The sequence below is a fragment of the Erigeron canadensis genome, chromosome 2, assembly GCF_010389155.1.
Source record: "Erigeron canadensis isolate Cc75 chromosome 2, C_canadensis_v1, whole genome shotgun sequence".
Classification (NCBI taxonomy): domain Eukaryota; kingdom Viridiplantae; phylum Streptophyta; class Magnoliopsida; order Asterales; family Asteraceae; genus Erigeron; species Erigeron canadensis.
In genome coordinates, this window is record NC_057762.1 from 3,220,276 (window position 1) to 3,292,364 (window position 72,089).

Sequence of the window (72,089 nt, forward strand, 5' to 3'; positions counted from 1 at the left end):
ACTGTAAGAGGTAGGTAGGAGAATGGCCGGGGTTGGGGCATCGCCATCATGGTAACACAACCGTCATCCCTCTTCATCATTCCCATCTTGAAATTCTCACGACCCCCCACCAAATTATTTGCCTTTTCTTTTTCCCAAAAAACAAAATACTCCATGCCCCTCGTTCCTCCTATGTCATCATTGCATGCAACCCCCTCACTAATTATATATGGAGTACCTTTCTTTTCTTTTATTCATTCAATTCCAATTTCTATATAGCTAGATAATTTTTTGGTCAATCAAGATAACTTTTTGCATATGGCCTGGAATAATATGATCGATATGATCCTCTCCATCATCAAACTAAAATATGAGGTTTTTATATTAACGGTGGACTAAAAAAATTGCTTAGGCATTGTACGGAGTGTCGACTAGCTTATTTAAAGTTTCTCGAATTTAATTCTTAACCTCACAAAACCTTTATTTGTATCCAAACCAATATGTACATTGTCAATTTGACAAACATTTGTCATCATTTATTTAGATTGTTCTTAAGGATAATAATAATTTTACAGTATATTCTTCTAATTAATCTTTTATTTAAATATTTTCTAGCCAACTAAAAACAATTATTATTAATTCATTAAAAATGAATATCTAAATAACTTTATAATACATAATAATAAAAATAAGAAAAACTAAAATTATTTATAACTTATATGTAAGACTAAGAAACAGATTTTTGCCATTTTTTTTGTTTTAGCCATCAACCAAAAAATGAAAAGACTGTTCGCCATTCTCTTTGGTTTTAGTCATCAACCACAAAATCCAAAAAAAAACTAAATTTGTTGTCCTTTTTTTTTTTCCCGAGCGTCCAAAACGAACGTCTTTGTTTTTTGTTTAGGTTTTATTCATGTTATTTTGGCATCGTTGCTCAGCTCGTAGTAGTGTAGTGAGTTCTTGTATAGACAACCATTATCCCACTGTGAAAAGCTAAACCAATAAATCAAACCTCTCTAGTCTTTTAGTCCCTAAAAAGTCAACATGTTATCACTTTGACATTCTTTCTAAACCGCATTCTTTTTTGGCTCCAATTTATCATGAGAGTAGTGGACGGCAAGGATGAAAAGTGTGTTATTCAAATAATCACAAGGACGCAAATTGCATTTTTCCTAAAAAATGAAAAAGGAAAAGATAAACAAGACTGACATAAGAAAAGGGAGCGTCCCAATTAAAAAAAAAAAAAAAAAGCATTTCTTCTTTCCTTCATATATACCTTAACCAAAGCTACTTTTATCAAGTCAAAACCAGATGTTATCTTTAAAACGGATTCTATTATCAAGTCCCAAATTCCCTTCTTGTTTGTCCAAAATCCATATATAACCAATCATGTTTTAACCTAGCTTCTAGTGAGCTTTTCCTACATATGGGTTCCATATTTCTGTTTCTTGTTTCACTCTTTCTGTGTGCAAGTAACTACATGAGAATCTTTATATATGTAGGCTAGCTTTGTGTTTTTATTTCTCGTCATAATCGAGGGAGAAGAAGATTTATTTAGATCAATAAATATGATTTGATTCTCTCTATATATCTCACTCTCTAGTTGTTCTGTGAAACATCATTTACTGTCAAGAATACCTTCCACCTCTCTCAATTATTCATCCACTTTATCTCTTCTCTCTCTTCATCATCATCAGCATCACATCTAAATAAGTACCATCTTCTGCTTCACATGTTTGAGTTGGTTTTGAGCTAGCTTTTCCTAAAGTGCTTCAACTGTTTCATGAGAGTTTAATAAAGGGATATTTTAACAGAGTTCTTTGGCATTCTGTCCACCTCTATTCTCAAAACAAATAAAAAAAAGAAAAAAGAAAAATAGATAGGTCGTATGTCTTTATGTGTTATAAAATATAGTTGCAGGAAAAAAAAGGCATTCTTTGTGTGTGTGTGTGTGTGATTAGGATGTAGTGTGAACAAAAAACATAAAAATAAGGGATTTTTTTAGATGTATGTGTGTGTGTGTGTTATTAGGGTTTAGTGTGAAAAAGAATGAATAAAAATACATATTGAAATGTTTTATATATTTGTGTCTAGCATTTTAGTGTAGGTTAGTTTAAAAGGAAAAAAGATAATATAGCAGGAAAGGTCATTTTTTTTTATGTGTGTATAGGATGGAGGTGGTCATACTGCCAATGGAGCTCTGTTGGTATCTCTTTATAAAACTCGCTTGATAATGTTACCTTGGTCCTCACATTCTCATGTTAAACAGAACCAAAATACAGGTATCAATACAATATTTTCCTTTTTCCATATGGTATGAGATTATGGTGTTGCTCTATTCACTTGTAATTTGTAATTATAATCATTTTATATTATTTCTGCATGCTTGTGTGACCTTTATTATATATATACATGTGTATATTTTTGTGTGATCATATAGCTTGTCTTTTGTTGTATGAGACCATGATTTTGTTTCCTTGACCTGTTATTCACATGAAATCTTCAAAACATCATGCATACTTTGTTTGACCTTTGTGAGTGTTTTTTTTTTATCTTGGTTCAGATATGATGTCTTTGTCTTTATTTTATTTTTTTTGAAAGGTGAATTTCGCTTAAGAACTTCGTGTCGTGATTCGACAGTGGGAGGTCTAACATACGTTGTCTTAATTGGGTCCGCGTTAGAGAACTCCCTCAAAGTAGAAATGCCTATTTCAAATACCCAAGGGGGGAAAACCCCCTACTAATCCGCCCGAAGGCACGAAGATCAATAGGGGTAAACCCTGCCCTCTCAGACTTGAACCTGGGTATACCCAAGCCAAGCCTTCATAGAAAGACTTCTTATGTACTTCTCAAGTCTTGAACCCAAGATCTCCTGCTTGTAAGGCAGGTGCTCAACCACTTGAACTAACTAGAAAGTACATGTCTTTGTCTTTATTAGTTGTGTAAGTTATCCTGTATATACTTTAATAATTTGACTTCTTAGATTCACCTGAAATATTTAGTAAATCAAGCATGCTAGCTTGACTTTTGTGTGTTTTTGATCTTGATTCAACATGCCTCCTGTCTTTATGTATGTTTGAGATTTATGGCTCTTTTTTATTTCTTTGACTTCTTGAAATCTTTAAACGACATGTCTTGCATGCTTATTTGACCTTAGTAAGGATGTTTCTGCTTTAATTACGTACCTATATGCCATCTTTTACCTTTTCTTTTATGTTTTGATAGTACCAGTGTAAATGTGTAATGATTCATTGCAGAAAGAAGAAGTAATCATCAAAAGCTAGCACATTTACTTCTGCAAGTCCTACACTTTGACTCTTTCATCATTAAAGTAAAAAACCCTACTTTATATAAAAAAGAATTAATATTGATCCAGAAAGTTTCATCTTCTTGTAGATTTCCTTTATGGGTACTCTTTGAATCATCCGAGAATTTATTTCTTGTGTGTTTTCTAAATAATTAATTTTAGTTGTCTAAAAGGCTATGATCTTTCTAGATTCATAAATCAAGAAATGAATAATTTACATGAGTAGAGTTCTTTCCTAAGCGGGTAGAGATACGGTTGTCTACATTACCCGTAAACTGTATTGGGTATAGTGTGTCGTTGTGGTACTTTTGTTACCAACATAATTGATATGAGGTTAAATTTTAAGTGGCATGTAGAAATAATGGGCCGGGGTTGATAATTACACAATATTTCATTCATAATGCATGTCTGCCATGGTAGCATTATGATATTAAATCTTGAAAGCTGGCTAGCTAGTATATACATTATACATATCTAGTGCATGATTGTACTTTTTGTTTGTAAAGATTGTCCCCAGATTTGATGTTTTATGTAACTAGAAGAAAGAGGGACAAACAGATGTATATGAACATAAATGTTTCACCAGTTTGCACTTATGATCTCTTTGAAAAACATCATGCTCTATAATTGTACCCTCTGTCACAATAATAATAATAATAATAATAATAATAATAATAATAATAAATAATAATAATAATAATAATAATAATTTCATTTTAAATATATATTGAGAATTGGATAATAACTCTATTGTTTTTAAAAGGGAATGACAAACTAGCAAGATTCATGTATATCACAATATACAACAACATGTACAATAGATTGTCCGATTCATATTATCACAATATACAACTTATACGACAGATTGTATAAGTCGGTGATATGGTTGTGGTAATTGAATCAATAGATGAGGTAAGTTCAATTCCAACCCAAAATTTAAGGAGATCGAAAACATATTACATTTGTGTAGCTAGATTTGTTTAATATCCAATGGTCAAGTGTATTTGAATTGGATGAAAGGATACAGATATGTACGTAACTCAATCTTGTCATAAACAAGATGTCTATATAATTCACTTAGGTGTACACTATGTAACACGTACTGTAACGATGTAATAATTGTACATCGATCTATATACCTTGAACTCTACTGGGGATGGGCGTGAGTTTCCATCAATCGATATTGTCTTTTTTCTCTGTGTTCCTGGATAACATCCCAAATCATGCAAATTTGTTCATATTATTACTGCATAAATATGTCATTAGTTGTTTGACAGAGTGTAATTTTTGTTTGACCAACTTAAGGAAATTTGTAAAACTGGAAACCTCATTTGATTCAACTTTGTTAACGTAGAACGCAGATAGACATGCATTATACAAGAACGCCTGCCCTCTGGCTTACAAGATTCAAACTTGGAACGTCATATCCTATGGAGATCAACGCAGAGTGGTCAGTTGTGAGTTGTTTTTGGATAGATATCAATACGAATATTGAGAATTGAAATGTAGTTTAGTAATCTCAAGGGCAACATAATATATATATATATATGTATATGTATGTATTTTTTAGCGGTGTGAGAAAGCATTTTGACTATCACTTTGAAGGCGAGGGTATGGAATACTGGAATGTACTGGCAAGGACATAAAACAAATGTCTGCGCAACATAGTGGTTCTCTAATTTTTTCTATCAGGTTTGCCTATTTTCCTGATCCTAGAGCAGCAGGATTTGTGAAACATATTGGTGTGGATATCCCCACGGTGAATGAAAGAGAGGTAAATTTTCTTTAATAATTTAATTAATATTCAGTAATATTTCTTTTCTATTTGTTTAAAGGGATTTGCTATCTGACCAACTTATATGTTGTCGGATTTCGTAAAAACCCAAAAGAAATGAATATACAATTACGATTGAAATAAACTGTATATTTATCATTGCGGGTAGCTTTGCTCACAACTATATTATATTGGACAGAATTGATTATCTACAAATATTAGCAAGTAAATTTAGTCGGTGTATTGAATAATAACTAATAGGATAGCTGGATAGGATTGTAAATTGTACTTACTATGGGGAAATTTCATGTTAGGAGTCTGAAAACCCAATCTTTCTTAGGGGGATTGTAGATTGTACACACATTACTTTATAGTTTGACCCTTCTTATTCTTCTACTTCACTTTTAGATCTATAAATGATTAACCTGTCGAAATTCATTTACTATCAATATATTCTTGATCAACATATATTGATAGTAAATGAATTTCGACAGGTTAATCATTTATAGATCTAAAAGTGAAGTAGGTTCAACTTTAAAGTAATGTGTGTACAATTTACAATCCCTTTAAGAAGATTGGGTTTTCTGACTTCTTACATGAAATTTCTCCATGGTAAGTACAATTTACAATCCTATCTAGCTATCCTATTAGTTATTATTCAATACACTGATTAAATTTATTTGCTAATATTTGTAGATAATCAATTCTGTCCAATATAGTTGTGACCAATGCTACCCTCAATGGTAAATATACAGTTTATTTCAATCCTATTTGTATATTCATTTCTTTTGGGTTGTTATGAAATCTGATGTCATATAAATTGGTCAGATAACAAATCCCTTTAAGCAAATAGAATAAAAATATTACTGAATATTAATTAAATTATTAAAGAAAATTTACCTTTCTTTCATTCACCGCGGGGATATCCACACCAATATGTTTTACAACTCCTGCTGCTCTAGGATTAGGAAAATAGGCAAATCTATGTCCTTGCCAGTACATTCCAATTCACAATATATATTATATATATGGGGATGAGAATATAAGGTTGTTAGGTAGCTAAGCTTAGGTGTTGAACACTCACATATTGTTTTTTTAATCCATAAAAATCAGGGAGGTCATGTGATTTATTTAAAGTTCAACAAATATTAAAAAATTAGTATGTGAGGGGTTCCACACATAAGCTTTTGATTATAGACGAATTAATAATTTACACAGTAACGATATGATTCGAGCAACCATCAGTACGACCAATATCACAAGTTAATCGATACGAAAACTAAAGAAGAAACATATGAAAATTAACTCCATAATAAATATTGATTCCAGTTTACTTTTTTTTTTCAACTAGTTAAATAAAAAGAGAAACAAAAAGTGTACAATATATAATATAAAAAATACATACCAGTTCATCAACAAAGACCATCTCAAACGTTTTGATTTTCTTCGGGTTGTTCCACTCCGAAACAGTCTATACATGCACAACACGGAGTCATAGATGATGGTTAACATGTGTTGGCTTAAGATATTCGAAATGAACTAATGTGGTTTTATTTTTTGTTGTTGAATAAGTCATAATGAACCTATGATAGAATACAAACTAAATTAAAAGAGATAATCTATAATAACAATAACATAAGAATTCAATGTTAAATAATATAATGATTGAATATCAACAAAGTATATATATAAAAGAAAAACCTTTTTTAGTAGTCGATTGTAGAGGGGTTTTTTTGTCGTGGTTATTCTTTTTTTGTTGAGAATGTGAGAGTTTTTTCTAGTTTTATATATATAGATAATAATAATAATTTAAATTTTTTTAGAAGATTTTTTTATTAAAGGTCGGTCATATATAATTTATATTAAATAAATCTATAACCCCTTATAAAACAATATTAAATTTTTTATTTTAGGGAATTCAACATTGTTTTTACCAAAAATACCTTTATTTTTTAATCCTAATCCCCTATACACCTAATCCATAGTTTGTACTATCTAATTAAAAAAAAAAACTCTCTCTTTAAATGTTACATTGGGAAATTATCTAAAATAACATTAATGATTAAATTACACTACCAGTCATTTATCTTTTAAAATATCTTCATAACCTTTTACATCAATTACTTTTACATCAATTATCTACACCACTTGACGTCGCCTCCACCACTAACAGTCACTCCCACAACCACACTGTCGCCGCCACGACCGCCGCCACATTGCGTGGGTACTATGCTAGTATTAAAAAATAGGGAGTATTAGGCTAAAGGGGGAGGATTAAGGGTACCAAGTGTACTCCTAACCTCCTTTTTAATTATATTCTAGATATATTGAAAATTAATATCAGTATTTGATAGTTATAATGTAACTAAAAAAATAGGAATTCAAAAGGGACACGTGTAGTCCATAGAATGAGCCAAGTATCGATAAAAAAAAACCATCTCAATTCTATTTTGGTTTATTGGTAGATAGCATCATAAACAAATTGTCGCATAGGTAATTCGATAGGATATCTGTTTGGATATATCATAAATTAACGTAACATAATTTTTGTATTTATCTAAATCAAGATTGGATTATTTTACTTTTTAGACAATGTAGCATAATCTTTGTATTTAACTTTTCTTGTGTTTATTTAGTCACTCGACTTTTCTTTTCATTAAATAACATAACTTAATCTTTGTACTTATCCGCGAGAATCAAGTTCAAGGAAATGAGTGAATTACTCGGAGTAGAAGAATTCTCTGATTGGTTTGTTGGAAATTAGGGGGTGATTGTTGGATAATCACTGACTCGAGCATATGGGTCGTAACCCAAGCCCGAGCCCATGGGTAAGTCAACAATTAGGAATTATTTAGAATTAATCAATTAGTATCCTACTAGATTTTAGACCCGTGTCCAACACTAGACACGGATTTACGATATTATCAATATTAAATCTTTATACATTTAAGTCATAAATTATAATTTTGTAGAAATACGATTTTAAGTGTTATATTTTGCAAGTTGTAATACAATAATCATAGGTTCGTCACTGTTATTATTAGCCTAGACATATTGATTGATATGTTTGTCGTAGTCATTCCTCAAGGTACATGTTATATATAATAATTTCTCTATTATAAAATATTTTGAAACCAGTTGTACTCATAATGTGATATTATTATGAAAAATATTTAAGAATTAAAATATAAACATACTTGTGATTCTGTACTTGATATTCAAGTATATGTATTTAATCATGATGCGGACCCAAAACACGCATAAAATTATTTTCAATCACATGTCCTATAATAATTTGATTACAGTTAGAATTGTTTCTATATTCTTTAATAACAATTAGTACTCTTGATTTGAAATTCCTATTGTGTTTAAAAATGATGATGTTATATATCGTCATCTGTTATTATGTTTAGCATATGCATCTAGAGTTTAATTTATGTTTATATTAAATATTAAACTAAATACTAATATTTATAATTTATAAAAATCTAATCTAATATTTGTTAATAAGTTATTAGGTTTTGAAATAAATTTTGTAGACAATATTTCATATGTTGAACTTTTTTTAATTAATTAAATGATTGTAAATTTTAAAGAATTATCTCAAGTTGATGTCTAAAAATATATATAGATTAAGTATTCAGGACTAAAAAGTGTAAAATATTGATAGAAAACAAAAAAGTGTAAATTAATGATAGAAAACAAAAAAGTGTAAATTAATGAGACTTTTTCTATAAATTAATATAAATATCAATATAATAATATATTTGGATAATGATCATCAAGATTTTTAATTTGTAGTTTATCTAAATGATGACATCATTAAAAGTTAATTTAATGAAATTGAGTAATGTGATTGGTTAATAACTCATTAGTTCAACTATCTTATAGTATATATTAAGATTTGTATTGTGTTAGGTCATTATAATAGAGTTGTATTATAATTCCAACATAAACTTGGTGTCCTAAGGTCATTTTTTTATAAAAAAAAAACTAAACAATTTTTATTTTATTTTTTAACATTTAAAAAAACTTTTATTAATCAATCAATGAAAGCTAGTAAGGTACTAGCACATACAAAGGCAAATGAGGTCTTATATAGAGTCGACAATTACTTAGATATCAAAAGCACACCATTTTGACCATTCTATGCAGAGCTTTGGCGACCTACATGACAACTATAAGAAACTAGTGGTCTTGAGATCCTTTGTAGCAAAACGTAGCGAAGGGGTCTTTTGCTGGAATAAGATGTCCTTTCTGAGTTTCCAGATAACCCAACAGAAAGCTAAGATGATCAAATTGAGAAGCTTCTTTTTTCTAAAACCGAGTTGTAGAGAGTTATGCAGCTCGAATAGGTGTTTCATAGAGGAAAGTTGTATGTGCTGGATCCTGCACCAGTTGATAGTATAGGCCTAGAGAGATCTTGCAAAGTTGCACCAAAGAAAAAGATGGACCGCGGTTTCATCATGAGACCCACACATCGGACAGATTCTGTGACAATTGTTTTGTAATATTCAAATATCGCTAAGCATATCACAGTAAAGAACTTATATTTTTAGAAATATGTCAATATAAAACTCAAAGTGTTGATATATAGATCAAGTTTTTATTACTCAAAATGATATATTAAATTTTAAACTATAACAAATTTAACATTCAATATTGATAACGCCGTAAGCCCGTGTATTAGGCACGAGTCTAAAATCTAGTATGTACTAAAAAATAACTAATCTAACCTTAATTGATCAATCACATCTCTCAATTTTTTTAAATTAAGTTAATAAACATGTGACTATAAAGTTAATTAGTTTAAATTCAAAGTTGAGGGCTGTGATTGATCAATTAAGGTTAGATTAGTTGTTTTTTAGTACATACTAGATTTTAGACTCGTGTCTAATACACGGGCTTACGACGTTATCAATATTGAATGTTAAATTTATTATAGTTTAAAATTTAATATATTATTTTGACTTTTGAGTAATAAAAACTTGATCTATATATCAACACTTTGAGTTTTATATTGACATATTTCTAAAAATATATCCATCGAAGTTCTTTACTGTGACATGCTTAGCGATATTTGAATATTACAAAATATAATATGGCCATCAAAGTTGTAAATTGTGACATATTTAGCGATATTTGAACATTAAAAAATCATAATTATATTTTTATATGCTTTATTTTTTTTATATGCGTCATGACAATTACTAACAAACTTTAATAAAAAAAATAATTCAATTACTCCTAAAATATTAATATATTAAGTTGTAAATTGTAACATATTTAGCAATATTTGAACATTAAAAAATCATAATTATATTTTTTACATGCTTTATTTTTTTAATATGCGTCATGACAGTTACTAACAAACTTAAAAAAAAAAATACAATTACTCCTAAATATTAATATATTAACATTAAATTTTATTTATTTTTAATTAAATTAATTTTATATTTATATAGTAGAACATATTATATTATTGGATATATATTAGTTATTATTTCAATGGATATATTAGTTTTTATTCTATCGGATAAATATTAGTTATTATTCTATCAGATATATATTAATTATTATTATTTTTTATTCTATTAATTTTATTGGGTAAAAAATATAAATTTGTGATGAAAAACAAAAAAGTTTAAATTAAGTCCAAGTTGAAAAAAGTCAAATTTAAGAAATTGAAAACTGTGATTGGTTGATAAGTTATTAGAGTAGTATCTTTATTATTATTATTATTATTATTATTATTATTATTATTATATATACTAAAAGATAACTAAACTAACTTCAATTAACCAATTACAACTCTTGATTTTACTAAATTACGATTTTAAACATGTGATTAAATTAAAATTTCTTTGTATAAGCCGATCACTTTGACTAAATTAATACGGATCAATTATAATTTTAAATAAGTCAACCAAAATATATAACTATTTTAGATATACTATAATCAATTTATATTAAAAAACAAAGTCGAGCAAACTTTTTCATATGTATTAACTTGGTATATAATATCACAACTCTTGATTTTATTAAATTAAGATTTTAAACATGTGATTAAGTTAAAATTTCTTTGTATAAGCCGGTCACTTTGACTAAATTAATACGGATCAATTAAAATTTTAAATAAGTCAACCAAATTAATATATATATTAAAAACAAACCTACAAAAATCCGTGCAAAGAATAGTAACGGGCTCCTTATATTTTTTTGGCCCGTTTTTATTTTCTTAATTGAACAACTTCATTTTTTTTGGGCCCGTTTTTAGTATTTTAGATTTGGGCTTGAGTAACAGGCCAAGTTCATTTTCCTTGGGTCAGTTTTTTGGTTTTTATTTTTCGGTTTGACATATCTATTTCATTTTGGATTTGATGTTTTGACCTCCTAAATTGTTTTCAATCTTATTTAAGATGACTTATTTTAATTCGATACTATTATTTTTCTAAATTTCTTACATTTTTAAGATTATCTCATCTTATATATACACGTAAGTGGGCCGCTTCGAATATATACAGTTAATCATTTCTGAATGCTAATTTGTTATGCTTATTAGTTTTCAATTTTATTTTGGTTGATTTTTTTATTATGGAATATTTTTCGTTTCACTTTTGATTTTCAATAATCTTGGAAATTAGCTTTACCTATGTTTTTATTGTTATTTTGTGCTTTTATTTTAAATTTTTTACTTTTATACTTATTATCTTTTAAAACTTGTATAACTTTTTAATATCTTTGAAATTAGACTGTCAAACTTAATAACTAAAAGATCAATAACAACTTAGTCTTTCGAACTATATAATGTTTTTAAAAACAACGTTATGGTTTGATTTAGAGGGAAAACAAAGAGCAAAAATTGGAACATTAATATCATTTGATTCGTCGACCATGAAAAAAAGAAACAACAAAGTTCGAGCGTTGAGTGACAAATAGAAAACTTATGAAAAGTTACGATCCCCACCGTAAAATAGTGCACGTACACGCCTTCATCGACGTTGTTTTTCAACGGTAAGACCAAGAGCTAACTGTCGAGACTTTGGACTATCCAGACACATATACGAAACATAACGAATATAATTTCTCCCGGAGCAACGCCCGGGTGACATATCTCGTTATATAACTATTTTAGATAAACTATAATCAATTTATATTAAAAAAACAAAGTCGAGCAAACTCTTTCGTATGTGTTGACTTGGTATATAATATTAATTAACTATTCAATATTGATATCATCATTAAAATATATCTTTATCTTTAGCTATCTTTATTTTTTTATCCTAATCTAAATGTTAATCTTAATCTTAATATATACTAAAAAGCAACTGAACTAACGTTAATTAAATTATTGCTTATCAGAAGAGTTTGTATAAAATTAAAGAAACTCTGCTAAACAATCCAGCCTTGATATGATTTAATTCAATATTTACATTTGAATATCCCAATTATTTTTTAAGTATATTTTTACATTTGAACATATAAATACTTATTTTGTTTCACATACTAATTCATATATTGACAATGTTGTAAAACCAGTGTATTTGACATAGGTCTAAAATCTAGTAATAAAAGATCGTGATTGTGATTTGCTGTGATTGAGATTGAGAGATGAATTGATGTATTTTTTGAATCTGGCGTCAGGACTGACGCGGCTCGAAGCCGCAGCTAGGGGTGTTCATATTGCGGTCCAAACCGAGAAAACCGACCCGATGTTGGACCGAAACCGAACGAAACCGAAGCTTACGGTCCGGTCCTCGGTCCTATAAAATCATCTAATTCGGTTCTCGGCCCGGTCCATGTATAAACCGATAAATTGCATGTTCAGAACCGAGAACATGATACAAGATTAACTTCAAATGGTATTCTAAGTTCCTTTTGATTTACTCTTCTAGAATAAATGAAATCTTTTATCATATTTTATCTTAGATTCCTAGTATCCTAAATTCGTAGACATGCATGCATATTGTAATGCTTTGCCACATACACGCTTTAATATGAGTTCGCATTACTTTGATTACATCTCTAATACAATTGATTTACTCATATATGACATGTAACATATTCATCACTCAATTTATTTTGGATCATGAATACCTCTTTAATGGAATTGATTTTGCTTTAAAATAAGGAATGTGATCAATTTTCATTGGATGTTAAAAGCTAAATCTTGCGTAGACTTTTAGTATTAAAAAATGTTCGTAAACAATTTAATGTTTTGAAGTTTGCACATATATTTTCTCGGTCCCAATCTAACACTTTAAACCCGAAAACCGACCATGAACCGAACATGAACCGAACCGAGTTAGTTGGTCCGGTTCTCGGTCCTATATTTTCTTATAATCGGTTTTCGGTCCGGTCCTGAGTTGGTCCAGTTCGGTCCGGTTCTTGGACCGTGAATACCCCTAGCCGCAACTTCCCCCGGCATAGCGCTTCGCTTCCGGTTGGTCTTTTAATGAATAGGACCCAGCGAGCTGAAAGAGTCAGCCCCATCCCCATCTTGAAGACTAGTCAATCAGTTGAGCTGAAACGGGCACCGGATCAACCCACCAACTGGGTTTGAAAACGTTGAACATAAGGAGTTAAGTGATTGCTTTGGGCTGAACAAAAATTAAGTTGGATTTATATATATGCTTGTTGGGCTTAAATATCCCATCTATTGAATTGGTTTTGGAACTACATGACAGCCCAGCCCCCTTGTCTTGTGTGTTATGCTTTGGACCCATTTCCCAATTCCGATAGTCAACATGGTAGACAACTAGACATTATCTATACTCTATATTAAAAAAAATACCCCCATGTTGAAAGTTATATAGAGAAAATGTCTAAAATGCCCTCCTATATAATATTTTCACCTACAAGGCTACAACCCTTTAAAATATTTTCACATACACTATTCTCTTAACATTAATAATTAAATTATACTATCAATCCTTTATTTTTCTAAAATAACTCCATTAACCTTTTAAATCAATTACTTTTATATGAATTATCTACGGCACTCGACGTCGCATCCACCACCAACACTCGCCTCCACCACCACACCGTCACCGTCACGACCACCGCCGCATCACGCGGGTACATGCTAGTATACATTAAACTATTTAACCCATCTCTTAAAAATAACATAATATTAATGTACAGAGTATTAACTATTATAACCACTCATTTTTTAAAATGACCCATGTAATCTTGTGACCACAGCCCACGATATATAACTTATACTCGATTACATATCTTATAAATATATCAAAATCTTCTAAAATCCTATAAATATATCAAAATCTTTTAAAGTTGATACAACTTTATAGGTAGAGTTAGATCAACTTTAATCTTTAATCTAAATTAATGATCAAGATTGAAATTTAATATTTGAATCTTAGCCTTCATTTTAATCCAAAGTTAAAGTAGATCCAATTTAAAAAATTCCTAAACCCATCATTTATACTAGAAATAATTTATATCTACCAACTATTACTACTAGTTCATTTTATACAACAATTAGTTATTAAGTCGTGAAGCTAATCAAAACAAGACATCATTTCTACTTGTTGCCAACCACGAAAAGGTAAGTCCCTTTGCATCATATGATTAGAAGACCAAAGCTTGGAACTAATATTTGTCTCGAGAACCAAAACGATCTTGGTCTTATATGAACCGTTACAAGACCGTTATTTTCTCCATAACAATCTCGAAAAATAAAAACCGTTCCCGATTCCCGATCTCATTTGAAATTCGACATCACATTCTGGGACAGGGACCAAAATTTGAAAAAAAGTTGCTCATTTCTATCTACTTAGCTAGCACCAAATCCAAACCAAACCAAACCAAACGTAACCATGTTAATATCATTATCATTCCACACCCGCGCCATTCTCCCAAAAATAACAAACTCACACTCGTTATCCTCGTCAACATCGCTTATTTTAACAACACGACGACTTCAAAAATCAACTCCACACCTTACTTCTTCTTCTATTTTTTATAATAATAATAATAATAAAAATAAAATCAAATACGTTTCCTCCTGCTGTTTATATACTCCCCGTAAATTCCGCTTATTTTCATCGGCAATGGGATCTTTATCACTCTCAGATGAGCCTCTCAGTTACCCTACTTTCCGCCGTGATGAATCCGTCGTTGATACTTACCACGGCGTTCCTGTTCCCGATCCTTATCGTTGGTATATCTATCTATATATATATGTTTATTTTTATGTATAGGTTGATTTTGTATTAGGTACTGTGAATTATTTGTAACTTAGTAATCATCTGACTATCTTACTTAGATATGGATATAGGTAAAGATATAATAATATGGAATATAGATTTAGAATATTGAATATAGGTGCAGATATAAATATAAAGGACTATTAGCTTGGAATTGTATCTAAGTTCTAACTATCCCGAATAAACGTTAACGGTTGTCTCCCTGTAAAAAACTAAAAACGTCTATGGTAAGGTATCGTAAAAACTCTAATGCGCATATCAGCTCATTAGAGCTTTTTCATAGGTGAAATCCTAACTTAGAAGTTAGAAGTATCTAAAAGAGGATAGCCGGTAAAGCTTTTTTGCGTAGTTAGACGCCTTTCCAACCCAACAAATAGGTTGATAATCGTGAGAAGTACAAAACTATGTGTTAGTTTACATTGTGAGTAAGTACATTTGCATATGATTATTCATCAAGGTTCAAATAAAACAAAGATTATCTTTTACTTTTGCATATGATATTATGATTTATTTGTCCATGTGAATATCTTATGTCTATCTGGACCATTCATGTGTGACTTTGTAGTTCTCATTTGAACCTTCCTCTAGTTTAGTTGGAGCAAATTTTATATGGATGTTGTTGCAAACTTAACATGAGCATTTTCTATTTTTCAGTACTTTCTATTAAACGTTTTTTTTTTTTTTTATACTTTTTATTACCATGTAATTTAAATGCTAGATGGATATCAATGTTAGTATTCAATTATCACACACTAGCCACCTGAGATACATGGGAAAGTCAATCAGAGTGATCTTTTAAAGTTTGACGTTGTTTTCCTACTCAAAATGTATTTAGCTTATAACTATCGAAACTATTTTAGCTTTTCCGGTTATATGAAGGAAAGGTTTAAAATTCAAAACAATCTTGAAGGTGATTAAACATCTACTTTCTAAAGGATTAAAGTTGGTGCATGAAATCTCTTTTTGGGCTCAATGTTTATTTGTAGGCTTGAAGATCCTGATGCGGAAGAGGTGAAAGAATTTGTGAAAAAACAAGTGGATTTGACTGAATCTGTACTTAAGAAGTGCGAAACAAGGGGAAAACTTCATGAAAAGCTTACTAAGTACTATGACTACCCTAAGTATGGTGCACCATTTAGAGAAGCTGATAAATACTTTTACTTTTACAATTCTGGACTTCAACCGCAGAAAGTGCTCTACATGCAGGTATCATACTGGAACACTCAAAATTAGCTATCTTTTTGCATCTAGTTCTAGTTAGGGGAAAAAGTGAATGGTTTTTGCTTTCATTTGAGCAATAGGTGATAAGTAAAACTGGTTTAATACTTAATTTATCATTTAATGTAGTATTACGATTTCTAAAGATATTGGCAGTAAAATTTTGTAACATTTCTAGAGGAGAAAAAGTTCATCATATATTGACATTGAGTTACCTGGTTGTCAAAGAACCTTACAATTTTGGTGGTAGTAAACAAAATTTATTATGCTCACGGATAGTTTTTTCTTCATGAAAATATATGTCTAGCAATAGTTAATACTATTTTTTATACAAGAGGTACTGTCCTTTTTGACATATCTATTTGTTGAACCATGAGCTGCCTTTTTGACAGGAAGACAGAAACACACCTTAAACTTAATAGCCATATAGACATTTTTCTGTTTTTTTCTTAAACTGTTTTTGCTTTGGAATGAAACAATGATTTTTTAGTTTTTTTAGTGGTGAATACAGGTGACATTCAAAATCCAGGGATTATTTACTTTGGGGCGTCTATGCTTTTTGGTTTTGTAGGATAGTTTGGATGGAGAGGCAGAGGTTTTGCTTGATCCAAATGGACTAAGTGATGATGGAACGATATCTTTGAGTACATATGCTGTTAGTGAGGATGCCAAGTACTTGGCTTATGCTCTCAGTTCGAGTGGAAGTGATTGGGTCACCGTCAAAGTAATGGAGATCGAAGACAAAAATGTTTTGCCTGATACATTGTCATGGGTGAGTAATTCATTTAGTTACTTCCCTTTTGGAAGCAGAATGGCCCATACTCCCCATAGAATTATAAAAATAGTTACCATCATTCATTCATACTGCATCTGTTTTGTAACAGGTCAAATTTTCGGGTATTAGTTGGACAAATGATAGCAAGGGTTTCTTTTACAGTCGCTACCCAGCTCCAAAGTAAGTTAAAATGACATCTTATATTGTTTCTAACTTAATATGCTTGCTGTCCTCCCACATTTTCTAGAAATCTATGGCTCCAGCATATGTAACATATTGGCTGATGCGTGTGATTTTTAGGGAAGGAGAAAATTTGGATGCTGGGACAGAGACAAATGTGAACCTTGATCATCAACTTTACTATCATTACTTAGGTACAGATCAATCTGAGGATATCTTGTGTTGGGAAAATCCTGATAATCCACAGCACACACTTGGAGCGTCTGTGACAGAAGATGGAAAGGTAACAATTTGTGAATTACATTTTTGAGGATCACAAGTTACTGTTCTAATTATAATGCGTCTTTTCTTGTGCAGTTTGTTCTTCTTTATATCAATGAGGACTGTGATCCTGTCAACAAACTTTATTACTGTGACCTATCTACTCTGCCTAGTGGGATTAAGGGGTGCAAAGAAAAGAAATGCCTTCCTTTCATTAAACTTATCGACAATTTTGAAGCAATGTATCAAGCAATTGCAAATGATGACACTGTTTTCACTCTTCTGACAAATAAAGATGCTCCAAAGTACAGGTTGGTTCGAGTAGATCTTAAGGAGCCAAGCATATGGACTGAGGTCATTTCACAAGCTGAGAATGATGTTCTTGATTCCGCTGTTGCTGTTAATGGCAACCAACTTATTGTGAGTTATATGAGTGATTGCAAGCACATACTACAGATGAGGGATTTACAAAGTGGGTCCCTTTTGCATAAATTGCCCATCAGCATCGGTAGTGTGGATGATGTTAGTGCCCGGCGTAAAGATAGCTTATTTTTTATTGCCTTCACAAGTTTCCTTACTCCTGGCACGATATACCAGTGCAACTTAGAAAGTGGGGTTCCAGATTTGAAGATTTTTCGTGAAATTGTTGTTCCTGGATTTGATCCGGCAGAGTTTCAAGTCAGTCAGGTATGTGTTTTTAAATCTTTTGATGTTTCGCACAAGCATTTGCCTATGTTTGATTGTCATTTCTAGTCATTCGAGTAAAAGGATAAACTTTGGGTAGACGTGACAAAATAGGTGGGATGGTGTCAGATATGTTGGATAATGTATATATGTAAAATAGATAACATTTAGTTTCTTACGTTAAATGATTTAGGAATTTTATGCTGTCAAGATACACTTTTGGCAACTTTACTCATTCAATGATTCAACTCTTTGGTAACCTTTTTGAGTTTAGCTGTTTAACCTGTTATAGATGAAAGATTTACCCAAGTCGAACCTTTCATAATATTTGTGTCAAGCTTTCCATTTGACCACCTCTAGCCCAGGGTATCTAGAATTTTTGATTTGTTATATGTGCCTTTCTTAGTGATATATGCTTTAGATATTGAGATGGTCGACACTGATCTCCGTAGATTAGGCTATTTGATAATCTCAGGATTATGTAATTGGCGATTGCTTTTTAGTAGATTTAGTATTACTACAGAAGTATTTAGGTTGTGTTTAATAACACAGAATGGTTTAGTGCTGAATGATTCTGAAGCCTGAATGGGTTAACAACTTTGAATGGATTTGATTCTGAATGAAAATAGTATGTTTGATATCTATTCTGAATGACTATTCTGAATGATTGAAAATTACCATTTTAACCTTTTCTTGTAGGCGCTGACTGTAATAACTTTGGTAAATGAGTTCTATAATTTTTTTGTTCATATATACTACACACGCAAATAAAAAATATTTAAAAACATAAAACTATAAATATCTTATGCATAAATATTTTTTTCATGAATAGTAGTTGAATTTTGCAAAACATAAGAGTATAAAGCCCTTTCAAAGTTGACAAACACAATAACGAACAATATTTAATTTAAATTACTTGAAAATAGTTGATTAGCAATTTCATCACGACATCACGTAGATTGGCCATATATTCATTGCCTTGTGAGCCTCATTCAACTCCATCCATGTCCTGTTCATCGGTTCCCTCACGTTCTTCCCTAGCAAAGATGGTACTCGAGTCACATTCCTCAAAAAGTTGATCTTGAATATTCCATTTCCTTATATAGTTATGCACCGCGAAACAAACAATCACTATATCTTTTTGAATTGGAAAAGGATAAGGAGCCATTTCTTTTAGGATCGGAAATCTTTTCTTCAAAACCCCATATGCACGCTCAATAACATTTCTAAGTTGTGCATGAGCATGATTGAATTTTTTTTATTTATTTAAGGCACGACGACGACGAAAATCTGCCAACCAATACCTCGTATTACGGTATGGTGTCAAAAATCCACGAGTGTTGGTGTATGCAGCATCACAAAGAAAATATGAAAATATTTATCTGTAATCAACATGTTAGTACTACAATATTGTTACATTTATAATATTAAATTATTAATTAGAAAAGGGTTAAACATACCTGGTGGAGGAAACGGAAATCCCGAAGTTGGATTAAATGCAACTTCTGTCAAAACTCTAGAATCATGTGCTATACCATCCCAACCGGCCCAAACGAATGTTAATATCATATCAAAATCACATTATATATGCATCACGAGAAAGACGTATCAATTCTTGACATTGTGTGTTTGATCCTCTTAATAATTCTTGTGTATACACATGTCCACTCAATGCCGATGTGTTGTCTCTTATTCTTTCAATTCTCAACGAAGCATTCGTCAGCCAAAACTAACAAACGATTATTATATAAACAATTTCATCCTCCAAATCCATGTGACCTTGAACTCAAAATAAGATAAAATAATGGCTTTAGATAGTTACTAGTAAATAAAAAAAGAAAACAACGAAAGATTCACACAAAAAATGTACTCTAACATAGTAACATACCACTATTATAAGTTACTAGTACAATAAAAGCATACCATTAATTACTAGCAAATTGCAAGTTGATAGTTTAAACACCTAATAAGTAAAGAAAGCAGCAGTCCCTCGAAGTAAAGGGTTTACAAACAAAATGCAGATTAATTCTGCTGCTGCTATACTAGACAAAAAGATTAAAAACATACTGAATACAAGAAGGAAGTTCAGCAACTAGCAACAAAAGACATGTGATTACATGACCACCAACAAAACAGAGCTTCCTTTTAACCAACCCAAAAGTCCAACTTTCTTTTAATCAGCCTAACAGTCCTGTTTTTCAACTTCATCCACACATTAAACTTTTCTTTAATATAGTCAAAACGATTCTTCATTTGTCGTTGATCGGCAATAAAACCATGTTCTTTTTTTAGCGTTTCTCCAACATTTTTCCATGCTAACAACAGAGATCGGACTCTTTGAGAAGACCCATACGGTTATTACCCGCACCTTATGTTAGGCTCTAGAGCGAGAAAGGTGCTGCTAAGGGCTACCACATTGTCCATTTTGGCTCGACTCATGCATACATGCTTCAAGAAAAGTTTTCTCCAAACCTTCTTGTTTCCAGCTAACCCTACTTTTTTTTGGTCTCAAAGAATCCCTCGCTTGGTCATTTTGTTGAACGTTATCCATAAATATATTCCTATATATGACCAAGAAGTAGATACTAGCCGCCATGATTTCATGAAACATATATAAACTCAAAAGATAGATATAAACTAGCAGTCATGAAAAAATAAAACTCCTAAACAAATATATTTCAAAACAAGTATTGAATTATGCCAACATGTAGTCATATACAAATATATGGGTTCTTTGCTACTGATCTTACACAACAGACATGAAATAAAAAAAAAAAAAAATCTCATTCATCAACAATCAATAAAAATAAATAATCTGATCGAAATTTATAAATAATAGTAATAATGTAGAAATCAAAGTTATAAAAATAACAATAAAAAAAATACATGTAATACATATATAAGATGAAAATAGTGGATGAAAGTAGCAAAAAAAAAAATAATAAAAAGAAAAAGAGATTAGATAGATGAATTGGTGGAGGCACCGTCCCCCGTACCAGAAACTCGCCGGGGACGGAAATGTGTACGGGGACGCCTGGAAACGTTTCTTGGTTGTTCCTTGACCGCTTCGATAAGTCAACGGGCGTTTCTTGTACCGTTTCTAGTTTTGGGGACGTTTTTGAGTGAGAAATACATCAGTTGTGAGTCCATTGATGCAAATGAACTTGCAATAGAGCACCCCCCATCTTGATCAATCTCGATAGGAAAGCTATTTTGAGTGTGTGTTTTTGTATAAAAGTGAGGCGTGAGGGAGGGGGAGGCTGAGAAAGAAATAATATAAAGATGCCCTAGTTGACTAGTAGTGGTCCCGTGGACTTTTATGAAATTTTGGGTTGTGTTTTTTGTTAATGGGCCATGACCGATATTGGTCATACTCAATCAATCAGATACTTATTAGTTATATCATATACAAGTTCCTTATTATACGAGTATTAATATAAGTTTTTAGACAAAAGAGCTATTCATGTTCACATTGTTAACTAATATGTTAAATTGATATTTGTATTATTACTATTTATAAAGTATGATTATTGTTTACATCAACGTATGAATATATTTTGGGGTTTGTGGTACATTATCTATAATATATATATATATTTTTATGTATTTATTTCCGTACCCGTGCCGTACCCGTTTCTTGATTTTTTGAGTTTTGCCGTTTCCCGTACCCGTACCCGTTTCTCGCTCCCGTACCAGTTCCTGTGCAACATAGATTATGAGTGTAGAAGATGAGAAGAATAGATCGAGATTATGGAACAAAGTAGATGAAGGAATAGCAAAAGACTCTGATATAGTGGTAGTTGAAGAAAGGGTATTAGGGTAAAAATTAGATAATGAATGGTTAAGACTTAAGAGAGATATTAGAAGGGGAACCGTTCAGGGATTTTTTTCCCCTCTTTCAGTGTTCAGAAGGATTCATCAAACAAGGGGAATGCTGACCGATTCAGCATTTGGTGCTGAACCATTCCCTTCAGCACAAATCAAACACATCCTTAGTTTATTAATTCATTTTTCTTGTTCAGGTTTTTGTGCCCAGTAAAGATGGTAGTACCCAGATACCAATGTTCGTTGTGGCTAGAAAGGATATAGTTTTGGATAGATCACATCCATGTTTATTATACGGATATGGTGGATTTAATATTAGTCTGACACCATACTTTAGTGTGAGTCGTGTTGTACTGATGAGGCATTTAGGTGTAGTCTTTTGCATTGCTAACATTCGTGGTGGTGGGGAATATGGAGAAGAATGGCATAAAGATGGTTCTCTTGCAAAGAAGCAGAACTGTTTTGATGACTTCATTTCTAGTGCTGAATTTCTTGTATCTTCGGGTTATACCCAACCTAAAAAGTTAGCAATCGAAGGTGGAAGCAATGGTGGGCTCCTTATCGGGGCTTGCATTAATCAGGTACTGGTTTCACTTTCATGCGAGTGCTAACATATCTAGAGAACTAGTTCTTTATATGAATATACAATGGAAATTTGAATTGGTTAATTACAGAGGCCTGATCTCTTTGGTTGCGCACTTGCTCATGTTGGTGTTATGGACATGCTTAGGTTTCACAAGTTTACAATCGGTAAGGCTGTGTTTCTTGATTCCACTTAAGGTAATTTGTATTAACAATATAGTTTGGTGAGCTAATTTTGCTATTGATAATCTGGTAAATAAGCGACAACCAGGTAATCAGTTTTAGCAAGTCAGTTTCATACTGATTGCAAAATGATTATCGAATGATAAAATTTGTCCTCTCAATCTTTTTTGATACCCTAATCAGAGAGAATTTTACTCTCATCCAATTATCACAACTACAAACAACAAAAGCACTTTTAAAATGCACATCCAATTAGCACTTTTAAAAAGCACATCCAAAAACCTGGTTAGTTATAGCACACTTGCGTTATTTCCTTCTTTAATGGGGATTGTTCCTCTTGCCAGGTCATGCGTGGACATCTGACTATGGATGTTCAGATAAGGAAGAAGACTTCCAGTGGTTAATTAAGTGAGCAATATTTACCTTATTGGACTATTCAAATGCAGATTTTCTTACATTATTGTACAATCTTGCATATGCCTACTTTAAATTGGAAGTTAAAATTTGGTTATATCAGGTATTCGCCACTGCATAATGTCAGGAGACCATGGGAGCAGTCCACTGATAACTCTTGCCAATATCCTCCTACCTTGTTATTGACTGCCGATCATGATGACAGGGTTGTGCCCTTGCATACTTTAAAACTATTGGCGGTATGTATTACATTAACTAACTCAACTTGATTTCACATTTACAATCATCTGAAATAGATCAGGATAGTGCTCACAATCATGGTTGTTTCCTATACAATCCTGTCTTGTCATTTATTTCTTTCCGATTTCTTAACTTCATGTAATTTTTTGATTTTGCTAATTACATAAATAGGATAACCAGCTTTTGTCTAATCTCTGTTTTATATAAGAAGTTTTATTTTAGCCTAGAAAAAAACCACTAGCCTTTCAAATGTTCTTGAGTTAAGGTAGTTATTTTTCAAAATAATTGCTTCATGTTAATCCAACCAGGTTACCGGGTCAAAATGATTACATGGACCTGAAATGTTTGTTGAGTTTTTTCTGATATCATGGATATTTTATGCGACTTCGGTTGGTGGTCAAAATATCATTTCATCCTTTTAACTTATTCAAAGATGTAAATGGAGGCTTTTTTCTGTTTTTTAATTGTATCGGAAGGAATACGCTACTTGAATTTGCTTATGCATAACATGTTGGGGAACAATTGGTATTGACAACTCTGGTTGTCATAGAGATCTTGGATTCCTTATTATGTTGACATATGTTTGAATTTTGATAGTTGTCTCTTTATATATTCTGTTAGACCATGCAATATATACTGTGCACGAGCTTGGAGAATAGCCCACAGACCAACCCGATTCTTGGCAGAATTGATGTAAAGGCTGGCCATGGAGCTGGACGTCCCACAAAGAAAGTGGTATGGTTTAACGTTTGTTTTTTTTTACTGTCTGAGTCTATAAAGAAGAGAATTATGGGAAAGTTAATTATAGTTGGGGATTATCTACTGGTTTGATAAGTTAAGTCTTATCAGATATTTGATGTATAGTGAAAGTTGTGTTTGTTTGACCTTCACCTATACTTTTTGCAGATTGACGAATGGGCGGATTCGTACAGCTTCATGGCTAAAGTGGTTGGTGCAACCTGGATCGATTAAATAACTTCGGTGCAGTAAAAAAGGTATTATCAGCAGCACTATACAGTCAGTTGTAAATTCCAATTTAGTGCAACCGACATGTGCTGGTTGTCTCAGTGGACTTTTTGATCCTATTTCTATATCCATTTCATCAGCTAAAGCAACTGTTAATTTATATTTTATTTCTTTTACATGATCTTATCTATCGAATATCAAAAACTAGCAACATTTATACAAAACTAGCAAGACATGGGAGATAGCCGTTTATATCTGTTCATGACCCTTAATCTTTTTATTTATTTTTTATGTATTATAGCAAAGTTCTTTCATCAAGTATTCGGTTAAAAGTTTCTAAGGGGTGCTTGGTTAGTATAAAGGAATGAGTAAAGGAATACTATGATATATTAAGCAATATTATCATGATATTGTTGCTGCTTGGTTACATACTTATAATGAAATCATATATATTCAACCCACAATCTCTCTCTTCCATATAAAATAAACATACCATCATATCATTATTTGTGCTTCTGTAGCCAGTCCTATATACCACCGTAGTTGTCGAATCGTGTGTCGATTCGTTTTGTGATTTTTAAAATCGTGAATCGTATCGTGTTACGTATCGTAAGGGACATAAAAATAAAAAATATATAGTATGTATAATGTATGTGTAAAAACATACATATATTGATGATATTATCATATTTATTACATATATTAACGTTTTAAAATGATTTTATTATTATACGTATCGATTAAATACATAATGAACATTTATTAGTAATAAATTCACTCTATTAAAGAGTATTTATAGGAAAATTAAAATTTTTTTCTTAACAAACCGTATCGTATCGAACCGAGTCAAAACCTAGTCTGGGACACTAACTGAGACGTTATTTTTTCTTTGAGTTGTGATACGAGTTGTACGAGACGTATCGTGTATCGTACGATACTAACAACTATGTATACCACATTATCACTACCATCATCATATGATATATATTAGCAATGTTATCTATCTCTCTCTCTCTTGAACCCACAATCATATATAACCACCACCTACTCATCGTAAATCTCTATCCACACCACCCACCGGAAATATCTCCAGCCCCACCACCCATCGAAAATACCAACCCCAACACCCACTAGAAATACCTCTAGCCGCCATGACAACCTCCTGTCAAGCCATCATCAAACCATTTCGTTGGTTGCTTCCTTTTAAAAAATAGAAAAAAAAGACCCTCAGTCGTAACCCATCTGCTCTATTTTTGATGAAGTATGGTGGTGGTTGATGTGATTATTGGAGATGGTCGCCTGCGGTAGTTATGGTGGCGGTTGATGTGATTGTCGGAGATGATCGCCTTTGGTAATTGTGGTGTTGGGTTGGTGGAGTGGTGGTGGTTCCTGTTGGAGGTGATGTTAGAATGGCAGTGGTGGATTTCGATGGTCCTTGACAGAGAAATGAGAAAAAGAAGAGAGGAGTAATATTTTGGAGGAATGATTACCTTAGTCCCTAATTTGTTGGGTAATGCTCCATTACCCAGTACTAAACATTGATTACCTTTGCTTGACATAACCAATCATCTTTTTTCATTCCTTTTACCATTCCTTACCCCCCAATACCCTTAACCAGGCACCCCCTAAATAAAATTAAGTTCGGTTCTAACCTGTAAAGTTTCCAAAATAACCAGGTTAAGGTTTCAGGACTTGAACCTGATCAGACTTCATGCTAATCTAACTTTATTGAATTTTATTACAAAAAATTAGGTTGAACCTGATCAGACTTCATGCTAATCTAACTTTATTGAATTTTATTACCAAAAATTAGGTTGAGTTGAGCTTGTGTATGTTGAACTTTATCGGTTGCCTATAAAAAACATGGTTTTTAGTGGATACTTTTGACCTATTGAGTATTGAAAATTAACCTATGTTTGTTGTGTTAAGATCAACCTCAATTTAGCTCATCACGCTTAGTTGCAGACTTGCAGTCCTAGTTGTCCATATTGACTTGCATTCATTTGTGTTCTTAAATATTCTAAAAGTTAGAATTTCATCTGATGCGTATCCAATTACATTGTACAAACACTCTTATTTTCGTAATGGCATTCTAATCTACATCTACTCCTAATTTATACGCATGCCTATAAAACTCTGTGCTCTCAAAAAATCACCTTATAGGTCAAATACCTTATCAATGTATTAGTAACCCCATTCCACAACTTATAGTACGCAAATGAGGTCAAATACCTTATCAATGTACCAGTAACCCCATTCCACAACTTATAGTACACAAATGATAGTTTGTAGATTTAGCATTCACATCGACATATAAATGTGCAAGCTGCAAATCTGCAATGTAACATCCATGGCTAAATTTACTGGTAAATACAAGTCATAAAGTTACAATTTTGTTTATTATTATATATAGGAAAAAGTACACTCATATATATAAATGTAGATGAAGAAAAAGAATTGTGACCTTGAGATGAGGTCATAAAACAGTTCTAGCGATATACTAACTTTTCAGGTAGTGCTTACATAGCACCACAAGCATAAGTTACACAAACCGAAATGAATTTAATTATGCTAAGTGGAAACTCATGTCTAAACTCGGCTCAAAATGGCCAATCTGGATATTTCATTCTATTTGGATTATAGAGGCCGTGTGTGGCGGCCAGCTGCCTTCCCGCATAGTCGTGCATTCTTTGGGATTGGATATTCGTCCCTAATGGAGCCCGAGTTTGTGTATACACGTAGGTAAAATTGTTCCCCGAGGTATTGTCGTGCCCAGTATTCAGTCCTCACATTCCACATCCCCACATTATCAAGTGCAACGTAAAGAGCGGACCATGACTTTGGGTAAACCTGCAGCATGCAAAAGCAATTTTAAACGATGTTCATGGTAAAATGGTTGCTATATTTTGATTTCAAATGTTAAAAAAGTTAATAATCTTGGAAGACAGTCGTCTTAGGCCCAACACTTGAAGTGGCAAAATGGGTGGGTGAGGTAAAAAGAGGTAAATTTTGCCGGTTCTTGAAATAAAAAGCTTTTTAGGTTTTGTGTATTCAAAATACACTCCGATTGTTTTCAATTGGTTGAAACACTAGAGTAAAGCGTATAGCTTGAATCGACCCACTTGTAAGTAATGGGTCGAAATTGTAACCTCTAGATTCAATAAAAGTGAAAAGAAAAGTAGTTGTTTCTCGGTACCTGAATTGTGCTACGTGCAACCCCATCTCGAAGGTTATAACCATTCCTACTAGCTTGAGTCCATTGTCCCCCATCCATTCTGTATTTCACAAATAAAACCACGTTAAAGCACAACAAGATGACCCGTTTCAAACAAAACTCATTTATGATTGTTTCCCGACCCATCTCCCACTTGGCAATTTGGCACCTTCAGTCCGTGACACTTGAGATTAAGAACATAAATGACAATGTCTGCTTACCCGACAACAAAGAACTGGTAGCCATCAAGGTGATAGCTAAGAACAATGTCGGAAGGATTTTCAAAGACAATCTCAACAAAAGATCTGTAATCAGCCCCCATAACCGATGTATCTTGATAAAGGCCACCTCCAGTTGGTCTATCGGATATGCTTCCAACGCGAAAAACTCCACCAATGTTAAAATAATCAGCAAGCTTGAGGGGGGTGTCAGCTGGGGTGAATGAGACACTGTTGAGTCCATATCGTTGCTTGCCATTAACTTGACCAGAAGAACTTTGGATAATGATGGTTTTGCTAACGGGAATCATGCCGTAGTGGTATGAACCTTGTGGATTTGGTCTAGGTCCGCTTGCTGTAAGATTGGTCCTGTAATTGTTAAGATCTATTAATACCATTTTAAGGATATAATTTAGTTCTCTTGACCTCTTAACAAGTTAAAAGTCAAATAAAAGAGGTAATAAGTCATGATTATTTTGGCAAAGTTATGTAATAAAAATTGTTGTTATTGGATATTGGTATGTCAGTCACTAATTACTTTTAGAAAGTTGTAAGTATTGGACAAAAAGTGGTTCAGGTCAACCCAACCCAACCCACTGTGACCCGTTACCCAACCCTTCCAATTTGTTACCAGATACAGTTGAACATGAAAAGTCATGTCATATTTGGTGCATTAGCCATTATTCCATTAAGATTTGGAAGACTCCAAAATGGACGCATCTCTTTCATTAGACAAACTAGTGGCTCATGATAAATGTGTCCGTCGACATATGGCCCAACCTCAAAAGGAATGGAAAAAGGACCCCAATACAGGGTCATAAGTAGAAATATGACAACTTTTGTCAAGGGAGTAAACTTGAACAAAATGGCCCGTATGTGGGGCGAGGCAAAGGACAATAAGTGCCCTAACAACTATTCATCTCACATGGACCATCAGAATTTATGCATATGGTTAGTTTTAGAAGTCACAAGGGTAACAGGTTAAATATAAGTCTATGATTAAACTAGCTATAGTTTTAGGACGAGTTAAAACACGACAGCTCAGTTCAGGTTGGGCTGACCTGCTAACACTAGCTTTTTATTTGACCTGTATGAACCATTTCATTTTTTGTGTCATCCTTTACCTTGACTTGTTTGAACCATCTCATTCTTAGTAACAATTATGGACATAATATCTACTATAAATCGGCCTATTCATCATCAGTTATATAAAAACAAACACGAGTAGGATCTGTCTATAGTGTGTGTGTCAGGAAGTTCTTGCCAAATATATGAAGACTTAAAAATTTAAATGAGTAAGAAGATAACAAAAATGGACCTGATGGAACGAGCCTGGTTAAGAGACCAGTCGACTTGAATGGTAGGTCCACCAGGGATTGGCCCTGAGACTTTGCCCGCAGAGTTGGAGTAGTGAAGTACACCGGTTGTTGTGAGGATAGGTGTGGTGAACCGGGAGGACACAACAATGTAGTAATCTTGACCTGGTTGGTCAGCTGTAAACAGCACAGAATACGACTGTCCACAATGAACATCTAAAGACGAATATGTTTGTTGGACTGTATGTGTTCCTTCCACCTCTACTAATTTCATCTTGTGGTTTTGAATGCGGAAGTTGAGGGAGTTTTGCAATCCCACATTTGATATCCTTAGCCTGTAAGTTTTTCCTGTTTGCAAAAAGAAAACATTATTCGGTATATACTTTTTTATGTACATTATGCATATATATATTGTTTTGTGTTGATTTTTGATCAAGCTCACCTTGTTCAACATTGAAAGAGGCGCCATTTGGTCCGCGTCCATTGATGAGAATTCCGGCTGGGAAAGGGATCCTGTGACCTGCATCTAGAACTCTTCTCAAGGTCTGCAACAATTGAAATAACCTTGTTACAAAAAGTCATGCAAAATTGAAATTACTTTGAGATCATAAATCATGACCATAAGAAATTCATATAAACTGTGCCAAACACATAGTCATTCTATCAAATATTGGCACTGACAGTACATAAATGTAACTCATTTAAATAAGTATTCAGTTTTCCTACAAGTTCATTTGTATTTCAAAATGGTAGGTTGGTTAAAGTCGCGATAACATGTCATTTAAGATGGTATGCCACCATATTTTTTACATATCGAATACTTAGGGAATATACATAGAAATCTTTCTCATTATCATCTTAAAAAAAGAGTTCGGATCGAATAAAGTATATGTCATATGGGAAGACAAATTGTAACTCTAATGATCATATATGTAACAACAATAAACCATATTACATACTGCTTTTTTGGGTAAAATACATCACAATTCCTTAACCTTAACCTTAACCTTAGCAATATATAAGTTTGAGAAGCTTTGACTTTTTGAAACTTTACATTTGACATCTAAATATTGATGTTTAATAACTATCTTGAAATAACTAAACACTAATTACTAATATTTACCCTTAAAATAAATATTCTAAATAGGGAAATATGTATAATGTTAACCACCCCGCAGATGTCAATAAAGGGAAAATGACAAAAAGTGGGTCTGGGCTGGAGTAAGCATTTAGCTAAAGCTTGCACATGGATCATATAGGGGTTCCTCTCACTCTCAATTATATGGGTCCAACTTATATACTCCGTATTTATTCTATTTATCTATATTCATTGTCAATAATTAATCCATGTGAAACTAATACAAAAAGCGACTGGGATAATTAAACTCGCGGTACTAGCTGTAAATAACATTTCAATAAAGTTTTTTTTTTTTAACGACAAACAAAACACATTTTATTAAAACACATTTTATTCTCTCAAGTATAAATAACTTGACTAATCAAGTTAGAGCAATCTTAACCGTTGATTTATAATCAAGTGTTAAGATCAAAAGAAGATACTTTAATCTTAACGCTTGATTATAAATCAAGGGTCAATGTTTAACCAACTTGACTACAACGATAACACATAATATAGGAACCCGGTATACAACTAACCAATATGAAATGAATATATATCATTCATATATTACGAAACAAACATTAAATGATTTCAAATATAATAGAATAAAGACACTTAAGTATACATATTTAAAATTGGAAGGTGTAGTTAGTGATATAATTTTCAGATAGTGTAGTGTATTGTAGTGAGCTAATTATCCAAAAAGAAACTTCATAGGTGGTAGTGTTCTAGTTTTGGTGGTGGGACCCAAGTTTGTCATTTAAGGCCCAAACAAGATGGCAATAAAGTGACGGTAGCCCAGCTGTCGTAGGCCCAGGCCAGTATTTCATTAACAACCAAAAAAGTGACCGACAAGTTAACACACTAGTGAGTCAATGGTGTTTTTAACGTGATAGCAAATTATCAAGCATCTTATATTTAAAACATATATTTTATATTTAAAATAATCTTAAGAGAAATTTTAATTCGTAGCTTGAATTTTAATAGCCTTAAGGTGATATTATTATAGCTTTAAAATTGGGTACAGAATTAAAGGCTTTTACAAAGAATGTGCAGGAAAAATGGTTGTATGGTTATTTTATTAAAATGTATATTAAACTATGCTTAATCATTAGATTCATACTTGTAAAATAATCGAAGGTGAATGTAAGGAAACGGGTCAGGATTTTTTCAAGTTACCTCAACTTGAGAGATAAAGTCGGGCGATCTTAACCATCGGATTAATAGTTAAGATTTAATGATTACTCTAACCAGGAGCGGAACCAGTAGGAGGACTGGTGGCTTGGTAGGTGCTTAGCCCTGCCGACCAAAGCTAACTCATAGCCGACCAGTATAAAGGTCTTTTCGAACCGAGACACCCTCAACCTATAAGTATTTGATTTCTAAACATGACAGTGCAAGTAAAACTTTTACATTCGACCCATAAAAGTTACTATTGTCATAAAATTAAAGTTCACTAACATTTTATTAAATGGTTATGTTTTTTACTTTACGTTGTATACAACCATCGCGGAAACAATAAAGTTGAGTCTCCCTCAATATTAAATCCTGCCTTCGCTTCTAAGTCTTACTTTACCTTTCAAATTGAAATAACTTGAATATGATCTATACCTAAAGAAAAAGAAGTACGCAAGGGGCGTCTCACTTATATTTGGAGCATAAAACGAACCTATGAAATCGAAGTTTGCGTTAGAAGTTTTGCATACTAATATCCGAGTAGACTAACACGATTTACTTTTAACTTATTCGCATACAACTCATATGAAAACAGATCTCTATGTATAAGATATACACACAATTACAATTTACAAAGCCGAGAAGGGTTTAGAATCCTAACTTCAACAGCTCTAATTTTTAACACCCTTAAACATGATACTAAGCAAGTATATTAGACACACAAATTATTACTCTTTAATGGAAAAACAATAATATTAGACACATATTACATATATCATTGCTCTTAGAACGTTTGTGCTTATGTAAAAAAGCTAAAGGATTTAGAATGTAGCTTTTAATAACTTTTGCCTTTTGGTTTATTCTTATAGATCCATTAAATCTTTCAAACCTTGTTCATAATAATAATAATCTATTCTTTAACTTGAATAAAGGATTTTTAAGTTTTTGATAGAAAGGTCGTCAAACATTAAATATGATTATATACTCCATATTATTTTTACCAAATACTTATTATAATGTAGATGGGACCAATAAATCAAGAGAGCTCAAAGTCGCTCATCCCAAAATAATATATGTGACAAGCCTACAATATTTGACGAAGAAACCAAACCTTCACGTAATTCGATATAAAGAAAAACAGGACCACTTCAAACACTTCGGTGCAAATTTAATGAAGCAAGTATAATAAGGCAAAGGGGGTCCTTTGACTTTTTATAAAATAGAAAAAAAAAAAAAAAAAAACTTAATAGTTTTATACAATTATATATCATTATTGATAATCGCCGTAGAAAACACAAAATGCTATTGAAAATAAAAGCATGTTACTTCTATTTATGAGAGACCGTGAAAAAAAAAATGATACTACGTTTGAGCAAATGCACAACACAATATAGGCAAGGAGTAGTACTTACCGTGTGGTTAGCTTTGTACCAATCTCCGATAAGAACAGTGTAGTCACCGGCGGGTTCATCAAATGGGACAGGGATTCTAGGACGACTTAGAATCCTGATACCTCCAAACCCGCCCGCGGCTTTTTGAAAAGCTAGAGAAGGGAAATAGTAAAAGCTTCCAATTTGATCCTTGACTTGAAGAATGTATGTGAAGTTTTTACCCGGTGGAATTGGACATGTTGTGCCATAAACCCCGTCTTCAAATGAATTTCGCCTTTGTTGAATTCCATTCCTATACAATCATCAAGAACCTACTTGGTTAAAAATGAAAAGCTATTCTCAATCCGCAAAAACAATGTGCATTTGGTCATTTGGTAATTAGACAAGGAACCCGAACCACATTGCTAGCATAAGCAACCTTATACACGTTACAAAATGATTACATATAAAGGATTTTAAAATTTAGGATATGAACAGTTTACAATCTAAACGTATGTTTTGTTAGAGACCAATTAATTTTTGACTAAATTAATACATAAAAATTTGTTAAATTTTGATGCAATCTAAAAATGTGAAAGCATATGTTAAAATAAAATCGTTTTTATTTTTTATTTTTATTTTTACTTTTATACTCAACAGAGACGGTAAAAGATAAAACATGAACACAAACACAAACACAAACTTGTGAGTTTCACGTGTAATTCCAAACCGACACGTTAAATGACAAAAACACACAGGTGCACCGCATCTTACCTGCTTAAAGTACTACTACTACAGTGTGTATCTATCAAATATTAATTAATTAATTAAAATTTTTTTTCACCGAATCCAAATAATAATAAAGTAAAAAAAACAAACTGCAAAATTGTACAAGTGACCGTCTTAAAATGAGCGCCGATTTATCATGTTCCCATTTTGTGGAGCCAATGAGATCTAGTTAGACTATTGTTTTTGTGACCTAAACCTCAAATGTTGATGAGGCATTTTTGAAAAAGAAATGTTGGTACTTGATCAACAAAAACTTGTGTATAATGTTTTCTTATATGTTGATCATCTAATTATAGGGAAAAAACATCTATTTATATAAAAAGAAATCTACTTATATAGAAATACTATGTAAAGAATTCTTTCTTTCTAAGTTATCAACCAACCAATTGTAGAATCTAATCACAGGATAAGTCAACAGGTATCCATTGTAATTACGAGGCTAGATTTTCTCTCATTACCTTTTTTTTATATGTTTTATAAAGATTTTAAGATATTAACAACCCAGGGCGGATTTCTTTAGGGGCCCGAGGGGACCCGGGTACCTTCAAATTTTTCAATCATTGGCATACTTTCATCCTTAATCATTCGAAAAAATATATTTCCTAGTGTTATTTTTGTGTTTTCGTGACTTTCGGTTCCCTTTGATTGCTTTTCTTAATGTTATATCTTGGTAATGTGACTTTTGGCCTTTCTACTATGAGTCAAGATCCGCCACTCATGTTCACAACTAGATGATTATGAATATGGTTGGTAAAAGATGGAGCAACACCGTTTTAGAGATTTCTGTTTGTAGTTCTAACCAATTTCAACTATATCCTAGCAAAAGTTTAAAAAAGGGGAACATGTAACTCTATATATGACTGTATTTAATATGTAACACCATTATAGGTCAGGTCAACTAACATTTACTGTATCACTCAATTATCCATAATTCCATATATATCATCATCTTGAAGACTATGTGAAAAGAAGATTATATTTAATTAAACATCACATCAATTACGAAAACGACTTAGAAAGGATATAACAAATTTTTTAGTATAAAAATAAATCGTTTAGCAATAAAAATACCAATAAATAATCTAAGGTTTGTCTTTAAAAGGCCAATGATTAAGAAGATTAGTTCAAATCATATATATGGTAGGTAGATTTGAGCTTTTAAGTGATGGAACTAAGCTACAGAAACTTTTTGGTCCACCAAAATTCATTATGTTTATAGATGCGTACAAGTCTCTCTTGACCTTCACACTTTTATTTCACAATTTTAAAGTTATTCTATAAATGTTTATGAAAACATATAACACTAAACATCATATTTTAACAATGCTAAAATTAGTGAACTCTAACTAAGTAACTACGAGTATATTCATTTTGTAATAACTAAATTAACAGTAACAGTACGTGGACCAGTGATGTGAACTTATAAATAATAAACCATTTAAAACCATAACCAACAAATTTTAAAAAGTTGGAAGTATGTGCCTTGTGATTGAAGTGTCATTGCACTATATTACATTGGTAGTTAGTGTCACATAACTATGGCATAAATAGACAGGAAGTTTAAAGATATTGAAAATGGTTGGCCAAAATTAAACAAGAATAATGATACAACTATATTTGTAAAACAAACAATGTAAAGCTTCACCAACCATGATAAATTGCTTCTTTATTTATTGAATCATTACCGAAAATAAATAAAAATGATAATAACTTGATAGATAACAAATGAAAGGTTAAGATTAAGAAAATTAAAAGAATGATTTTTAGAAATGTTTACACACCTATCAAACTAGTCACATATATCATCACTCCAAAATAAACCGACTAAATGTGCCAAGATCGCGTATAGCGAGTCTCATATTCTATGATCAATGTACATTCTTAAAATATCCACAAACACCACACTATGTTCAAAATATATATTACTATGGATTAAAATATTAAACAGATTTCATTAACTAATGACCGTGTGTAATAGTAAAATACATTTAAACAAGTCTTAAAAAGACTCATATTGATTTAACTTCAAAAAAGAAAAACAGAACATGTGAACATTTTATGCTGGTTTTGGATCTATTATATATTCCATTATTACTAAAAATTATATTAATTGAAAGAAATATAACAAGTTATTACCAGGATACAAGAAATGGCTCGGTTAAGCTGTTGAAAACATTGATAATAAGATTATCATTTGTAACAGAATGAATGTCTGGCCCAGGAAACTGTCCATTAATCAAAATGCCCTGCACACACACAAATTTTTCAAAACATTAGATCTAACAAAAGAACAACTTTAAAAAACTGAAATCTAACTCAAAGATCTCATTTTTTTAACATATACTTATAAATTTCACGTCTCTAAAATTTCAAGATAATGTAAGTAATAATGTACATATATTATGTATCTAACTACTAAAAATGATGCATTTGGTTTCAAACTCATAAAATGTATTGTTTCTTTATAAAATAAAATGTCTAAAGTCATTGTAGCAGCATTTGCTGTACACCTTCAGAGACGACCCTGTATTAAGATCTAGAACACACAAAAAAATGCATATATATACATATATAGAAAGAAAAAAGAACCTGTTGACGGACACCAAGGGGATAGATATCACCATAAGTCACATTCCATGTAAAGAATCGGTACGGATCCTCAGCGCCAGCAATGGCGACAAGGACCGCACCGATTGCTAAACATACCGCGAAGTTTCGCGGCATTGTTATTGGAATGAGTTGGAAAGGGAAAGAAGGTTGAAAAAAAAAGGTAAAGATAGGAATGAATTGGGGTGGATTTTGAAGTGCGGTACAGAGAGAGTTTAATTATAGAGAGTGAGGGCTATTTTGTATTGCTTTGTCGACTGTATATGAATGTGAGGGATTTGAGAGGGAAATTTATATAAAGTTAAAATAATGTTTTCTTTGTGCTAAATGCATGTGGTGGATGTTTATTGATTTATTACTATTATTGTTAATAAATATTTTCGGTGGAATGTGTGTTTGTGCGAATATTATCGAATTATTGCGGTGATTAACATGGGAATAGTTGATTTTTTGTATTTAAAAAGTCAAAATGCAAAGATCGTGTCTATTGATTAAGATAATTGACTGGTATATATTGGTTTTACATTGTTTATAAAATGACTTATGATTACCATTGCAGTTACCTTTTTTTTTTTAGAATGGCACCATCGCAATGTTACCTCTCAAGTACAAAACACAATAATCAGTTTATATTTTATTTTGATTTACATAGATGATCTTCTATTGTATCGTATAATGCAATAATTTTTTAAAGGTCTCGTTAAATACAACCTTTAATTAGAGGCATAAAATAATCGTATATATAACTCCAAATTGAAGGATAAACTTTTGATATATAAAATATAAATATTTTTGTCCGCGTTAACTTCATCCCTTAGGAGTATATTTAACATTTTCCTTTTCTTAAATGGTTTAAGTGTGCAATTTTGAAAAGTTTATAATTCATAACTAGGTTTATGGAAGAACGAACATCATCCTTTACAATTTAAATTCAAGAAAATGCAAAACAGTGTGCATCTTTAAATGGATGATGATAAATTTATAGTTTAATTAGTTAATATGGGGTTGGGTATTGTAAAACAAGTATTAAAATAAAATAAATTTGTTAGGTCAAAAATCGACTAAGTATAATTTGTTCAAAATAGTTGAAGCTCAGTGAAGAAAGCTTGCTCAGGATTCTAAAGTCATTCAGAATATAGCTCACTGAAGCTTCACTTCAGATTCAAAATCAACCAACACTGAAGACGTTCAGACGGAAGTCAAAGACTGAAGACTGAGGAAGAAGATCATCTCAGAAGCAGAGCTCAGAGAAGATCTTACCTGAAGTTGAATCTGAAGAGGCTCAGTGAAAAAGTACTTACAACACTTTTTCACTGATTACGAGGAAAGTCTTTTTGCAGCTTTAACTACCTTTACCCGGTTAATTTCTATCAACTTGGGATTGGGAAAGTTTTAGCAAAAGGTTGGGAATAAAGTATGTCAAGTCACATCAAGAAACTTACATACTTTACCTTAAACAAGCATGTTATGGATTTGTCCCACGAATCCATCCAACCATATTTAGTACAACATATTTCCATGTCATCAGGACATGTTTTTCTATAAATATAAGACTTCTCACACTTGCAAATATTGCTTGGAACTTTGGCAATTGCAACGTGTGATATTACTCTAAGTATTCTTACGAGTAATTCCTCGTCGCATAGATCATTTGTATTTCTAGGTTGTTTAGATACTTTCACAAGTGTGATTATCTTTGTTCCGCAACAACTCTTGTATTTTGTTTATAAGCAATAAATAAAATACATTGAAAAGTACATCTCGACTCATTGCCATAATACTTGATTATATTTAGTAATTTATATAGTTTCAAGCAATTATACCTTATTACTCTTATCCATTATCTGGATCTTAATTCTAACTAGTCATATCTAGTTTCGATTTACTTGCCAGTCGGGTTACTTGATATAACTTGTGATTACTATTGTCTAACCTTATATCTTGTTATATCTTGATCTCGTGTACATCTTGTTAGGTGGACTTACATTTGGTATCAGAGCTTCCCAGGTTAAATCATTAAGTTGTTATACCTGTTTTGATCCTACAAGATGTCTGGAACCGAACAACCAAACCCTAACCCAAATGCCAATATGAACCAAAATCCACCACCTCCACCACCAGCTCAACCCGGTGTTCATGTTCACTTTCCAAACAATCCGGTACCTAAATTTAATGGAAATAGTGACACATTCATTACATGGAAGGCATGTATGCTCAAGTACATCGCTGGTGTTGAAAGACACTTAACCACCATTCTTGTTGAAGGTCCTTATGTTCCCATGAATGCATCAACTGTTGTCTTTAATCAAGATGGGACCCCTAGGTTAACACCCAAAGAGAAAGATCATTGGTCAGAAGAAGATCATCGTTTGGCTGACCTAGACTCTAAATTACAAAACATGATTCTCTTTGCTGTCCCAGAAAGTTTGAAACCCACTCTTGTTTTACTTGATAATTCTAAGTTGATGTGGGAAGAATTGCTAACACAATTTGAAGGAACAAAGGAAACTGTCACCACAAGAAAAGTTTCTTTGAATAAAAAATATGAAGCATTTTTTGCATTACCAAATGAGTCTTTAACTGAAACATATCTTAGGTTTACGAATTTGGTCAATCAATTAAAAGCTCTTGGTGTCACAAAAGACAAAGAAATTTTGCTTGAAAAATTTTGTGATATTTTGCCTTCAAAATGGGAAAACTTGATCATGGTGTTAAGACAAGGCAACACCCTTCACAGCCACACTTTGGCCTCTCTGTATGGTGCTTTTAGATTTACTGAGGAAAACAAAGCAAAGAGAGCTGTGGCTAAGCAAGATGCAAAGAATCATTCATCTACCAAGTCAGCTCTGGTTCATTATTCTGAACCTCAAGATACTGTCCTACTATCTTCTGAGAGTGATCAGTCTGACTCTGTGAAGAAGATAGTAGCTGAACTAATGAAAGTTGGTATTTCTGATTATGCATCACATGAATGTGATGAGGATGATGATGATGATCTGATTGCTATGATTGCCAAAACCTTTAATCGCTTTAAATTTAAAACCAAAAGAAATGGCAAGCAATTTTCTTCAAACAACACTATTGATAAGTCCAATCTTGAATGTTTTAAATGTGGAAAGAAAGGACATTTTATGAAGGAATACAGATCATCACAACCTTCCTCATCACACACTGCCCTAACCACTCTATCTTTCAGAAGCCAGATGATGGGTACAAAGCTAAGTACAAGAAGCTGAAAGCCCACATGGCAATGATGGCACAAGAAGAATCCAACAAGAATAGCTGCATGGTAGCTGACACTGAAAAATGGGAGGATTCTGACGAGTCATCTGATGATGAAGAAGAAGTAAGGGATATGTGTTTCATGGCTCGTGAAGATCAAAGTCATGTTGTTAAGTCTGATGTGAAATCTGGTCGTTGGGTGGATATTATCATGAAAAAGGTTAGTGAATTTGGTTTTGAGAATGATGAAGGACTAAAACTGGATCTTTTAGTTCGAATTGAGGCCGACATATCATATGTTGAGACTGTGCGTTCAGAAAGTATTAAAAATTTTGAAATAAATTCTTCTGAACTGAACGCCAGTCAAGCCAGATTGAAAGAACTGAAAGATGTTCAGTTGACCTTGAAAAGCTATCAATCAATGGTTTCAAAATTAGAATTGGAAAAGGAAGAACTAAAAATCATTTTGGAAAAAGAACAAAAAATAATAAAATCTTGGATGAAATCACCTTTTCCAGAAGCTGCCGTAAAAAAAACTTTTGAAAACCAAAGAATCACCTATGGCACTGGTGATCTTCATCTTGCTTCTGTAATAACTGATCTTGATGCTCTTCCAAAAGAAATGAGACCAGAAATTGTTTTTAAAGATCTTGGAAAATCAAAACTAATAACTGATCAAGCCCAGGAACAACCTGAGGGCAAATCTGAAGCAAGTCAGACCACTGCTTCAGAAAAGAAGGCTAAATCCAAAAAGCCTTCCCCTCAATCTTCAAATCAGGTTTCCAAAAACCAGAAAAAGAAGAAGAATGTCATCCCTGCTGAGCCTTCTACCTCAGATTCTGGTAGAGCTCAGGTGTCTGATCAAGAATCTATTTTGTTAAGGATTGAAAGTCAGTTTCAAAATTTGGCTAGGCAAGTGCAAAGCTGTAATGCACGATTAAAAAATGTTGAAAGCACTCCCCAAAATCCCAAACAAAACCCAAAAACTTTTTCAAAGAAAATTAAACAAGAAAAGCAAAAATCTGAGAAGAAAAAGGTTTCTAGGTCATTAAACCAACTGTTTTTGTGTCATCAGAAATTATGACTGAGATTCCCTTTGATCCATCTGTTCCCCACATACCAAAGAAATCTGAGACTGTTCAGGGAAAGTCCAGTGAACCCATGAAAAGATGGGTTCCCAAAAAGAACTAATTTTTTGTGTATGTGCAGGGTGACCACAAAAAGAATACTTGGTTTCTTGACAGTGCTGCTGGCAGAACCATGACTGGTCACAAATCCCTGCTGGAGGAATATAGGGTGCAAGAGGGGCCCTCAATAACTTTTGGTAATGATGATCATGGACAAACTGAAGGATATAGTATTGTGAATAACGGTCAGGTCAAATTCACAAAAGTTGCATATGTGAATGGTTTAAAATATAACCTGATCAGTGTCAGCCAACTTTGTGATGATGGCTTTAAGGTTTTATTTGATATTTCACAAGGTACCATATTCAACAGAGATTGGAAGGTAGTGATGATTGCTCCCAGAAAAGGAAACATTTATGTAGTAGACATGAACAGTGCTACTTCTCAACAATGTTTCTATACAAAGGCTGATGAGGACACCAATTGGTTGTGGCACAAAAGGTTATCCCATCTCAATTTCAAAAATATAAATAAATTGTCAAGAAAACAACTTGCTGATGGGATACCAGCCATGTCTTTCAATAAAGACAAGTCATGTCCAGGGTGTGAAATGGGAAAGAAGAAAAGAGCATCTTTCAAAACCAAGCAAAATTTCAGCATCACTGAACCACTTCATATGTTACACATGGATCTCTTTGGTCCTGTGAATGTTCAGATAAGAGCCGGGAAGAAGTACACTCTGGTTGTAGTTGATGAATATTCAAGATATTGTTGGGTAATCTTCCTCAGAAATAAAAGTGAAGCTGCTGCTGAAATTATTTCCCTCATCAAACAAATTGAACTTAAGCACAAGCGAAAAGTACGTCAGCTCAGAAGTGACAATGGCACTGAATTCAGAAATTCCACTCTGGAAACCTTCTGCACTGACACTGGCATATCTCAGAACTTCTCCTCAGCACATACTCCAGAGCAAAATGGTGTTGTAGAAAGAAAGAATCGAACACTGATTGAAGCTGCCAGAAGTATGTTGAATGAGTCAGGTCTTCCAAAATGTTTTTGGGCTGAAGCTGTTGCAACTGCTTGCTACACTCAGAATCGTTCCATTTATGTCAAAAGACATAAGAAGACTGCCTATGAAGTACTCAGAAATAGAAAGCCTAATATTGGATATTTTCATGTTTTTGGATGTCCAGTATACATTCTGAATGATTCCAGCAAATTGGGCAAATTTGATGCCAAAGCTGATGAAGGGTACTTCCTAGGTTATTCAACAATTCGCAAGGCCTTTAGAGTCTATAACAAAAGACTTGAAAAGGTTGATGAGTCAGTTCATGTTACCTTTGATGAATCAAATTCTGCAATCTTTGATAAACCAGTATCTGAACCACCTTCAGAAAGTCCTCTCAGTTTCGGTGATTCTGATCAAAATGACAAATCAGATCAATCACCTGAACATGTTTCTGTTCAATCTAGCTCAGAACCAATTTCAAATCAGCAAAGTAGCATTCCTTTCTATCCTTCAGTCACATTCAAACTACCTACTGAATTGACTATTGGATCAGACGTGCGTGTTACTCCTCAGATATCAGTTTCCCCTGAAATACCTCAGAACGAAGAATTTCATGATGCAAATCGTGATCTACAAGATGATGAAGATGATGAAACTGAAATAGTTTATTCTGATCCATCTTCTGAAGTAGGACAGAGGAGTTCTTGCACTGATATCATTGTTCATCCTGGTCATTACTCTAAATGGACTCGCTCACATCCAATTGATCAAGTGATTGGCGATCCAAGTAGAGGGGTTCAGACCAGAAGAGCCACAAGCGATCAATGCTTATACGTCAGCTTCTTGTCACTGATAGAACCAAAGAAGATTGACGAGGCTTTGAAAGATCCAAGTTGGGTTGAAGCCATGCAAGAAGAGCTCAACCAATTTGAAAGGAACAATGTTTGGGAGCTTGTTCCATGTCCCCCCAATCTGAAGAAAGAACCTATTGGGACAAGATGGGTCTTTCGAAACAAGGTAGATGAAGATGGCCATGTAATCAGAAACAAGGCCAGACTTGTTGCAAAGGGTTATGTACAAGAAGAAGGAATTGATTTTGATGAGACTTTTGCACCAGTGGCAAGACTAGAAGCTATCAGAATATTCTTAGCATTTGCAGCTCATCATGAGTTCAAGGTCTACCAAATGGATGTCAAAAGTGCATTCCTGAATGGAGAGCTAGAAGAAGTTGTGTATGTGTATCAACCTCCAGGGTTTGAAAGCAAAGAAAAACCTCACTGGGTGTATCGATTAAACAAAGCATTGTATGGTCTGAGACAAGCACCTAGAGCCTGGTATGATACTCTAACTCGACATCTTTTAGATAATGGTTTTCGTAGAGGTGCTATAGATAACACTTTATTCATCTTGCATGAGAAAAGTGATATCTTACTTGTACAAGTATATGTTGATGATATTGTGTTTGGGTCTACAAATGAAAAATTGTGTGACAAGTTTTCAAAAATTATCTCTTTTGAGTATGAAATGAGTATGATGGGTGAATTGACATATTTTCTAGGTCTTCAAGTAAAACAAACCAGTGATGGTATTTTTATTAATCAAGAAAAATATGTCAAAGATTTATTAAAGAAATATCAATTTGATTCAGTCTCATCTAAAGATACTCCAATTTCTGCACCATTAACTTTGGACTCAGATCCTAATGGAAAACCTATCGACCCCACAAAGTATCGTGGTATGGTGGGATCACTAATGTACTTAACTGCAAGTAGACCAGACATAATGTTTGCAACATGTCTTTGTGCACGATTTCAATCTGATCCCAGAGAAGCATACCAGAATGCAGTAAAAAGAATTTTTCGATACCTGAAAGGTGTCCCCAGACTAGGTCTTTGGTATCCCAAAGGCTCAAGTCTAGATCTCATGGGCTATTCAGATTCTGATCATGCAGGTTGTAAGATAGATTGGAAAAGTACCACAGGTGGATGTCATTTTCTTGGTGGCAAATTAGTTAGTTGGACAAGTAAGAAGCAGACTGCAGTATCATTATCAACTGCTGAGGCTGAGTACATTTCTGCTGCAAGTTGTTGTGCTCAGATTTTATGGATGAAAAATCAACTAACTGATTATGGTGTTAAGTACACAAGAACGCCAATATTTTGTAATAACACAAGTGCCATTGCAATATCTCACAATCCTGTCATGCACTCTAAAACCAAGCATATTGATCTCAGGTACCATTTCATTCGTGATCATATTTTAAAAGGTGACATTGAAATTCATTTCATTCCCACTGATAAACAACTGGCTGATGTGTTTACAAAACCTTTAGATGTCAAAACTTTTAAACATCTCATCAGTGAGTTAGGAATGCTAAATCCTGTGTAGCATTTCAGGGGGAATAGACAAAAAATGTTTTTACAAGAAAAAGAAATTTTTTTTTGAGGGGGAATTTTTGCCTCAGAAAACACTCTGTCTGAAATGTCTCAGGAACTGAAGGACTTCAGAATTTCTAGAATATGAGAAGGTTCAGATTGCACTTCCTTAACCTCTCTCAGAACTTTAAATTATTCAATCTGAAGTCCATCAAAACCTTTTATTACACAATGGATACCTAGCTGGCAAGTGGACACGTGATTTTTACTATTCCAGGATACCTTTTTGCTGACGTGTCATACTATTTGCGCCGTTAAGGAAAATGATAATTGCTTTTGCATTTAAAATGGTTGAATTTTTCTTGAAAAAGTGGAGTCATGGCCGTTGTTGCATTTAATGCGGACGTGTCACCGGAAATTATTTCAGACTTCAAACCCGATCAAAATTACCATCAATAAAATATCATTATATTTTATTGGGTTTGAATTCCAAAATCTTTTTATTTATTTTCAACGGAAAATCCTTTGAATTTCTTTGAAAAAATATATATCTTTTTCCAAGATCATTCCTTCATTTACTTCATTTTTCATTTACTCCCAATCATATCTCTTTCTCATTCTCTCAAATATTCAACATTCATTTCATCTTCTTTCATAACTTCAAACCCTAAAGTTTCTTAACACATTTTCATTTCCTTTCTTTCATTTCATTCTATCTCCTTTTAAAATGGCTTCCTCATCATCCGTTAAAGAACCCAAAACACTCATCGCTTTTGAATATTCTCCACCCAAATCTGCTGTTAAGCCCAGCTCTCAATGGCCAAAAGACTTTGAGTCTAAAACCATTCGTTTCAATATGAACAATTTTAAAGCAGCCCTGAATGCCAAATCTGAAGGGCTTATGGGCAGATTAAACGCGTTTCTTCAACGTTGTCCCATTTCATACGCTCTTACTGCTGACCCAGAGCGTTTATACCATCGATACTTGCTGGAATTTTGGTATACGGCCGAAGTTGCCAAAGATGAGAAGTCAATAGCCTTCACGCTGAAGGAGGGTACGGTGAAGTGCGTATTGACGCTTGACGGTTTCAGGGAGGCGCTCAGGCTGAACTATTTGCCTCCCAACACCCCGTACACGAAAATACAAAAAGGGGTGAACTTCAGGGAAGTTTTGCTAGTTACTGGCCACAACCAGATCGTTGATGATGATGGCAATTTGAAGACGTCGGGCCACATCTTCATTGCTGGTTTCAAGGGGTGCTGGAGATACTTTTGGACACAGATTGTAGAGTGTCTCGGAGGGAATAGTGGAGGACTGGATCAAATCTCTTTGATTCAGGTCGAGATGGGCTACTATTTGTGGCACGGGATGAAGGTAGACTTTGCTGAGATGTTGTTTGCTCAGCTGTTGACTAAGTTGAAGGGGAAGAGGAGCATCCATATTGCCTTCCCCAGATTTTTAAGTATTTGTTTTTTGGCGATTCTGGGAGAAGGATACACTGACGTTCTTTAGGAGAGCTCTCAGACCGAATTTTGCAAGGACCTCTCCAAGATGACCGAGTCTGAGGACGAACCTGAACTGTCTCCTGCTATGCTTCAGGTACTTAGTAACAACTTTAAAACTGATACAGCACGACCGGCTGGCTCAGAAAGATCACTGGGCGGGTCACAAAAGAATGTGAGACCCACCAGTCGATCTAGTGGCAATACGCTACACTTGTTTAAACCCAAAACAAGTTCTACCCTGCCACCTTCATCTTCCACTAACCAACCTGAGGATCTCTCAAAAGACTCCTCAGGATTTCCAAAGGGTTTATTAACACTGCGTTCTTTTAGGCCATCCTTACAACCCAAGGATATTAGTACCCAAGCTTAGCCTTCTGAAACCTCAAAACAGGTTTCAGAAGAAGGTCAAATAGGAAACCTACAAGCAGCGGTCTCCAAAACTTCTTTAGGAGGAGATGATGAAGATATTGGTGTGTCAGCCCAACACACATTAGAAGTTGTGTCTGCACATGCACTCCCTGTAACTTCACAAATCTTACACTCTTTGCTTGCACAAACTTTTGATGTTTCTCAGGTGATACCCAGAGGAATGGAGGTTTCTAAGTCTACGGCCGATGATGAGACTCTTGGATCCAGCACAAGAGTTACTGAGGCACAACTGGTATCGTCTGAAGTAGTCCCATCTCTAACCAGTAACGATGCACCTGCTGAAGCAGCTGCTGAACTGGGTGCTGGTTTAGATTCTGGGAATCTAGACCAGAGCATATCTGACCAGAATGTAAATGTCTGGGATGAAGATGAGCTACCTGAGGGAAACCTCGAAGACTTTGTTTTTGATGAAGAGTTATTGAGGGAGAATCTTTCAGATTCTGAGCCAACCCTCACTCATTTTGAAGAACCAGATTCACCACCTCTTTCACAACAACAACAACAACAACAACAACAACACAATCTCATTGATCTCGATCCACCTTATCAACCACCACCAATTTCTCATCAACACCCTTTATTTCCACAAGGCACAACTCCGGCCTATGTCACTTCTGCTGTCTTTCAACCACCTCTTCAATTCCTTCACCCACAAATCCATGAGGTTCCACCAAGGAGGACGTATGATCTGCTAGGAGAGCAAGAGAAAGAGCTGGATTCTGAGACCGAGTCTGATGGTCCTTCAGAAAGAATCCTGGAGAAATCTCTGGCGAGCATCAGGACTACTCCTTTTGTTGCTTCAGCTTCCACTTTGACTGCTGCACCACTAAGCATGGAAGCTCAGCTAGAGAAATCGCAAACTGCAGTCCAAAACCTTCTCATTCAGGTTGAGGGCTTATCAAAATCTCTGGCTGCCAACACCAAGTCTCTAGCCGATCTGAAGGATGCCCAGGGTGTTATAGGTACTGAATTTACAAGAATAGCAGTGAATGAGAGCTTGGTGGTTGGGAAGTTGCATGAATTGGTGTCATCTTGCAATGGTTTAAGTAAGGCTATTGGTGAAGCCTTCAAGTTGACCAAGAGGGATGTGCAGAGTTCAGTAGTTGCAAATCTGCAATCCTGGTTATTAATGATACAAAACTCTTTCTTGGCACTTGAAAAGGAAGTAGGTGAGTTGGTTAAGAAGCCGGATGTTGATGCAGAGTCTCTTGGTGCCTCAATTGGTGAAAAAGTTTCTGCGACACTGAAATCTATTTTTTCTGAAGATCTCATTTCTCAGATTTCAGTGTCGGTGGCTGACAAAGTTGAAGAGAGGGTCAGGGTGCTGGTTTCTGAAGTCTCTAAAGCAACAAATGACAAGGTTGACAAAGCTGTAACTGAAATGAAAAACTCTGTGCCAACTCTTGATAAACAAGTTCAGAACCAGTCAAAGCAACTGGATGAAATCCTGGCCCTGCTCAAGAAAACTCCTGAAGTTGTTACTCCTCCTCCCTCTGGTGCGTTATCTGATGAAGAAAAGGGGTTACTGAACGAAGTCCTGGAGCATGAAAAGCTGAATCTGAACTCTACATTCAGATTAAGAGCTTAGTTTGCAACTATGTCGAAGGGAATTTCTGATAGTATTTCCCAGCAGAATTGGGAACCTCTGCAGGGCATGCAGAAGGCAATTGAATTATATGCAAGGATGCCTGCGGAGATTCCCAAAGGGGGAAGTGATGTGCCAATTGGTCTGCTGGCCAGCTCTCAAGAATTAATCGAAGCAACCAAGAGGCCATCTGGATCTGAGGGGGAACGACCAAGGAAACAATCTGAACCCCAACCATCTGAACAAGCAAGAAAAGATAAAGGCAAAGCTAAGATGGTTGAGGAGCCAAAGAAAAAGGGGGCCAAGGACTCTGGCTTTGTGGTTGGTGAGAATGTGGATGAGCATGGTTATCCATTGCCAGACTTAGAAGCTGATCAGAAGAAGTTGGAAGCCCTTCAGAGACAAGTCTCCAATCAGTTCATAATGTGGAGAGAGACTCAAGAAAGAGATAGGGCCCAACACTTGGCAATGGGTACCATTGATTTGGTGGATGCTGCAGCTCTTGGTCTTACAAAAGAAAGATATCAGAAAATCAAGCATGACGCAAGATTGCAGAAGGCATTGGTGGATATGGCAGAATATGAGTATGGGATGAAGTATTCTCCCTTAGAACAGAAACTGGACCATCTCACTTTCAAGATATCTATTGAAGATTTGATAAAGAATAGAAAGAAAGAGATGGAGATTTGAAAGAAAGAAATAATGTCCAGTGTTCTGAAAGCTGAAAAAGAAATCTGCAGGCCACCCCAGAAGCCCAAACTTACTGGCCCAAGGACTTCAAGGAAAAATGCTCGAGATGCTGACCTCTCTACATTCATACCCATTTCCAAAGAAGTTGCTCAGGTAAAGGATAAACATGAGAAGGATCAGTATGATTACTACATGAAACACAGGTGTCATCCTGCAAAGATCCTGGACATGCAAATTCTGAAGGAAGATGGTCTGAAGCTGTTTAATCTGACTGTAAAAAGAGAAGGTAGAGCTGAAGAAGAGTATGAGCAAGTATCGGTGCATAAGTTTGGGTATTCTGAGCATAAGGAGATGATCAATGCGTTGAAGGGAAAACCGAAGTCTCATCTGAATGGCGCCTGGATGCTGAAGATCCAACAGAAAATGAAGGCCAAGGTTGAGATGGAGGAAAGACTATTTGGAAAGATCAGCTCTCCTAAGAGAAAAGCTACTGAAGGACCTTCTGGCTCAAGGCCTGCGAAGAAGTAGTGTATCCCTTTGTAAATATTTGTACTTGTAAATATTTTTCATTTCATTTCATTTCTGTACTTGTAACTGAACAAGCATCTCAGTATCTTCTATATAGTTGCAAGTTACATCATATTATTAGAAAATAGTTTAAGTTAGAAAACAAACTAGAAAATTTTTCTTAAGGCATCGTGATCTATGAGATGTCCTTAGAAATATTTTTAAAACTTAAACAAAAACCTGTATTTTTAGACTTACAAACTTGTATAGATAGAAGTCTAAAATACATGAACTATTTTAGAACAAATAGGGGGAATTTGTTAGGTCAAAAATCGACTAAGTATAATTTGTTCAAAATAGTTGAAGCTCAGTGAAGAAAGCTTGCTCAGGATTCTGAAGTCATTCAAAATATAGCTCACTGAAGCTTCACTTCAGATTCAAAATCAACCAACACTGAAGACGTTCAGACGGAAGTCAAAGACTGAAGACTGAGGAAGAAGATCATCTCAGAAGCAGAGCTCAGAGAAGATCTTACCTGAAGTTGAATCTGAAGAGGCTCAGTGAAAAAGTACTTACAACACTTTTTCACTGATTACGAGGAAAGTCTTTTTGCAGCTTTAACTACCTTTACCCGGTTAATTTCTATCAACTTGGGATTGGGAAAGTTTTAGCAAAAGGTTGGGAATAAAGTATGTCAAGTCACATCAAGAAACTTACATACTTTACCTTAAACAAGCATGTTATGGATTTGTCACACGAATCCATCCAACCATATTTAGTACGGCATATTGCCATGTCATCAGGACATGTTTGTCTATAAATATAAGACTTCTCACACTTGCAAATATTGTTTGGAACTTTGGCAATTGCAACGTGTGATATTACTCTAAGTATTCTTACGAGTAATTCCTTGTCGCATAGATCATTTGTATTTCTGGGTTGTTTAGATACTTTCACAAGTGTGATTATCTTTGTTCCGCAACAACTCTTGTATTTTGTTTATAAGCAATAAATAAAATACATTGAAAAGTACATCTCGACTCATTGCCATAATACTTGATTATATTTAGTAATTTATATAGTTTCAAGCAATTATACCTTATTACTCTTATCCATTATCTGGATCGTAATTCTAACTAGTCATATCTAGTTTCGATTTACTTGCCAGTCGGGTTACTTGATATAACTTGTGATTACTATTGTCTAACCTTATATCTTGTTATATCTTGATCTCGTGTACATCTTGTTAGGTGGACTTACAAAATTAGACAAGATCTTAAAACTTAAATCATGGTTAATTTGATGTACGAAGATTCACAAACCAACTGATGTACGATGATTTTCATAATTCATGGTGATTTTCCGTGAAAAGAAACCTATTATTTTATTTATTTTACTTTAATACTTATTTAATATAAAAAATAGTGATTAATTAATTCACGATGATCTTTGGTGAAAAGAAGAAACATACTAAATATACACTCAAACAACAAGGCCACAAGGGTTTTGACATTTGAATGCGCTAATTAATTAAGTTTCTTTTGGGAGAGTTTCGGTTGGGCCAATAACCTTTCAATAATGCCAAAGAAAAAGAAAGGACCAATAGAACTTTGGAACAAAAACGTGATGGGTCATGGATCCATTAACCAAAACATATGTACTTATCACTCATATAATTGTCTCCCAGATTGTTGAAAAGACAAATAAAAAAAGAAATGTTCTTATCCAATATTGGTTCCCAACTTATAATGTTCAAATTGTAAAATTAGTTGTAACATTGATGTATGGTGGCTATTGGCTAACATGAGCGGGACATGTATTTAATATGGAAGTCTTGGGTCTTTAATAAGTTAAGTGACTTTTGCAAATTTTGTAGTGGTTCGAATGTCATATAAAAAGATGAAGTTTTGTAAGATGTTAGTCTAATACTAGATTACCATATCTTCTTAAATAACCTTCTAATTATCTTCTAATAACAAAATCATTAAACTTGATAAAATTAATGGATAAGATGATGAAAAATAATCTAGTTAATTACATGTGTCAACAAATTGTGGTTTTCGGATGATTATAATGATAAGTTTTTTAAGGGGATTTATCGTTTTCGTCCATAAGTTCACATTATATCTTACGTTTCACAGTTTATAACAGAAACAAACTATCAGAATTTTAGAGATCGTAGTTGAAAAGAAAGAGTAAAAAAGTGATATAAATAAAAAACAAAACCTTGTCATTTAGGGACGAAGGCCATGATTTTAATTTTTTGACATGCCTTATTTGATGGGGACTGATATATCTACATCACTTATTAGCGATCCACAACAACTGTATATATTTTACAGCACAATGTATAACTTTATAATACATATGTTATTGTGAATGGCTAAAAAAAAGTTATAGATATATCACTTCTCTTATTTGATGATTTGTGGTGGTTTATAGTAAGTATAAATTTGTTGTTAAATACAAAATTAAAGTAAACGACTGCGGTGTCGGTGTGTGAGGGCTAATACAAATCCCACATGGTGGGTGTGTTATTAGTATATATTTGACTGTCATTGTGTATCGTGTTGTTCAAGTACCCTTTGGCAATTTGAGACATCCGGCATGTGCACTCTTATTATTCCATTTTTCTTTCTTTCATCGATTTGCACTTTATTTTTATCTTTCAATTTGTTTGTATAATCTAAATTTTACCAAATACATGCTTACATGCAGGGGCGATATTAGAGGAGGGCAAATGTCCCTCCTTAAAATTTGAATTTTGTCATGTATTTTTAAAATTTTAATGAATTTTTAAAATTTTTCTATAGGTTTTTAACATTTTGCCCCACTTTACATTTACTTTTCACGGAATTTTTAATTTTGTCCCTTTTAGAATTTTTTTCCTAGTACGCCTCTGCTTACATGGAATCCAAATTATATGCTCACTATAAAACCTTACTTCTTTTTAAAAGGTAGGATGATAGAACATGATCAATTTGTTTGAAGATACCAAATTCAATCAATATGTAATACGTAACTCTTTATATCTATAATACTCATTGGGGTAAACAACCCTTTACCAAAAAAAAAAAAAAAACTCTTTATATCTATATGAACATTTATGTTCTATATATAAACGAAAACTTGACCTCCCTCGGTCCTTTGATAGTTTTCGCCAGTGTATAAATTAAGTCATTAACAAAGTTTCCCAAAAAAGTTTTAAATGGAACAATGAAATTCTACAAACAAAAAATTCAATATATATCAAGTTTAATATAAAATGATAACTTTTATAAAAAAATATTAAATTTTGTAAACTAATAATTCTTTCTATTAATTTATAAAAAAAAATCATTAGTTTTTTTTATAAAATAATAGTTAGTAAATATATTTTAATATAAATAACAATATTAAAATAAATATTATATAAAAATATTATTAGTTTTATATAAAATAATAAATTTTTGAAAAGAATATTAAATTTTATAAACTAGAAATTCTCTTTATTGGATTAAATATTTTTTATAACAATAAATTGTATAAATATTAATAAATTTTTAAAAAATCGTAGCTAATAGTCATTAACAACATAAAAAATATTTGTTTAATAATAATAAAATAATAATAATAATAATAATAATAATAATAATAATAATAATAATAATAATACTCGTAATAAGTATAGTTTTCATATGTATAGTTTAATAACTATATTAAATATAATCAATGATAATTAAAGAGTTACTTTATCAAATTTTGAATTACATTGGAATTTCAAACATTTTATCCATTTTGCTAAGGAATGTTGAATTTCTTTAATGGAATTTTATGGATTCCAATTTCAAGTTTTTACAAACCAAACACCTCATGAAATGGAATCTGAATTTTATTCTGTTAATCAAACAAGATATGGAATGGAATTCAGATTTTAATTTCATCAGATTTCTAAAAATTCTGCGAACCAAACAACTTCTTAGAATATGAAAACAAAATCGATATGATAGATAGATAATTAGGTTTTTTTTTTCTTTTTTTATACGGTCTAAAAAAATCTTAATTTAACTAAAGCACGTATAGGGCTGTCGTCCTTGGAACATATTCTGTTACATTAAAATGCCGTCGTCACGGATGAAACAAATGTTTTTAACCAGATTTGGATTGTGAGCTTCCCTATGAACATGCCACCGACTTTTTGTTGGATTAACCCGATTGATTAATGTTAAAAAAATAATAATAATTTGACACTGAATTGTTGTGCGAATATGGTATTTTAATAAAGATATTTACCAATTTGTCTACTACTGTACTACAAGACCTGAATACAACCTATGTGAGTTAAAGCTAAAATCTACTGGTATTGTATAAATAGTTTATCTTTGTCCAAACTTAATTGGTTAAGAAACATCTATATATTAGAACTTTAGAAGAGAGTGATCGACGGGCTAATTAAGCAAGGAAATGAAGGAGGCAAGGTACCAGTTCAAATTTATGCCAAGATGATCATTGTCCATTTGTCCGCCATCCATGATAAAGGATATATACACATTATTAGAAGTCTTATAAAGAAAGTATATTAGCGGGCACTATATTGTAGATAGACTTATATATTTGATTAAATTAAAATTAACGGTCAAGATTTAAAATTTAATTTTTATCTAAAGGAAAAGAGTTCCTTAACATGAGACATGACTCATCATGTTAGGAAACTTCTATTGAAGGAATTGTTGGTTTACATATTAATTTTATATTTTTATTTGATTTTGGATACAAATATCACTCATCACAAAATACTTTAATCATCTTTTTAATTGGGGTTTTCCAATTATTTATAACTCTATAAAGAAAAAAGATAAGATGTACCTATATTTTTTTAGTGATAGGAAGGAACAATGAAAATGCACATGTCTGGTCTCAACCGTTTTCAATTATTTGGACACCTGTTGCAAATGTTCATGGATCTAAGCAGCTTTTTCTTTTTTGATATAAAGACCACAGATTCATATTTCATAAAGGAAACTTTTCCAACTAACATATAGTAGTATTTTAGCATAAATATAGTCTCGTATGAGATACTATTTTGTTTTAATAACGTGTCATAAAATGTACAATATTCTATTAGATCGCATTCTCACGAAGGCATGACTACGGTGATAGTTTTAGAAGTAAAAATGTGTTGAAACACGGTTATATATAGCACGCAGTATACAGATGGTCAGAGAACAATTCGAAAACGATCATGTATTCAAATAGTCTATATCCGAGGCAAAAGACTCGTCCTTACCAGTAATATGAACAAAGAAAAGTTCATCTCTTTATTTAAAATGAAAAATACTGTTTAATCATCATTCCATGCTAGTCTTTAATCATAATCCTTTTGTTGTTTATGCCCTCATCTGAAAGTAAAAATTACATAAAACATGTATTGTTTTTTTGAAATAATGGAAAGGTGGGAGAAACCAAATTTTCATATTCATAGTTCATACACTTTGGCCCAACTAAAATAGAAATAAAAGCGTCCAGGCGCTAGCGTATAACTAGGTCAAATTTTTATAGCCCAACCCATCAACTCCTTTTTTTTTTCTTTCTTTTTCGTAAAAAAAAAATAAAATCTATAGTTTTTAATTTTAAAATATATTTTTACTAGCTAATCAACCCAAGTTTAACCCGGGTTAATTTATAAACGCTTTACAAATAAACAAATTCTACCCGGGTAGCTTTAAAATATATTATCATGTTAAAATGTATAATAACAACGTTAAATAAATTGAAAAGTTGTGATAACTTATTATGTAAATAACGAAACTAAACGGAAACAAAATTTGTGTAGATGTGGACACATGTTGAAACACATACGGGTGGTAAAAACAAAAAAATAAAACCTATCTCAAAAAACACCATAGTGTTCGGCATATTATAACGAAAAATTAAGGTGATTAAAATTTTACATAATAGTATGAGCATTTAGTAAAAATCTATATTAATAAGATTTATTTGAAAAAGGAAGGATATTTTAAATTTTAAATCAATAAAGTATAATGATGTCATAATTAATTAAAAGGATGTATTGGAGTACACAATTTTTAAAAAAATATTATGTCATCATAAGTTTTTTTATTTATATAATAGATAGATTTGAAGTCTTTTGTAAAGATATTGATTCTTAACCCAATTTTTGTTTATGATTAATGAAATAATTTGAATTGTCTTCGGTTTATAATAAAAGACTTCTTTTGTTAAAAACAAATTCTTATATCCCAAAAAAAGTTGGAACTTGGCAGAATTAGAGCGCTGTTGAATACAATCATGAATCATGTTCATAATCTTTGATGACGTGTCCGTTCAAAATATCTCTTCGATGTGTCATAAATTATTTAAATAAAATTTAAAGAAGTTAGCTTTACGAAAAAGAAAAAAAAAATTAATATGTTGGGCTATAAAAATTTGAGCTAGTTATAGGCTAGCATGTAAGTTCTACGCTTTTATATCCATTTTAGTTGGGCCAAAGTAATTATGGATATTTTGATTATTACAACATAGTCGATTTGTTTCATCAAGCGAAACTCATTTCTAACTTCGCAGAGATTTTGTTGTTCATTCTTGCTGGGATCTGTCAATAAAGATGACCTTTTTTAAAAGTTAAAAATAACATGTGTCATGTATTATTATTTTGGAAATAATGAAATTGGGATAAAACAATTGTTCATATAATGATATTCATAGAATCATAGTACATAATTCACTTTGGCCCAATTATAATCGAATATAAAAGCGTAGAAGTTACAGGCTAGCCTATAACTAACTCAAAAAGTTATAGCCTAACGCTCTAACCCATTCACTTCTTTTTTTTTTCTTTCTCTTATTTTGAAAGCTAACTTAGTAACTTCTTCATCTTTTTGTGTTATACGACTACATGAGTATATTTTTAAAGTTATTTGCTAAGATTTTGGCCCAATTTATTCATCATGATAAAAATATAACTTGATTTATACTGTATATCTCAATTTTCGGGTAATACGTAAATTGTCAAATGGGTCAAACATATTGAGATTGACCCAAACTTTCATATTAAAAAGGCATAAACATAAGTCAAACAACTAAGAATGTAATAGAATTGAGAATTCCATGCTGTATACAACGAGATAAGTTACATATGTAGAAGTCAATTTAGATACAAACTTAATTACAGGCTTCACACTACATTGTGATCTTTAAGATACTTAAATTCTAGATATCAAAAAACTCATGCCTTAAAAACAAAAACATTAACTTAAAAGCAATGAACATCTAAAAAAGGTAGAGATATATACGCCATCAATATTTTTGTCCATATACCAGCTATATAATTATGCATTACCACTTCTTACAACATGAAATGGTGGTGCTTGGACAAAAATGATGGTGTATATATCAACAACCGTAAAAAAAACAAATCATAATTGTGTGAATGTTTTCTTATTCTTTATCACACTCCTTTGCTTCTTTCTTCTTACTGTTTCCTCGGATATACTCCCTATTTTCAGTTTGATATCTACAAATTAGTCTTTGCCCCCTATTATTTGTTCCATAGTTTTTTGTTTGTGGTTTGAGGCTGCATCTCTAGCTTGTATAATTTTGATATTCATCTTCACATTTTCTTCAATTTTCTCTTCTACCTGTTCCTTCGTGGTTCTATTTTTCTTTTTCTCTTCTTCATCTACAGTCAACTGTAAAACTCGTAACAAGATTTTATTAGTAGTTCATGCATATTAATGCTAGCTGTCTAGAGAAAGAAACATTATAAAAGAAATGGACGTTTTGATTCGTTGATGAAACCTATGTGACTCGTCATATTTATATTGAACTATATATGGATCGTTCTAATTAAGTGGCTAATTGTAAATCTTGAAACTTAATTAAAATACATATATTAATTAATAATTGTAATATCTTAATTACTTGAAACTTAAATGGTAGTTTACTACCATTTTCAACTTCTTTAATTAATATTTCCAACTTTCCATGTGTTTAATTTTGTGTTTTACATGAGACCAATAAGCTAGGAATTTCGTAGGTTATAATACGAACGAGAAATTAACAAGAGCTAGCTAGTTAAATGCCTCAATTTAAAAGCTAGAAGTTCAAATCTTGCTAGCTTTTTTGATACTACTAAAATCAAGTTTTAATTTGATTGCATAGATGTTTCTTTCTCAAAAAGTGAAAAATAATAGTATGTAAAAGAAACAAGAGCTTACGACGGAACTAATATCAGTTATGTGGGGTTTTGCAAGCAAGCCATCGGTTTGAGCCTCATTATTCTCAGCATTTTTATTTCGGACACGATCAAATAAGCCCTGTTCTTCGGTTTCACTCTTGGGAGTATGATTGTGAACTATACTGTCAGCCATGATTGGAGAAAAGCAAGAAATATACACTCTAATATGTGAAATATGTACACAACTTCTTTCTTTTGCTTTTGCTTTTGAAATGGAAAGCTTTAAAAATGTTTGAAAGATAGTGTGATATATAGAAACTAGAAGGGAAGTCGCCAAGTCGGTTAATATAGGAGTGGGATGTCATTCTGACTTTAAGCTTTGCTTCATTCTTAAATTTTATTATTTCGTGAAATCCTTAATCCTTATATTGTCTTTCCTAATTCAATTATCCCCCTAGCTAACTTAGGTTGAAATTTAGTTAAGTTGTTACAAAGTGACACTATATTTACATTTTTTGAATTTGTGAGTATGTCTTACATTAAGGTTATATTGGGATTGTACTCTTAATCAACTCATTTAGACAAAAATTAAAAATAAAAAAAATTTGTTTGGTTCACAAAATTTATTGGATTTGATGAAATTGGAATCTAAATTGCATTTCATATCATGTTTGGTTGACAAAATGAAATTTAGATTCCATCGAGTTGTTTGCTTCGTAAGGAAATTGAGTTGTTTGCTTCGTAAGGAAAAGATATTGGAATTCTTCAAATTTCATCATATGAATGAATTCAAGATTTCTTGGCAAATTGGATGGAAAGTTTTGAATTCCAATGGATTTCAAAATTTGTTAAAACAACTATTTTAAAACTATATAGTTTTTTATATAACTAATTTATTTTTGAAAGATTTATCTAATATTCTTAAAACAATTTATCGTTAATGATTATTTTTTGACAATAAATTATAGTTTTATCTAAAGAACTCTTCTAAAAAGAATTTATTGTTAATGATTATTTTTTGACAATAAATTATAGTTTTATTACTATTATATTAAAAAAAAATAACTAAAAAAGTTATTTATTTTTATAAAAATTAATGTTAGTTTATATTAAAAATTATTTTATAAAATAACTATTTATTTTATAAAAAGTTTATTATTCTATAAAACTATTAATATTTATAAACTATTGATACTTTTATTATTATTATTATTATTATTATTATTACTACTACTACTACTACTTTTTATGATTAATTATAACTTTATAAAAAGGTATCATTATTTTATAAATATAATTATTTGTTATAAAAAAGATATTTTATTTTATAAAATATCTATTTAACTTATAAAATAATGTTATTAAAAAAATAATGTTAGTTTATAAAACTTAATATTATTTTATGAAAAATTATTGTTTCATAAAAATTATAAATGTTAATAAAATACTTTTTTTTTTTGAATACTATTAGTATTAATAGTAGTTATTCTATTAATTATATTATGAAATCCATTCAATTTTATTTTATTCCAGTAGATAAAATGAATCCTGAGACTTAACGGGGACTTGACATTAAAGTCGGGTTTAATAAAAATCAACTTTAGCCCATAACACTTAAACCTTAAACCAACTAAAATTGTATTAAAGTGTTATACAACTCCTTTCGTCCCATTTTAATTGTCCTATTTTGACTGGTCAAGTTTTTTTTTTCTAACTTTGACCGTAAATATTATGAAACAAGTTTGATAATTCATATGGGGCATGAGTATGAGTGTAGTGTCATATTTAAAAATTTTGGTACTTATCACATTTTAAGCCAATAAAGTGTTGACATGTGATACTATAATCCTCTTATCAAACCTTGCCAAAAAAATACAAATTTGTGAAGAGTAAGAAACCAAAGTGGCAAAATTTCTCAAAAATTACTAAAAAAAAGGAAAAAAAAAAGGATCACATGCTTTTGTTTTTTTGTTTTTAATGCTAACCAACATTAATTTCAATCGACCAAGGGAGCTGATGTTTGGTAAACGAGACAGGATGCTCGCGTGATGCAACGGTGATGGTGGTAACGACAAAGGTGTGGCTGCGGCAATTGTGGCGATGATGTGCGGCGGTAAAGGTTAATATGGTTATTTAAAAATTGGAGAATCCATGTTGTAGTTTATTTTATTAAGGGTATTATAGGTATATAGGTAAAGATGTTTAAATTAGTGAATAAATAAAAAGAGTAATATGATCATTTCAGGTTCTTAATTACTTAAAGGGAAGGGCAGTTTGCTTTATATAGTAGTATAGATATGCCCATGCCCAAAAATACCGATAGATGGGGTGTAATTAGCACAATCAGCTAAAAATGTCATTGCTATTTGTCGATTGATTTTTCTAAATACACTCTTGCCCTTAAATCTAGAAAATTAAAGTATCGATCAATTTACACAATTACAATAGCGACTAGCAGTGAAAATGTGAAATCTCTAGTGGTGTAAAAGTTTCAAACTTTGGGAACGTTCATGTGTTGTCTTGAAAAGATAAATGAATGGTGATCAAAATTATGCAACAAACTAACCATGTGATAAACTCGAACTTAAATTGGAAGATCAAGTATTAAAAACCAAAAATACAAATTTTAAAATAAAGGTCCAAGTGTCGAAGCTGCATGTGAGGAAAGAGTCTAGGGAATAGGGACCATATATGTCTACCCTTCAGAAATTGACAGAATTGATTGAAGTTTGGCTACGTACTCAATACTTATTGGTCCAAAACAAAACGCGTACCATTACGTCGACATGAATGAATAATGTAAAAACTATTCGTAGAGCTTTACGAATAATTGATTAACATCTACACTACTACGAGTATTATTATAGTTTATTATAAAGTTTAAAAAAAGAGACATATAAGTTGATATTAAACTATTTCTCAATTAATTAAATTACTATCAACCTTTAATATTATAAGGATAAATATGATAATTTAGTGTTATTGTGTGTAGAAAGACATTTTAAAAACCAAAATATGTTAAAAGGAGCTTTTTGGAAAAAAAATATATATATGTTTAATTTCTTAAGACAAACCATAAATAAAAACTTAAAATGTTTTATAGGATAATAAAAATTTATATCACCAAAATAATATATTATAAAATATTTATACTATTCTTTTAAACCAAACACTTTTATATCAATTAATAACACCATATAACGCCGCCACAACCATCACTATTTGTCGCCACCATCACAACGTCGCATTGCGTAAATACCGTGCTAGTTTTATTTATTGTTACTTAAAAGGTAAAAAAGAAAGTATTCTTCCATGTTCATGAAAAGGGTGATTAATTCAAAATTCAACTTTTTGTTTTAATTTTTTTTTTTTCATTTCTCATTCAGAGTAAGCATACATGTCTATACATATAGGTAAATCTTCATTAACCACATGACAATCTATTTGTATGATATTTCATTAGAGTTATGATAAAACATTAGAGTATCTGACCATCGTTTTGTGGAATGCGATCTTATTAAGGCTATCTCGCATGGAGATATTTTTACACTTTTTTCCATATCTTTACCTGTTCTTCTATGTTCATAGTATTAAAGCATCGTTGTTCGTCCTTGCATGTTTATAAAGTATACGTTCATAGTTAAGGTCATATTTTAAGATATCATTAGGATATCATCAGCATTTATTTTTTGTTTGTATATAAATAATGATATATAAGGATGTTTTTATGATTTAAGGTTAAATTAATGGATTTGTAAGAATTTTAAGAATTTGTATTAAATATGATGTCACGCCTAAAGAATACCTAAAAACATACTTAGCATTGAAGATAACCTAAAAAAATTTATGACGTTACTCAGTAGCGTCGTCTCCCATCTTTCTTTCCTTTTCGGGTGCCAGACTTGCTAGAAGCTCATTGTTTTTGATAGGGTTCAACAAGATGGTGCAAGTATATATATATATGGAAAATAGAATATATAAGGCTGTCTGGCATCTAAGCTTAGGTGTCACAAACTAATATTTTATTATTTATTTTTTAATGAATAAATGCATGGGCCCTCATGATTTTTATGGATTAAAAAAATAATATGTGAGTGTTCCACACCTAAGCTTAAATACCCGACAGCCTTATATTCTCACCCCATATATATATATATATATATATATATATATGGTGTTATTCTTACCATCATCTGGACCATTTGGCTATCAGACTATCTTCATTCACAACATAACCAAATAATACTATTCCTTAAAAAAAATAATTTTCCTTTCTAATATATGCCCAACCTAACTAAACTTAATTTCTTACTCCCGTTAACAACCCAAACAAACTATATTTTTTAAACAAATAATAATGTTTTATATCTGCAACTAACCACATCAAATATAAATATTAAAAACATACCACTCATAGTATGTATAATTGCAACAAAAATTTATGGAGTATTAAAAAAAGGATCAACCAATGTTGGCTCAAACAAACCAGTTGGGCTGAATTTTGAATTGGGCCCAACAAAAGATTCCCATTATCCACGACTGAAAGAACAAAATTTGTGTTGATGGGAATGATCTAAGACATATAGACTCTCCTATATGATGGGAATCGACCGTGCAGACATTGAGCTTGGGATCCAACGATTCAAATCACGCCTTAGGATACGCGCTAACTAGCCATCAAATCAATTCATTTTCTCGTAATTAATCCCTCATCTATGACTAAGTTGTTGGAACCACGTTAGTATGACCGTCACTGATCATGTATCATTCCTGATATGATAATTGACAATACTGAAATCCCTATGTCTAGGTAAATATATGATGGGCGTATTTACTCTTAGAGACGTAGTATAGGGTTTCCCATTAGGTGATTGTAACTAAGAGGACTAATGATACACACATTAAACACCAGAAGGGTTGAATGTGTAAATACTAAAGGGTTGAATGTGTAATTACTCTCATTATAAATAGAGGGTAATTAACCCTAAGTTAAGGTTAATGACACACACATAATCCCACACAAATTCGTGTGTCTCTCCTCTCTAAATTCGTGCATCATGTTTCAGCCGAATTTATCATCCCATTATTACTCAATCATCTTGTTATGGGAACCCGAAATCAATAGCAATTATGCTTTAATGTTCTTACAGGTTCCACAGGACGATTGAGATATTTTATCACTCGAATCGAATCATGTTTATTCCAACATGTGGTATCAGAGCCTCGTTACGAGCTATAAGTCATGATTCGGTTTGAATTTGATGAATTTCGCAAACTAAAAATCTGCAGATTATGAACTTCGTGCTAACGTCATCAGGAGTTCATGCTGACGTCATCATGAACTAAAGCCCACTTCGTGCGGACGTCATCCTCGCGCTGACGTCATCTCGTGCTGACGTCATCAAGGACTAAAGACCACTTCACGCTGACGTCATCTTCACGCTGACATGATCTTCGTGCTGACGTCATCATGGCTTCTACAGCTCCTCGCGCTTACGTCATCACGAATTCGAGCTTACGTCATCGCGAACTTGTGCTTATGTCACCACGAACTTCAGCTTGATTTCATACACGACTTACTGAAAAACCCGTGCTTACGTCATCACGAGTTTATGACTTCTTCGTGCTGACATCATCACGAATCTATGATATCTCCGTGCTTACGTGTTCACGACTTAGATGATGTTTTCGTGCCTATATCATCACGACTTAATTACTGATGTCTTCGTGCTTACATTATCACGAACTATTAGATGACTTCGTGCTTATGTTATCACGAACTATTACCTAACTTTGTGCTTACTTGATCACAAGTTAATACTTAAGTTTGTGTATACTAAAGACGATTTTAGCAGATGAATGTGTTCGTGCTTACTATTTTACCCTATAATTTTGTGGCTGAATTTGTCTCTAATTTTTTAAAAAATAATTTTTTCTGAGACATTTTTACCATAGCTATGAAGGATAAATGGTTGATGAGTGAACGAATAGCAATGTGTGTGCAAGAAAATGGTCGCCTTAAGTTGAGCCAACCTATATTTGTTCACCTTACTACCACTGCTAATTCCATTAAGTGGAAAGATATAACAGTAATAAGACTGCAAATTAAAGTTCAAAAGGCTAATCATGGTGCTTATACCTCTAGTTTTGAGTCCTTGACGAGCAATCCTAACTACAAATTCTAATTGTGCCCAGATTATCCTAAAATCAAGGAGTAGCTAGCTAATACAGGTAACTTATTTCATGTAGTATTTGATTTATTTATGTTTGATGTACTTATTAATACATGTGTGAGTGATTCTAGTTCTATGATTCATGTTATCAACTCTATAATGGAGTTCCATACAATTCAGAAGCTATCAAATGACCAAAGAAAGCTTAGAGTTGGAAGGGTTGATCTCTTATATGGCGAAACCATGGAGACTTATGATTTACATATAAACACTTGAAAGTGTATTAGACTAGTGGATACCTTATGTGTACCGAGAATTTCTCGGAACATTGTGTCTATTTTTTCTAGTTTAACACCTTGAAAGTTATGTAATAATTCATGGTTACGACAAGATTGCCATTACTCATAATAATGAATTTCTTGGTCATAATTTCTTTGATGGATTGTTGTATAAGTTAGAACTAGATCATAATTTCTCACAGTCTTTGTTGTCTCCTAATATTGATGACATAACTAAAACAAAGACAAAATCACCTAACTAATTAAGAGAATTACTCCATATAGTGGCATAAATACCTTAGCCACATCTTACGAGTTTGCATGATACGACTCATAAGGGATGGAATATTACATTCTCTTGACTTTAGTGATTTTGAAACATGTATTCAATGGCTTAAAGGATTAAGAAAGAAGCCACTAGAAGTTCCAACTTGTTGGAAATAATTTACTCTAATGTTGGTGGCCCCTATCCTGCATTCATGCATCATTTATTAGAATCATTAACGATTATTCACATTATATGCACCTATATTTGATCTGAACCCTTAGAGACTTTATTGATCTTATAACTTTGGTTTTAAACCAACTTGATTATAAAATAAAAGTTGTGAGATCAGATAAAGGAGGTGAGTATTATGGTTGACATATTGATATTGGTTAAGCTCTTAATCCTTTCCATAACTTTTGAGAGGAACAAGACATAAGTAAAAAATATACCATTTTTGGTTCTCCTCAACAAAATTTAATGTTGCTAAAATGAGAAATAGAACCTTAATAGACATGGTGAAAAATATGTTTGTCAACATTAACTTACCTACTTTCCTTTGGACTGAGGCCTTACGCACAGCTGTTCATATACTCAATAAGAGTTCCGTTAGAATTTGTCCTTAAGACTCCTGGACAAAAAGGAAACTGAGTCTGAGTTATATGAACGTATGAGGTTGTACTGCCAAAACATAACTCTATAACCCTAACTTAAAGAAACTGGATCCTAAATCCCTTACCTATTTCTTTATCGGTTATTAATCTTACTGTCCTTCCTACTCTACTAGCATTATTGACACGCAGTATGTCACATTTCATGAGAACTAAGAGATTAGTGGGAGCACGACAAATCATAACTTAAGATTTGCATGAAGTACAAGAAGCGGGGGGAACCACTCGTCGGTTATTATTACTCATCCGATAACTCCTCTTGTACCCAACACTGCTCCTAATATCACTGATCCACCTTCTCTATCAGAATTCTAAACCTCCTAATTAGAATACTACTAATGTTAAAGCATCTTATTAATAATGCTAAAGCATCTTCCTTATTGAACCTGAAAATCAACTCAGGAGATCATCTAGGTCATGCAAGACCATAACTTTGATGATTTCATTATTTAACTGAAGTTGAGAACATTGGAAAACTTACTGATCCTAACTCTTATTAAGAAGCCATTAATAGCGATCAGGCCGCTTAGTGGAATGAAGCCATAATTTGAGAGCTTAATTCCATATAGCATAATGACGTTTGGGACTTGGTAATCCAAATCTTTAAGTTGTAAGTGGATCTTCAAAACCAAATTAGACCCGAATGGAAACGTCAAAAGCTATAAGGCCATAACCATTTGCGAAGGGCTTTACTCAAAAGGAAGGAATCGATTATCAAGAGACCTTATCTCCTGTCTCATAAAGATTCCTTAAGGATCATCATGGCATTCGTATCTCATTATGATTTAGAGTTACATTAGATGGATGTCAAGACCACTTTCCTAAATGCAAACTTGCATTAAGATGGATACATGTGAACCTGAAGTTCCATAAAGTAAAGAGCACATAATCTGCAAGTTGAATAAGTCCATATATGGGTTGAAGCAAGCATCACTAAAATGGTACCTTAAGCTTAATGAAGTCATAAGAGGACAAGACTTCCTAAGAAAATCAAGTGGATTAATGCACCTATCTCAAGATCGGTGGGAGTAAATTTACAATCCTTGTTTTGCACGTGGATGATATACTTGCAAGTAACAACTTGGATATGTTGCATAAGTCGAAGCGTTTACTTTTCGCAAAATGTCGACATAAAAGATCTCGGTGATGCCTTTAATGTCACAGGTATCGAAATATATCGGGATAGGCGTAATGATGTTCTAATTCTTTCTCAAAAGGCTTATATTGAACATATCTTAGAACGCCATAACATGCAACACTACACACCCACTATAGATCTATTAGTAAAAGGATATGTATGTGATTGTTTCCAAAGTCTGAACATTGAGATTAATAAGTAGCAAATAAGGATGATACCTTACTTGTAAGTAGTTGAGAGCATTATGTACGCTCAGGTCTGTACTCGTCCAGATATCGCTTACATTGACGGTATGCTTGGGATTTAAGTATATCATCCCGGATTAGCATATTGGAAAATGGCTAAAAAAGTTCTACTATATCTACAAATGACCAAAGACTACATATTGACTTATAGAAGAGGTGACAACTTAGAAGTAGTGGGATGTTCTAATTCCAATAAGAAATCTACTTCTGAATGTATATTTATGATTAGCTGGCAAACCTATCTTTTAACGGAGTCATAAGTAGAAACTGACTACAACATATACCATGATGTCTGAACGTTCATAATTTCATGTCATGAGATGTTGTTAAAGAACCTGGTCAATGGACTCGAAAGTCGTCAACTTTATTATTAGACCATTGAAGTTTTACTGTGATAACTCAACTACCGTAATTTTTTGAACAATAATACTTCAACTGGCGCTGAGATGTATCTTGATACAAAGTATCTATTTGTAAACGGATTGAGGAAAATGTTCTTTGTATTAAGTACATAAGTACACATAAATATGCTAATGGATCCAATGACCGAAGGTCTTCCTCCTAAAATCTTCGTAGGATACGTATCGAAGATGAGGCTTACTTAAAGACATATTATGATAGCATGTTGTACTTATTGGTCATTATTATTATGTTAATTAAAATTTTCCTCCTTGTTCAGATTTTGTTTGTCTATTAGTTACACTTCGATCTCATAACAGTGTAAAGACATTATATAACAAAATTTGTCTTAGTCAATTGATCATTGCTTATTAGTTTTAAATTTGAGTCATAGTTTGACTAGTGGGGGTCCTGAGTTGATGTTCTTCTCTACGACTGTACTTATTGGCTATGATTTCGGTTTAAAACAAAATGAGTATTATTCCGGAAATTATTTGAATACTCATAGATAAATGATCGCTTGGTCAAGTGGGAGAATGTTGGAACCACGTTAGTATGACCGTCACTGATCATGTATCATTCCTGATATGATAATTGACAATAACTGAAATCCCTATGTCTAGGTAAATATATGATGGGCGTATTTATTCTTAGAGACGTAGTATAGGGTTTCCCATTAGGTGATTGTAACTAAGAGGACTAATAATACACACATTAAACACCAGAAGGGTTGAATGTGTAAATACTAAAGGGTTGAATGTGTAATTACTCTCATTATAAATAGAGGGTAATTAACCCTAAGTTAAGGTTAATGACACACACATAATCCCACACAAATTCGTGTGTCTCTCCTCTCTAAATTCGTGCATCATGTTTCAGCCGAATTTATCATCCCATTATTACTCAATCATCTTGTTATGGGAACCCGAAATCAATAGCAATTATGCTTTAATGTTCTTACAGGTTCCACAGGACGATTGAGATGTTTTATCACTCGAATCGAATCATGTTTATTCCAACATAAGTTGCCTAATTTAAGTCTAACACGGTCGTCTTGAGTTCGATCTTTAGGGATGGTAACTCTTGGATTTTCTTCTGAATACTTGTAGCGGCATATAGTTAACATCTCGTTGTCTAAGGTACGTAAGCTTCACCATTATACGGTGAATTTTCTCTAATATCGTGTACTGACTTGGTAAAAAAAAATTAAATAGAAATATATGTGCAACTAAATACAGTTGAAAATATAAATTAATTACAAGATATGTTTTAAAACAGATACAACATTAAAAAAAGGAAACCAACAAAAATCATAGATGTTTTCTTATTCTAAATCACACACCTTTTCCTGCTTTGATATCTTCTTCGCTCTTTGAAGGATATCCTGGAATCTTTTCTTTGGTCATTTCGATTTGTTCTCCAATTTTTTGTTTGAGATTTAGGGCTGTCTCGCTGCCTTGTATAATTTTAACATTCATCTTCACCTTGTCTTCTTCAAATTTTTCTTCCACCTTTTCCTTCATGGTTTGATCATCTTTCTTTTTCTCTTCTTCATCACTCAACTATAAATAAATCCCGTCACAAGAATATATCTAATCAATTCGTGCATGAATTTATATAATAGTAGCTAGAGCAATAATCATAAATTATAAAAGAAAAGTGAAAGTACTTGCTCCATCTATCTCAAAAAAAATATTCAATAAATAAAAACATATAAATTATAATATCTTTTCATCTTATTAAAACCATTTTCAGACCCTTTGTTTAATGTTTCCATGTGTCCCGTGTCGTTGATTTTAGTGTGATCAGTCATTTGGTATGATTGTTAATTACTGAGAGTTGAGACCAAAAGATTTCGGTAATTTTAATACGAAGATAGAGAAGGGTGGAGATACATCCTCAAGTTACTTCTAACTTAGAAGGGTCAACTTATAAGTTTTTTGCTGTAGATGAAAATCAAAGACTAAGATTTAACAAAGGGTCCAGATTAAAAATAATGTTTAATTCTGGGCCCTTGATTTTCATCTAAAAGACTAAAGCTAAGATTTCTCCAACTCGAGTTGGAGAATCAACTTGAGGACTCCTCACCGGATAGGAAAACTAGAGTTAGTTAAGTGCCTATAAGTTCAAATCTTGCTTTTTGATACCACTAAGATCAAGTATATATGAATATGTGTTTCTTTTGTAAAAACTGAATAATAATAATAATAATAACAATAAGGAAAATAATACGAGTAATATATAAAGGAAACAAGAGCTTACGCTGGGACTACTATCGGTTATGTGAAGTCTTGCCAGCAAGCCTGGTTTTTCAGTGTCACTCTTGGGAGTATGATTGTGAACTATACTGTCAGCCATGATTGGAGAAAAGCAAGAAATACACACAATATAGCTTTGTAAAAATAGACAAGCTCTTTTGCTTTCGAAATGGCAAAGCTTTGAAATGGTATGAAAGATAGTGCGATATATCTAGATTAAATACTAGAAAAGGAAAGTTGCTTTATATAATATATAGTAGCTAGTGGCCGAGTGGGGATGTCATTTAACTTTTAAAATTGTAATATTGTTACCCTTGTTTTTCCGTTTTCAATATATTATATCCCCTGGTTTAACTTTGGTTAAAATTTAGTTTAAAGTTATTAAGCTCTCACATTGAAGTTATATCGATCTCCCCAACCACTGGTTTAAACCTAAGTGGGCAGGAGTATCTTCTAAATCTAATGTGTGGACCTCAAGGATGAGTTTACCTAAGATCTCGGGTTCAAGCCTTGGGGTTCTCATCTCAAAGATATTTTTCATGAGCAAGGGGGTATAGGTGCATAAAATATTTGGTTAAAATTGTTTTTAACACGTCAGAATCGAAATTCACTTTGTAAAAATTCAAAATTAGAAATAAAAAATATTCTCCCAACCAACTCATCCACGGTCACAATTGTTGGTTGGTTTTAGGTCAAATCATTCAAATGAGTTGAAAGGGTGATGGGTTAATTTCAGATCAAATGAGTTAATGAGTTTGTGAGTTGATGGTTTATTTTTAGTTAAACGGGTTGCTGTTCGGTCATAAAATTCAAATGGGTTAGTGGATTGTTTGGTAAGTTTTTTGATTGAATCGTAGTTTTTATATATAGAATTAAACAGACTGCATATTTATAAATTTAAATATCCAATGCTAAATTTTGTTGTTGTGACTTGTTAAGACATCGAGTGTTCAAATATTTGACATATCAAAAGATATACAGTTTTGGAAAGCTAACAAATAACTTTAACAAATGCTTTCTTTTAGAACGGTAATGAGACTTCCTCTGTCAGTCATGCCTTCAGATTGACTGTGTTGGTAACGTGGTCGATCTCTACTGGACGATGAAGAGCCAATGCCTCTGAGTCCAATCACCACTGCTATTGAAAAAAAAACACCAACTATATATAAAATTTTGAATTTTGGAAATGTTCATGTGTTGTTTTGAAAAGATAAAAATGAATGGAGTACGTTAATGCAAATTAAGTAAACTAACCGTGTCATAAACTCGAGCTTCCATATAGATCAAAATTTTATATTCTATCTAACAAAGAAAGATATAAAAAAGCTAGAAAAATAAATTTCTAAAATTAAAAACCAAAGACCAAGTGTCGAAACTGCATGTGAGGAAAGAGTCCAGGGACCATTTACGACTAACCTACATCTGAGAAATCGACAGAATTTGATGTTGGCTACGTACCCCATACCCATTGGTCAAAACAAAACACATACCATTTATGTCGACATGAATAGGCAAGAATAAACTAGAAACCATTTATGATTTTCTCAAAAGATAAAATAGTTTCCATTACTTAGGGGAGTTGAGGGAACTAGTTCTCTTTCTTTTTTTGATGTTTAAAAATAAAAATCATTTGTAGAGTATTTTTAATTTTTTCATCTAAAACTTACGTCTCTATACACATATAATTATGTACCTCGAGGAATGAAATCATGAACAGTGAACTAGGCTAGCAGGTAGTTGCGCAACGCCTGCTAGCTTGCTTATTTATTTTTTAATCAAGTTAGCAGGTAGCTGCGCAGCTGTCTGCTAACTTGCTTATTTATTTATTTTTTAAAAACAGCAGGGTTATTTTGGTGCCTTTAATGGGTTTTTTTACATTTCATTTTTTACGTCTCATCATGTATTTTTTTTTAGAACAACAGAAATTTTCATTAAACCATTCGGCAAGGAACCGAAGATCATAAAAAGGATTACATCAACAGAGAAGGAGTAACTTGCCATGAAGGCCACGATAAAGAAACTTATTACAACGCGAAGATAACCATAAAAAGAAAGGGGTAACAGTAGATAGAAATAAAGTGTTGTTGGTATCGTAATCAAGTTGAAAGGCTGCCTGATTCTTATTCTTCCATAATATCCACCACCAACTAGAAAATATACCAAGAAGGATTTGCTTATACGAAGCAGAACCATGCACACTGTCCATCCAATTCCGTATATCAATAGGATTGTAGTCTGGTATAGAAAGTTGTAGCCATCTTGAAAGAAGGGTTCTCCAATCACTAGCAACCCTACAAGTATTAAAGGTGTGCTCGATCAAATCAAGGTCCGAGAAGCAAATAGGGCAGGTTAATGAGATATTAGGAACTCTACGCAATGCCAAGTTAATCCTAGATGGCAAGCGATCACGAAACAATCTCCAAGTGAAAATGTTGATCTTTTTTGGAAGCCATGGATTCCAAGGTGTACTGAAGTTGTCAGCAGGTAACAAGAAAGTATCTAGTGCATGACGTAAGTTGGATACTTGAAAATTCTCCCCGCCACGGTAATTCCAAGACCACACATCATTTCCAGTCGACAACTTAAACTCACCAATAAACTTTAACATTAAATCTAGATGCTCTTGCTCTCTACATGAACGAATGCCTCTTCGCCAATTCCAATTTCTGTTCACGCTAGCAATTCGGTCATAAACCAAACAGTTTTGATCTACTTCCAAAGATAAAAGACGAGGGAACTGTGTAGCAAGGGTCTCGCCATCTAGCCAGGAGTCCAGCCAAAACTTAGTCGACAACCCATCATGGACTTGTCTTTTGATAACATCATGGGGGATAGGAGTGACCTCATGAACATATTTAAAAGATTTGCACATTTGAGCCTAAATACAGTTGCCTTTAAAGATTTTTTGTTAATTTTTTTGTGTAATTGCTTGTCAGCTTTGACATTTTCTATCTAAATAAAACATATGTGTTTATGCAAACTTTTAAACGGGTTTATTATATTTGATATAGCAAAACGTAGACATATATATTATTTTCTTTTATATATTTTTAGTTGTCAGTTAACATGCATGCTTGGCTTTTTTATGGTATATCGCAAACATTCGAACGTAATTGTGCATGTAAATATGATCGTTGAAGCCGACTCGCAGCTTATAGACCCACTAGTTTCATTAACCACGTGTTAAAAAAAAAGTGAGAAAGGAATACGACCATATTGACTGAATTTAGTAAAAAAATAATAATCCCAAGAAATTAATTTGTTCGTATTCAGCTTACGTGTAAATACAGGAACGCTATGCGCATAGTTTGAATAAAAAAGGAAAATACTTCCTTTAAATTTTTCAAAAACTAAATCAATTACCCCTTTTTAGATAAAAGAAATTTATCCATTAATTGGAAAACGTCCAATAATTGTCTATTTCCTGACAATAGGCCTTTTTTATTTTATTCACATTAGACTTACTTTATATGTATTATATATATATATATATATATATATATATATATATATATATATATATATATATATATATATATATATATTTAATAATTATGTATTATTCAAATTAAAATAACACTTGTAAACTAGTCTGTCCGTGTCTACTGC

At 32.6% G+C, this 72,089-nt stretch overlaps 4 protein-coding genes and 1 long non-coding RNA gene across 5 annotated transcripts; 1 reads left to right on the forward strand and 4 right to left on the reverse strand.

Annotated features, from left to right (window-relative positions):
- The first annotated feature begins 14,924 nt into the window (after positions 1 to 14,924).
- On the forward strand, positions 14,925 to 24,873 carry LOC122586424 (prolyl endopeptidase-like). The gene is made up of 12 exons (XM_043758415.1): positions 14,925 to 15,243; positions 16,276 to 16,495; positions 17,079 to 17,279; positions 17,392 to 17,462; positions 17,583 to 17,745; positions 17,820 to 18,410; positions 22,430 to 22,813; positions 22,907 to 22,982; positions 23,342 to 23,405; positions 23,515 to 23,650; positions 24,273 to 24,386; positions 24,558 to 24,873. Exons 1-12 carry the CDS (start codon positions 15,134 to 15,136, stop codon positions 24,621 to 24,623), a joined length of 2,196 nt encoding a protein of 731 aa, XP_043614350.1. The 5' UTR covers positions 14,925 to 15,133; the 3' UTR covers positions 24,624 to 24,873.
- Positions 24,874 to 26,952: 2,079 nt separating this feature from the next.
- Positions 26,953 to 36,683, reverse strand: LOC122586504 (L-ascorbate oxidase homolog). Its single transcript, XM_043758488.1, has 8 exons — positions 36,410 to 36,683; positions 35,957 to 36,066; positions 33,074 to 33,344; positions 29,808 to 29,910; positions 29,368 to 29,713; positions 28,053 to 28,418; positions 27,814 to 27,892; positions 26,953 to 27,467 (listed from the first exon to the last, which is right to left on the reverse strand). Exons 1-8 carry the CDS (start codon positions 36,542 to 36,544, stop codon positions 27,255 to 27,257), a joined length of 1,623 nt encoding a protein of 540 aa, XP_043614423.1. The 5' UTR covers positions 36,545 to 36,683; the 3' UTR covers positions 26,953 to 27,254.
- A 19,856-nt stretch (positions 36,684 to 56,539) lies between these two features.
- On the reverse strand, positions 56,540 to 57,230 carry LOC122588978. The gene is made up of 2 exons (XR_006322217.1): positions 57,094 to 57,230; positions 56,540 to 56,573 (listed from the first exon to the last, which is right to left on the reverse strand). It is a non-coding gene; the product is annotated as an uncharacterized LOC122588978 (long non-coding RNA).
- A 10,213-nt stretch (positions 57,231 to 67,443) lies between these two features.
- On the reverse strand, positions 67,444 to 68,689 carry LOC122588977. The gene is made up of 2 exons (XM_043761202.1): positions 68,485 to 68,689; positions 67,444 to 67,784 (listed from the first exon to the last, which is right to left on the reverse strand). Exons 1-2 carry the CDS (start codon positions 68,578 to 68,580, stop codon positions 67,557 to 67,559), a joined length of 324 nt encoding a protein of 107 aa, XP_043617137.1. The 5' UTR covers positions 68,581 to 68,689; the 3' UTR covers positions 67,444 to 67,556.
- A 1,766-nt stretch (positions 68,690 to 70,455) lies between these two features.
- On the reverse strand, positions 70,456 to 71,352 carry LOC122587518. Its single transcript, XM_043759703.1, has one exon. The coding sequence runs from the start codon at positions 71,350 to 71,352 to the stop codon at positions 70,456 to 70,458; it is 897 nt and encodes a 298-aa protein (XP_043615638.1).
- Between the last annotated feature and the right edge of the window lie 737 nt (positions 71,353 to 72,089).

Bases quoted from the DNA above. Each gene is read 5' to 3' on its own strand.
- LOC122586424 (XM_043758415.1), top strand. From the start codon at position 15,134: ATGGGATCTTTATCACTCTCAGATGAGCCTCTCAGTTACCCTACTTTC. The intron at 17,746-17,819 runs GTAACAATTTGT...TTTCTTGTGCAG, and splicing joins CTGTGACAGAAGATGGAAAG to TTTGTTCTTCTTTATATCAA. The intron at 23,406-23,514 runs GTGAGCAATATT...TGGTTATATCAG, and splicing joins GACTTCCAGTGGTTAATTAA to GTATTCGCCACTGCATAATG.
- LOC122586504 (XM_043758488.1), bottom strand. From the start codon at position 36,544: ATGCCGCGAAACTTCGCGGTATGTTTAGCAATCGGTGCGGTCCTTGTC. The intron at 33,345-35,956 runs GTAATAACTTGT...ATGATTGTATAG, and splicing joins GAGCCATTTCTTGTATCCTG to GAATGGAATTCAACAAAGGC. The intron at 28,419-29,367 runs GTCCATTTTTGT...TAACAATTACAG, and splicing joins AACCAGGCTCGTTCCATCAG to GACCAATCTTACAGCAAGCG.
- LOC122588977 (XM_043761202.1), bottom strand. From the start codon at position 68,580: ATGGCTGACAGTATAGTTCACAATCATACTCCCAAGAGTGACACTGAA. The intron at 67,785-68,484 runs GTAAGCTCTTGT...ATTTATTTATAG, and splicing joins TAACCGATAGTAGTCCCAGC to TTGAGTGATGAAGAAGAGAA.
- LOC122587518 (XM_043759703.1), bottom strand. From the start codon at position 71,352: ATGTGCAAATCTTTTAAATATGTTCATGAGGTCACTCCTATCCCCCAT.